This window comes from Tiliqua scincoides, chromosome 6 (assembly GCF_035046505.1).
Source record: "Tiliqua scincoides isolate rTilSci1 chromosome 6, rTilSci1.hap2, whole genome shotgun sequence".
Classification (NCBI taxonomy): domain Eukaryota; kingdom Metazoa; phylum Chordata; class Lepidosauria; order Squamata; family Scincidae; genus Tiliqua; species Tiliqua scincoides.
Window position 1 is genome coordinate 18,923,475 of NC_089826.1, and position 66,110 is coordinate 18,989,584.

The 66,110-nt window shown below is 44.4% G+C and overlaps 1 protein-coding gene across 1 annotated transcript; it reads right to left on the reverse strand.

Annotated features, from left to right (window-relative positions):
* Positions 1-34,090: 34,090 nt before the first annotated feature.
* EIF4E (eukaryotic translation initiation factor 4E) lies at positions 34,091-57,973 on the reverse strand. The gene is made up of 7 exons (XM_066632065.1): positions 57,896-57,973; positions 51,158-51,267; positions 43,567-43,662; positions 42,844-42,907; positions 42,045-42,158; positions 37,423-37,562; positions 34,091-35,127 (listed from the first exon to the last, which is right to left on the reverse strand). Exons 1-7 carry the CDS (start codon positions 57,911-57,913, stop codon positions 35,013-35,015), a joined length of 657 nt encoding a protein of 218 aa, XP_066488162.1. The 5' UTR covers positions 57,914-57,973; the 3' UTR covers positions 34,091-35,012.
* Between the last annotated feature and the right edge of the window lie 8,137 nt (positions 57,974-66,110).

Below are 66,110 nucleotides of genomic sequence, written 5' to 3' on the forward strand. Positions count from 1 at the left end.
CCTGTTGTGAGTGAAGAGTCCATGACTCGCTGCAGTACAGAAGTGTACTCAGGACGCAAGCCCTGTAGACCTGGATCTTGGTATGTTCCGTCAGCTTCTTGTTGGACCAGACTTTCTTTGTGAGTCTGGAAAACGTGGTAGCTGCTTTACCGATGCGTTTGTTTAGCTCGGTATCGAGAGAAAGAGTGTCGGAGATCGTTGAGCCAAGGTACACAAAGTCATGGACAACCTCCAGTTCATGCGCAGAGATTGTAATGCAGGGAGGTGAGTCCACATCCTGAACCATGACCTGTGTTTTCTTCAGGCTGATCGTCAGTCCAAAATCTTGGCAGGCCTTGCTAAAACTATCCATGAGCTGCTGGAGATCTTTGGCAGAGTGGGTAGTGATAGCTGCATCGTCGCCAAAGAGGAAGTCACGAAGACATTTCAGCTGGACTTTGGACTTTGCTCTCAGTCTGGAGAGGTTGAAGAGCTTTCCATCTGATCTGGTCCGGAGATAGATGCCTTCTGTTGTAGTTCCAAAGGCCTGCTTCAGCAGGACAGCAAGGAAAATCCCAAACAAGGTTGGTGCAAGAACACAGCCCTGCTTCACGCCGCTTTGGATGTCAAAGGGGTCTGATGTGGAGCCATCGAAGACAACAGTGCCCTTCATGTCCTTGTGGAAGGATCGGATGATGCTGAGGAGCCTGGGTGGACATCAAATCTTGGGGAGAATCTTGAAGAGGCCATCCCTGCTGACCAGGTCGAAAGCCTTCGTTGAGATCTATGAAGGCTATAAAGAGTGGCTGTCGTTGTTCCCTGCATTTCTCCTGCAGTTGTCTAAGGGAGAATACCATATCAGTGGTGGACCTGTTGGCTCGGAATCCACACTGTGATTCTGGATAAACGCTCTCTGCAAGTACCTGGAGCCTCTTTAGTGCAACTCGGGCAAACAACTTTCCTACAACGCTAAGGAGAGAAATGCCACGGTAGTTGTTGCAGTGACCCCTGTCGCCTTTGTTCTTGTACAGCGTGATGATGTTTGCATCCCTCATGTCTTGAGGTACTCCACCTTCTCTCCAGCAGAGACAAAGGATTTCATGCAGCTCAGTGATGATGATCTCTTTGCAGCACTTTAGGACTTCAGCAGGGATGCTGTCTTTTCCAGGTGCCTTGCCAAAGGCAAGGGAGTCCAGGGCCACGTGAAGTTCTTCTAGGGTTGGTTCACTGTCAAGCTCCTCCAGCACAGGCAGGCACTCAATGTTGTTCAGCGCTTCTTCGGTGACTACATTTTCTCTGGAATATAGCTCAGACTAGTGCTGCACCCAGCGTTCCATCTGCTGCGCCCGATCCTGGATGACCTCGCCTGTTGCAGACTTCAGAGGGGCAATTTTCTTCTGTGTTGGACCTAGGGCCTGCTTGATACCATCATACATCCCCTTGATGTTGCCCGTGTCAGCTGCTATCTGTATCTCGGAACAGAGCTGGAGCCAGTAGTCGTTAGCACATCTCCTGGCAGTCTGCTGGACTTTGCTGCGAGCAGCTCAGAGGACCTACAGGTTGCGCTCACTGGGACAGGCCTTGTATGCTGCTTGAGCTCTCCTCTTTTCCTCAATGACTGGTGTCAACTCCTCAGAGTGGGCTTCAAACCAGTCTGCCATCTTGTTGGTCTTCTTGCCAAATATGGACAAGGCGTTGTTGTAAACGGCATTCTTGAAATGTTCCCATCTGTTGGATGCGTTTGCATCGACCGGGCCTGGAAGAGCGCTCAAGCGCTCGTGCAAATTCCTCCACTTTTCTCTGATCCTGGGTCTTGCTCGTATCAATGCAAGGTCTTCCTTCCCTTTTCGTGTGATACAGTCGCTTTGTTTGCAGTTTCACTCTGCTGCACACTAGCGAGTGGTCGGTGTCACAGGCAGCACCCTGATAGCTGCATGTGATCTTGATGCTGGGAAGGCTGGAGCATCTGGTGAGAATCAGGTCGAGCTGGTGCCAGTGCTTTGATCTTGGGTGTCTCCAAGAGACTATATGTTGGGGCTTCGTGTTGAAGAACGTGTTGCTGACACAGAGACCGTGATGACAGCAAAACTCTAGCAGGCGTTGGCCATTTTCGTTCATCTTCCCAGTGCCAAACTGACCTAAGCAAGTGGGCCACGAACTGTTATCAGCACCAACTCTAGCATTGAAATCGCCGAGGATGAACAATGGCTCTTTTATGGGGATCTTCTTGATAGTGGTGGCCAGGTCATCATAAAATTTGTCTTTGGCTTCTGCTGGAGACGACAGAGTCGGTGCATAAGCACTGATGAGAGTGACAGGTCCTGCTGATGACTGGAGCTGCAGGGACAAAATTCTTTCACTTCCCACAGTAGGTGGGATGATGGATTTCAGCAGGGTATTTCTGATCGCAAAGCCAACACCATGTTCCCTGGTTTCGTTTGGTGGTTTTCCCTGCCAGAAAAATGAGAAATTTCGCTCCTTGACAGATCCGGAATCTGGCAGCCTTGTCTCTTGAAGGGCGACGATGTCCATCTGCAGTCTGCTCAGCTCCATGTCGATGACAGCTGTTTTGCGTGCATCGTCTATTGCTTGCAGGTCATCAGAGAAGCCAGGTGTCATTGTCCTTACGTTCCAGGTTCCCAGCTTTAGGGCAGGAGTTTTCAGTTTTTTATTGCATGGTGCAGAGTTGTCAATCCGCTTGTCGGTTTTCACCCTAAACCCCACGCACCCTGTGAGGTTAACGGACCGTGGCGAGGCAACACCTTACTGGCTGGGGACTGCCCAGCTTAAGGCGGGCGGTAGCTGCCCAATGAGATGCAATGATCTCTCCCACCGTCGGAAGCAGCCCCTGGCGTCACGCTCTACGCCAATCGAGCGAAGACTTATAACCGGTAACTGCTGCTTCCCATGTTGTGCCGACACCGTATGGCGAAGTTGGAGTGTCCTCTCCAGTGCGCGAAGCCTGGGTAAAGAAGGTATGGAGGATAGGCTGTTACCCTATCATGAACACTGTGGAAGCATGAACACTGTAGAAGCATGCAAAACTGTTGACACCTCTGGTGTGGTTCAGTGGCATCATTAGAGGGGGTGCAAAGCACTAAGTTTTGCAGGGAGCTTCACCGCAGTGTGCAAGCAAATTCCAGGCCCCTAGAGCAAAACAGAGGCATATGCCTCTGTTTTGCTCTAGCGCAGTGTTTCTCAAACTGTGGGTTGGGACCCACTAGGTGGGTCGTGAGCCCATTTCAGGTGGGTCCCCATTCATGTCAATATTTTATTTTTAATATATTAGACTTGGTGCTACCATGGTATATTGCTGCATTTGGGGAAATGTTACAGATCTGTACTTTTAACAACCTACTATGTAGATGCTTCTAACAATGATAGTCAATGGGACTTACTCCTGGGTAAGTGTGGGTAGGATTACAGCCTAGGATGGTTAAAAAGTTCCCTGCTTGATTATGTGACTTCCGGTCATGACATCACTTCCAGTGGGTCCTGACATATTCCCATTCTACAGAGTGGGTCCCGGTGCTAATAGTGTGAGAACCACTGCTCTAGGGGCTTAGAATGTCTCTGAGGGGGAGGGGCCACTTGCATGCTGCGGTGAGGCTCCCTGCAAAACTGGAGTGGTCTTGTACATTTCTGACATCCCTGAGCAGTGCAGGTGGCCCAAAGGCTGAGCCAAAGAACTGACATATTCCTCTCAGAACTGTTTCATCAGTACTGTGCAGACTCTGTGCAATTAAATATTATTTATTTATTATCATTGTTATTTATTATTACATTACTATTACATTTATGAGAAGGTCCATTGGGGTGACACCATGGGTTACCATACCAGGTGACACCAACCCTAGTGATGCCACTGGATCCATGAATGCGCTTTGAACCTGGGAAGGGGACTAGAATTCAGCAGATGCCACTAAGGGTGAAACCTCCCCCTTCCTGGGCCCAATTCATCCTTCTTCCCGCTCCCATTGCTTCCCCATTCCACTTACCCCCACCACATTCTACCCCCACTCTGCCTTCCTCCTGCCCCCTGCACAATCCTTTGTCAGTGAGCCTCCATGGAGCCGCTGCCATGTGCAGGACTGTTCCAGCCTCACTGCCGGCACACCACAAGTGTGTAGCTCTATGCGTTTTCAGAAGGCTATTTGCAACGGTCAAAAAGCACACTCCACCACTGGAATGCTAGTTCTAGCAGCAGGGAAGGGGGATAGGATTAGGACATGGGTCTCCATCTACACTAAGTGCCACCATAGGTATCCTTTTCCTCCTCTTTGAAGGAAGACCCATTAGAGCCAAGTACCAGTAGGTCCTGACAGGCACAGAAACAATTATTAGAATATTTGGCATACAGGTGTCCCTTGCTCATTTGACAGGTTAGGGACTGGAGCAGTGTTAAAAAGTGGAAACGGTTGAAAAGCACAACCCATTCTTTTTTTCGTTTACAAATACTGCTTCCAATGCTTTTTTAACTATCAAAATGTAAATGCCTTTTTTGTCTTGCAAATTTCTGTTGTCACACAAAGATTTCTGCAAATGAACATTGCATATGTGCAACAGGAACCAAATGTGTACACCTGTGGGCCTGGTAAAAATAGGTTAATGCCTTCAGGAATGAGAACAGACCTCTAGCTAAAGCTGGCTCTCTCTCTCTCTCTCTCTCTCTCTCTCTCTCACACACACACACACACACACACACACACACACCAAAACAGTTTGAAGCACCATGTCATATGCAAATCAACATGGGGAAGGGCAATTTTAACCTTGAGAACAGTGATTTTCAACCTTTTTCATCTCATGGCACAGGAGATGGTCCTGTGCCATGTTCTGACTAAAATGGTCAAGGTCAATCAGTTTTTTTACAACACATAAGGCACACCATGCTGCCAACTGGGGGCTCACATCCCCAGTGGTCCAACTAATAAATGACCCTCTCCCAAATTCCTGTGGCACACTTGGGGACCATTCACAACCAATGTGCCATGGCATAGTGGTTGAAAATGGCTGCTTTAGAAGATCAGAAAGAGGTTGAAAGAGCAGAACATGCATTGAATGAACGACTTCCTGGTATAATTGACATGTGTTGTACAAGCGGATCATCGAAAAACGAACCATCAGAAAGCAGGGGATACCTGTACACCAGCAATTTTCAACTTTTTTTGTCTCATGACATACTGACAAGGTACTAAAATAATCAAGGCACACCATCCTTTTTTTAGCATTGACAAGGCACACCATGCTGCTGGTAGGGGGCAAAAATATCCCAACTGTCTTACTAATAAATGACCACCCCCAAAGCCTCATGGCACACCTGTGGACCATGTCCATGGACACTGTGGCACAGTGGTTGAAAATCACTGCTGTACAATGAGCGCACTAGACCTGGAGCAATGATTGAACAAGCTGCTATGTCCAGGCAATGTGTGTGTGTGACAATTATGGTCTTTGTTGTGCCTGAAAAAATAGGCTGTCAGTTCCCTCCTTTTGACACATTAACTGTTGATCCTCACTATAGATTCTACCATCTATTGTGATGTTTCTGAAACTCATTGGCCACAGAGAAACACAGCCATTTCTGCTTCAGAGTGACCTCAATTAGCATACCTAGACAGAGTTTTAAGTACAGACTTCTGCTGATCTCTGAAGTTGTGGGTCCTTTTGACCTCAGTCAGTCATGAACTCATGATAAACTCTGCATGCATAGTTTTTGTATCTGGAATAGCTTTGTGAAGCAAATTGGCTACTGAGTGCCTGTCATATTATGTCTCTCCTTGTGGTTGTACCAGCTGGGTTGTCATCTGTTTGTTATAATGGATTAAGTGGGTTCCTGAAAAATGAATAATACCCAGTTTTTATAAAAGAGACTTCCTCCCAAGACTTAACCTGCCTGCAACATTCACTATTTTCTTAGCTAGCCACAGGGCTAAGGACAAGGCAATTGGGGTTGCATAAGAAGTAATCAGCAGGTAAGATTGGGACAATTTCAGCTGTGGGCAGTGGAGATGTTGATTGATTTCATCTTCCACTTTTGTAGGTCACACCATGACTTACTAGGAAACTAATAGAGTGTGTGTGTTTAGGGATGCATAAGTATTTGACTAAGGACATAATCCAATGTAGGCCTTAAGCCGGCACAAATACTTTGTGCTGACCTCTGAGTGTTGCGAATGTGCCGTAAAGTACGGTTGTGCCACTTCAGGAGTTGGGGAGGCTGGCACAGGGATACACGTCAGCCTCCCCAATCCAGATCCAGGTTCAGCAAAGGTAAGTTTGCGCCAGCAGTGGGCCACCAGCACGGGGAGCTGGGGAGGGCGGGGGAGAGCGATTCAGGGACTTTTCAGGGTGGAGGCGAGCTGGGCCCAGGAGTGGGGTGGAACCAGGATCCGGCACTTAGGCCATATCCTAACCCACTCCCAAGCAGCCAAGCCTTACACTAGGCAGCTCGGATCAGTGCCACCTATTTCAGTGTCCCACTGGGATGGCTGCTACGTGACACAGGGTAAGAGGAAGTAATTCCCTTTGCTCTGAGTTGCACTTCAGCCAGTATCAACCCTGTGCTGGAAACAGTGCAGGCCAACCAGCCTGCCTGTTCCAGCACAGGTTAGAATTGGGCTACCCAGAATAGGTCAGCTGTCTGAGTCAGAACTGTAACTCCTTGGCAGAGCACAAGCAGAACATTCCAGGTTCAAGCCCCAACGTCTTCAGGTAAGACCCCACCTGGAACCTCTGGAAAGTCAGTCAGTGCTGAAAATACTGACCTATAAGGAGCAATGGTCTGATTCAGGATAAGGCAGTTTCATGTATCATGGAACCAGAGTTGGAGGGGACCTTACAGCTGTCTAATTTTAGCTTCTGGGCATGTTGTAAGAATTATCTGTAGTTTATAAACCATATTTTCAGCAATGATATCCAATTCCATTAGTGAGACACCTGACTTTGCATTTACATGTTACACTGGAGTGGTTGCTGTCATGGGCCCAGTACCCAGCACATGGTTATAAACAGGTCTGTAGCCTTCCTCCTTTGCTGGATGGGGCATCCTCATTTCTCAGTAGGGCCCACAGTCAGTCTGCTAATGAGGTGCAGAGAGGCAGTTGCCACAGGCACAGGATTAGCAGGAGGTGGTGGGCTTATGGAGGGGGTGGGACTGACCCAGCTCTGCACTACACAAATCACAGCTGCATCTCCTGCTAATCTTCCCACTTCCACGATTTTAAAAACAAAAAGGGGAGCAGTGTGAGTAGAAGCTGAGAGTGTAGACTAGAACAGCGGATGCCAAACTTGAGACCACTGCGCACCAAAAAAGCAGTCCCTGTTTGGACTGCAGCTTACCATTCCACATCAGTGCCATGTTCAAACCCAGTAGAACTGGGCACTAGGATGCTCTGGGCGGTCACATCTCTTGCCCAGAGTCCCAGAAGGCTGTGCAACAAGACATTAAGGCAGATGCGACTGCCCAGAGTGTCCTGGTGCTCAGATCTACTGGGCATGGTGCAGAGGCCAGTGGTGTAGCTAAGGGTGTGCAGGGGGTAGCAGTTGCACTGGGCATCAAACTTTAGGGGGGCGATAAGCTGAGCTTGACACTAGTGACCAAAATTGTGAAAATCTTGATATGAATGACTAATACCATCATGTTATGTATCATTGGAAAGCTAATTTAATGCAGAGTGCAATGAAATAAACGGCACTGGAATATCTGTTTTCTATCAAATGTTATGGCCAATTAACCAGAAAATGAAAACACAACTGACTTGTGGAACAAAAAGTGGATTTGCTTAACTCCAAACTGACCTATGAGACTGTTTGTTCTGAGTGCCAATGAGATGTTGTTATGATTTCGCATGGAACCAATAACTTTTTATTTACTTAATTAAATTTGATTTTGTCATGCAGGGGGGCTACAAAATATTCTTGGCTGCAGATAGATGCCTTAGCTATGCCACTAACTGGGGGGAGGTAGCAGAGCAAGTTTGTGGTGAACTGCTGGGGGGGAGGTGGGTTCCTCCCAATTTTCACTTTTTAAAAAGCCTGAGTGTGATGACACTTCCGGTTGTGACATCACTTCTGGGGCAACATTTTGAGCTTGGCACCGGGCTACACGATCATTAGCTATGCCACTGGCAGAGGTGGAACAGTAAGCTCCGCTCAAGGAGCAGAGGGCTTTCCCCAAACCCCCAATCCAGCCCCTTGGCTGGGGTTTGGAATGCCCTGGATTAGAGCATCTTCTGGGATTTTGGTTTAAGGTTCATTGAAGAAGGAGGCTGACTGTGATCCTGAAGAGTCCACCCTGAGCCAGGCAAAATCTTGAGTGAACAGAGCTGCTATAGTCTGATAAATGGAGTCTAGACCATGCCCACTTTTACAAGGGAGTAGCAGATGCTATAATTTTTTTTAAAACCATAATTTTTCTGTTGCTAAAACAAATTCTTATTCTTTAAACAAAGGCTATAATGACATAAATTAAAAGGGCAATTTACCCCCAATCCTAAGTGAAGCAAAGCAGTGGTCTAGGTGTGGCAGTGTATCCATGGGCCCCATACTGACTGTACCCCTGATACAAATACGACTAGACAGATTATAGCAATGCTTAGGAGACCCTTGAAAGTAAAACATGTCAGGGTTATACTCACCTTGAATCATGTGAGTTCTTATTAATACAAGTGACTAATTGCACAGAAAGACACCCATGTGAGTTTAGGTTGCTGCTTGATGAACAAATTAGGCCTAAGCCTAGCAACTAGGCTCACCCAGAAGACAGGTTGGTTCAGAAAAACAGCACATTAACCATGAGGCATAAAGTGCAGTACACGTGTTTTCTTTACATTTCATGCATTGCAGTGAACTCGAATTTTCCTAGATGGATATTATCTTTGTACTGCAATAGAGGCCAATAAACAGAAGGGCCATTTATTCTGCTTTGATCAGGACTTGCCCAAAGTGAGGGCTGGTTTCCTTCCCTCTTGCTTCACAATATGATTTTCCCAACTGGCTTCCTAAACAACATTGGCAATTACCTTGTCCAAGGACTAATTTTACTTTCCTATAGGAAAGGAAATCCTTGAAACAGAGCTGCATTGCAAAGGTATCTTGTGTGCTCCCTGAGACATCTGGTGGCCCACTGTGAGATACAGGAAGCTGGACTAATGGGCCTTTGGCCTGATCCCCCAGAACTCTTCTCATGTGGGCTAATTCCTTATGCCTGTAATCAGAAATCTTTTTCAGAAGGGAGGACTGAAATCTTTCCATTTTCACCTCTGTGATCTAGATCAGGGGTGTCCAAAGTTTTTGGCAGGAGGGCCACATCATCTCTCTGACACTGTGTTGGGGGCCAGGGAAAAAAAGAATTAATTTCCATTTAAAATTTGAATAAATTTACGTAAATGAATATATTAAAGATGATCTTATATGAATGAATGAAGGACTTGCAATAGATCAAGACCTATAAAAGGCCTTGTACAAAGCAAGTCTGGCCTTTCCTTCACTGCCACTGCTGCGTCACAGATGTAAAACAGCAAGAAGTGGAGGGAGCCCTCATCCCACAGCTCATGCAAGACGTCAAACAGTTGCTCTCATGCTGAGAGCAGTTGCGTCGGGCAAGTGTGGGCTCCAACAAATCTCCGGAGGGCCAGAGGCTCATTGGAGACTGGGGGCTCCCTGAGGGCCGCATTAAGAGGCCTCAAGGGCCACAAGTGGCCCCAGGGCTGGGGTTTGGGCACCCCTGATCTAGATGGAGAAGTAGCCTAAAAAGTAAGCAAGTTCCAGCTATTTCCACAGCAACCTTCTCCTGTGCAGCAGAGGCATATGGGCCTTCTGTGCAGAGCAAACAATGACATGATGGCACAGCCGGCTTTCTCAATTGAAGAACAGTGTGAGTGCCAGGCTCGTGGCCTTTCACTGTGTTTATAAGAACCTCTTCAGCAAAGCAAACAGAAAATGAAGCCTTATGTTGCCACCTGTAATGATCAAGCTGTGGAGCAAACTACTCTGAAAAAAAGGATGCGTTCCTTCCATTCACACATGTTATTTCAACAACTATTCTTGCAGCTGCCTCATGCATGATGTTTGTCCTACAATAAAATCATCTCTGGGCAGGAAAAAGTGCTCAAACATCACATTTGAAATGCAGCAGGTGTGTTGCTTTCGCTAAGAATATTTATGTTTTATATTTCACATTTTTATCCCCCCTTCCTTCAAGGAGTTCAGGGTTGTGCACATAATTCCTTCCCTCCTTTTGTCCTCACAACAACCCCATGAGTTAGGTTAGGCTGAGAGACAGTGACTGGCCCAAGGTCAGCCAGAAAGCTTCATGGCTGAGCACCAGATCCACTTTTTAGAATGACAGTCAGGACCCACCTGAAGAGATGTCATGGCCAGAAGTGACATCATCAAGCAGGAAAATTTTTAACACCCCCATATGCCAAAAGCCAATTAAACTGAGGCTGCAATCCTAATCACACTTTCCTGAGATTACTTCTGAGCAGACCTGGTTAGGATTGTGCCCTAAGTAAATTAGAAGTTCATAATAAGTTATTTAAAATTATTTAAAATAACGAAGAAATCTCCTAACCCTCCAAAGCATTTGCTGATCTGCTTAAAATAAAAATTCTCCAAAACATCCTAAAGGTTGCAATCCTATCCACACTTACCCAGGAGTAAGCCCCACTGACTATCATTGTTAAAAGCATATACATAGAAGCTTGTTAAAAGTACAGATCTGTACCATTTCCCCAAATGCAGTCACATACCCTGGTAGCATCAAGTCTAATATATTCAAAATAAAATACACATTGAAATGAATTGGAGACCCACCTGAAATTGGCTTGTGACCCACTTAGTGGGTCCAGACCCACAATTTGAGAAACATTGGTTTAGGGAACCCTCATGACATTATTGTCAAATGGTGTTTTTTTCCCCACTTACCCACATTTATAGCAGGTGAAACTGCAACCTGGAAGTACTGTACTAACAGCACTTAGGTCCCTGCTTGGGTTGCTACCCTCTTTAAGGGGGTAGTGACCCAAAACAAACACACACTTCTGTCCTGGTGGATCAGGATCCTCGGATTGGGAAACACTGTCTAGGAAATGTAATGAAATTGACTAGTATCAGTGGCACTCAAACTTTTCTGGCCAGTGGCTCCCTTGACCCCTGTGGCTGTTGGTCATGACTCCCCATCATGTTCCTGAGGGCTGGAAGTGACATCATTAAACAGGAAGTGGCCAGAAATATTAACTATATTAAATATATTAAATGTAATATTATAATTTTATATTTATTATAATATAATATTAAATATTAAATATATATTAACTATTAATATTAATTATATTAATCATATCATTAATTAAATTCAGGTCTTAAAAATATATTATTAATACACAGCAATATACATGCTTTATAAATGATCAGCTGCTGATCACTGTTGGAGACAGGATGCTGGCGTGGGTAGATTTTGTCTGGTCCAAGAGGACTCATTTTTTAAAACTTTGTAAGCATACCAATAGAATTGTTTTATCAAATGAACTTTGTGAACAACCAGTCTGACCAACATTACACACACACACACACACACACACACACACACACACACACATACACACACCCCTGTGGACCCCAATCCAAATAGTCATTTCTCCCATTCTCCTTGGATAGAATTGAACCCTTTATTAATTTAATGAAATTAAATTTTTCCAGCAGCTTGTGGGGGAAACAAAAATAGACCAAGAGCTTTGGAAACAACATGCAGTGAACACAGAAGGCAGCAGCCTCAGAGTGGAGGGAGAAGAGGGCAGGGCGGCAGCAGCCACTCTCGCAGCTGAGCAACTCCAGTTTCTTCTGCTTTAAAAAAAACGCAGGCGATGGGCAGAAGACGGGCTCATATTCTGCCCAGGGGTGTGACTGTATCGCTGTGAGAGGACATCCCGCGCCTCCCCTTTCAGTTCCTGGTGCCTCCCTAAAGAGCCACACCGCACAGTTTGAATAACACTGCAGTAGGTTATTGCAAGGGAACTGCAATTGTAAATGCAGACTGTCCTTAAGTAGAATGTTGCTAAGTGACACACACCTGTACTTCCAACTAATTGTTGGCAGAAGCAATGCCTTAGCAAGACTAAAGGACTCTTGAGTGAAAGCAACCCTAGACAAGTTATCACAAGCAAAGACAATTGTTGCTAAAGGTTGAGAACAACTCTCACTTTATGCCTGGGTAAGGAAGTGGGATATGATGATATTATCTATTTATTATATTTACAAGGAATTGGAATGGGTTCTTGCTCTGATACAGCCTTGGTTTGAATAGGGACAATTAGTATATTTTGAAGGACATGTAATGATACAGGAAAGAAACTAATTTATGACAAATTTCTGAAGCTCTAATTTGCTCTGCGGCCCTCTGATGGGCATTGATATTTTAGAACTAGAGTATTTGGTTTGTATTATCCCTATGTATTTTTATGAACTATTTTGTCTTCATAGAGATTAGAATGCTATTTTAATGGACACAGTGTGGTATAAGAGGAATGAATCACCTTCCCTGAAACCAATTTGCATGCCTGCTAACAGCACCCATTTAGCTGATGAACATGTGAATTATATAGCATTGGGAGCAGCACAGCTAATCCTATAGTCAGGGATACCCAATTTGCAAACAGTGTACAGCCTCAAGCTCTCAACATACTACAGCAGAGCAGTTTATCACTGCTATTCCACAGGAACCAGAATAAAAGTGCTAAAGTGCACTGGAGATTTCTTGCAACTAGATTTCTCTTTTGTCCTTGCTTTATCCTCTATATATAAGCTGTCAGGCTCAGAGTCAAGGGGAGGTTAAGTTAATCGTATTTAAGCTGGTTTAGGTCATTCACTATCCCCAGGGAGTCCTGGATACTGTAATTCTGTAAGGAAAGGAAAATATCTCCAACAAAATAGCCTCAAGACCCTCATCAGACTACATTTCCCAAGATTCCTTGAGGGAGACCATGACAGATGAGCAAATATAGAAGCAACATAATTATTGTGTATATAGACCTAAAAGATGGAGACACTCTGTTGAAGCTGGTTAAATAGGAAGACAAGGCACTTCTCATCTTGTGTTGTATGTTCTTGTGTACTCCAAGCATGGAAACAAGTTGGAAACTGTAGCAGCTTGGTCAGGAAACCCTGTTGCAGCTTAGGAAGTTGTCATTTATCTAGTTTGTAGACATATGATCTTAAAAGGTTCAGACTTTTAAAAATCTCCTAGGAAGGTGATCCCACAACCTCCTGAGAAAGTCCTGCCCATGTTGATTTCATGTCACCCTACATTTATTTTTGGAGGTGCAATTGCAACCCTTGAATATCTGGTATAATCAAATCCAAACAAACAGTGAATATTCTTTTGCTTGCTGCAACTTATGTTCATGTGTTTATTAAAGAGCTTGAGAGGGAACGTGGCAGGGAAGGAAAGGCTATGAAAGATTAAAAGCCTACGTTGTGTGTGGTTTGATAGGTTATCTGCCTCATTAAGCCTCACTGTTTGTAGAAGGAGATTGCAAGATCGAGCTGTTAGAAGCTGCAGTTCAAAAAATGTCTGCTAGTGGAGAGGTGCACATGTGCTTGTCTGCATCTCTTTGAGAGAGTGATCTAGGCAAGAGAATGATGGTGCCAAGTGGCCTTTGATCCCTTTCATCAGTCCAGTCGTTCTTCGTTCCAGCCACTTCAACCTTATCAGTACAGCATGCAGGTCAATTTTCCACTTTGCAAAGAAACTTTGGGCCCAATCCTACCCACCTTTCCAGAGCTCATGCAGCCTCAATGCAGTCCCAAGAAAAGGGAACAAACATTCTCTTACCATAAGGAGGCCTCTGTGATTGTCTCCCCACCGCAGTATGCAGTGCATGCCATGTTGGCACAGTTGCACCAGTGCTGGAAAGTTAAACAGGATTGGGCCCTCAGTTGTTACTTACTAGAATATACCACTTCATATAATATCAGAATGCCCTTGAGATGAGCTGCCACATATGTTTGCGTCTGTGATTTTTATTTTTAACTTTAGTTGAATATATCCAATGTTTTCACTCTTCAAAGAGAAGGAGCTTCATGGAACTCCTACATACATAGAAGGACTCCTGATATCTGCAGAATAACTCCTTCCCCATGAACAGAAATCTTCTCGGTTTCACTGAGTGAAACATTTGAATGCTTGAATGCTTCCTGTTTTTCATTTTTGTTGTACAACTATTAGGCCAAGCAAGACTAATCTGTTTTATTTATTACATTTTTATCCCATCCTTCCATCTAAGATGGTGACATTCACAATAATAATAATAATAATAATAATAATAATAGCCAGTATTTATATACCACCTTTCTAGATCGTTGGATTACTCCTTTGACTTTAATTCAAGGCGGTTTAGGGTGCAATCCTATCCTGCGCTGGAACAGGCAAGCCAAGAGGCTTGCACTGTATACAGCGCGGGATAGGGGCCTAAAGCGACTCAGCCAGAGGTAAGGGAAAACTTTCCTTCTTACCTCTGGGTAAGGCACCCTGGCCCCTATGGGTCTCCTTGGACCTGCACCACCTCCTGAGGTGGCACAAGTCCAAGAAGAGTGGAGCGGCTTGAAGCTGCTCCAAAATCCCTGGGAACAGGGGCTGGGATCCGGCACAACTGCCAGTTCCCAGCTCCACCTCCCACTCCCTGCCTGCCCCCAGGGCCGCCCACCACCCGCCCTCCCCCATTCTGGAATGCCTCCCTCCCACCTCCTCCCAATATCCTCTCTGCCCACCCCAGAGCCTTAAGTTGGCACAGCTCGACCAATGTAAGACTCGGAGCCTCCATTGGCACAGATGCTTATTCTTGCCGAGGAGGTGCAAACATGCCTTACAGCAGCTCAGTGCACTCAGGATTGGATTGTTACATAGGTGGGCTTTCTCTAAACTCCCAAGGGGGTTTTTTAATAGCAAAGCAATTCTATCTTTCTAGAACCAAACAACATTCCAGATGAATCTTTTACAATCTGGTATCACTTCTGACCATGACTGTCTCCCATGCTGGCTGACAAAGAAGCTCCTTTTCTCACACTAAAAGGCAACCGAGGCAACTTCTTCACTCACACTGAAGAGCAGGTGGAATAACTCTGCTCAGCTTGTCAATCACTTCTCAAGGTCTTGCCACTCATGGAAGCTTCTGGTGATCTCAAACTGGCAACCTTCTGATATCTTCAGATTTTAACAGCAGCTCCACCCTCTAGACCAGACCTCAATCCCTCCCTTTTACCTCCACAGCAACCCTGTGAAGCAGGTTCTTTTTATCTTCCCTCAGCCTGTTCCTATGCAGTGAGATGCTCCCACACTAGACCTTTCCAGATCAGTTTTGACCAGAGACATAAATTGAGGAATATAGAAAGTGCTTCCACTCCCCACCAAGTTTTCACACTTTTTGTGTTTTTGCCAATTCCTGCTGTTGTGAGTAGGCACTGTGTTGTCTTGTACACATGTAAGCTTTGCATAGAAATATGCCACTCTGTATCTCTCACAAACAGTTGGCCACACTATCTGTTAAAGTGCTGCAAGACTTATTTTTAGTTTTGTTGTATATACCGAGTCATCCTACAGTACGATCTGGCTCAGAACCCTGTATGGCAGCAGCCCTGGAGGGTCTCAACCAGAGGTCATTCCTGACCCTCTCCCACCTGAAAACATTTACCTGGAGAGATCGCAGATTGAATCTAGGGTATTTATATATGCATGGCATCTACTCTGCTACATGGTACCCCAAAGCAAGTGATTAATACCATACCTGAGTGGGTGGAAAAAAACAACCTGCGTTCTCATATAGTGATTAACAGGCTACAGTTTGTAAATGACAAATATTTTCAGCAACCTTAACCAGTATACCGTGTCCAGGAAAGGGAGACACACAGACTGCTAATTATGGACTAGCTACTAATTATAGAGTCTGATAGCATCTTTTAGGCTGGCTGGCTGTCAAATAATCCAGAAATCCTGTGAGCATTGCCTGGAGGTAGAGGAGGTGTAAGATTATTCTGATGACATCAGTGATTACTCAGATTGCTGGAAGTCACCAGTTAAAAGGAAGGAAACATTAGTGGATCGTCCTTACATTACAGTTCACTAGTAATTTCCTGCAGCAAATCACATCTTCCTCGTTTCTGAATCCAGGCCCGGCATCTCCACATGCTTGACTGAGCTGCCTTTGCTATCACTTTCTTATTGACACTAATTTCCTGATAGGAAATTAATATTCGGGTGCTAGTAGCTACCCGGAATCTCTGCCACAGTGGATCTGCCAAGGCTGTGATCTTCAGCATTCATAACATTTCCTGACCTCCTTGAATTTAATTCACTTTCAAACCCATCTGAGCTAGTAGTCAGTAGCACATCATGGTATTGTAGTCACTGTCACATGAGGTGGGGAAGGCCACAAGCTTAGACAGCTGCAACAGGAGATTAGATACATTCGTGCAGAACAGGTCTATAGTGGTTATTAGTCATAATGGCTAAAAGGAAGCGGTAGTCCATCTGGGAGGAGAGGAAAGCCCAATTTCCAGCTGGAGGTGATGATGTTTCATCTCACTGGCCACTGCTACTGTCTCTCCTTCTCCTTTATATGCCATAGAATATTTTGGTTTGAACAACAGTTGTGTAGAAGCACTATTGCCTTCATGCCTCACTTGTGGGTTTTCCAAAAGCATTTGGTTGGCCACTGTAGGAAGCAAGTTGTTAGACTAGGTGGCCCTGTGCTCTGATCCACCAGAGCTTTTCTTGTGTTCTCCTGTAGTTGGAAGTGGAGTCCAGCTGATACAGCTGTCTGAAACAGCCAGTACATGTTCAAAGGTCCTGCAAGTGGATTGCTGGTGCCATCAGAATTGAAAGCTATGGACAGAGAGCTCCTTTCCACTTCCGTCAGCACTGTCACCTGCCACCATTACCATTACCTGCTGCCATCACCACTTGGCAGCACCCATCAGCATGATTTTCTGGTTCCTCTGTACTGTCATTTATTTATTTAATTACCCCCCCCCCCAATCTAACCTTCAAGGCAGCTTATGGACTCTACTATATAAACCAACCACAAATGATAACAAAAATGCTCCTTAAAAACAGATTAAGTCAGCAATTTTCAACCTTTTTCACCTCATGGCACACTGACAAGGCGCTAAAACTGTCCATGCCCACCATCAGTTTTTTTACAATTGACAAGGCATACTGCACTGCTGGTGGGGGCTCACACCCCCCAATTGCCCTATTAATAAATGACCCTCCCCAAACTCCCATGGCACACCTGTGGACCATTTGCAGTGCACCAGTGTGCCATGGCACAGTTATTGAAAATTGCTGAATTAAGTATTTCTCATAAAGGACCAGTGTATATGCCATCAGACAATTCTGGCCAGCGAATATCAGATGTTATTAAAAGATGTAAATCAGATGCAAATATCAGATGCTATCTACAGCTTGGGCAAACAAGCTCAGTAGTAAATATGATAGCTCTATCTACACATTTAATTCAGTATGCACATGACAACTGATCTTTTATGTTCAACTCACACACAGCAGTGCAAAATTTCAATACTCCACATCTGAAGCAGCTGCTTCCCATATTGTCTTCTAAAATGAATGCATATACAGGCATTCACAAGAAAATACTCTGTATGTACACATGTAAACACTTATATGAGTGTACAGTGTGACATGTGAGTACACCTGAAGTCAGGCAAACCTCTGAGGAAAACATTTCACAATGTGGGTGCCAGCACAGATAAGGCACTCAGCAGCCTCTCTATCCTCCAGAAATGATGGCACCTGGACAAGGGCCTTCAAAGATGACCTCAATTGATGGGCAGGTTCACATGGAAGAAGATGGTGCTTCAGATGTCCTGGGCCCAAATTACTTAGGACTTTATATCTCAAAGCCATCAGTTTGAGTAATGCCTGAAAACAAAATAGTAACTAGCGCAGATCTTTCAGAAGTGGAGTAACATCTTGCCTATAAATCAGCTGACATTTCAGAATACTTTGTAGAAGCAGTCACATTTATACAATTGTGCACTCTCAGGAGGAGTGAGCAAGCAGAGACATGGCTGTGGGTGGTGGCACTGAAATAACTAGGGAAAGGCTCTAATGGAAGTTTATAACTATGACAGATGCTGCTACAGTCACCTGGAGGCTTCTGAACACATGGTGTCTGGTTCATGGACTACTGTGTGAATCAGAAGTGAGTAACATTGAAATCAGTGGGATCTACTTCTGAATATGAAGTGGGCTCTAGCATTCCCGTGCCAAGCAATGGGTAGTGTCCTAACTAGTGCTTCTGCCATCGGGAGCTTCCTCTAGGCAGGGCCTAGGAGAGGGGGGTAAAGGGGGTAATTTGTACCTGGGCCCAGGGTCTAAAGGGGGACCCAGAAATTTTCTGGGATCTGACATTTTCCTATCTACTCAGACTTGTTGCCCGTAGGGGGTGCTGGGGACACTACTGATGCCACATGGGTGGGTAGACCTGGGCTCTTAAGACTTTTCCTCCCCTCACCCTGCTTCATCCCTCCCTGCCCCTATTCTGCTCACCTGTCACTACCCTCCCCTGCTCTTTCACCCCACCCCATTTGCAAAGGGGCCCAAAAGAAACTTTGTTCCCCTGATAAAATTCCTCTCAGAAGCCCTGCCTCTAGGACTAGAAGCTCCCATCGCAAATTCATCTCCTTCAAGGGATCCCCATGCAAGCGGAAGGACCCCCTGTGCAGGCAGAACACTCCATTCCCAGAGGAAGCTCCTTATGACGGAAGCAGCAGTTGAGATGCTACCAAGGTCAGGAACAAAACACAGTACAGAGGTATTAATGAGCCCTTTGGAAATGTGCAGCCCCAGTAAAGTGCTGCAGAAACACTAGGAAGCTGATCTGATACAACATTGCACATTTACTATATGACCTTGCTGGTGGTTAATTATGTGCATGCATTATGGCCAAAGCGCAGATTTAAAATGTTGCCTTCTAATGGCGCCTAAGGAGAGAACATGTCATAAATAAGCATACGTTTTAGCCACTCTTCTGTGCAACATATGCTCAGGATATGCTGTCAGCCAGCTGTTCCCTTGGTTTAGCAAAGCGGCAGCTAGTACAGCCTGTTCTGTCACAGAAACAACACCTTCGACACCGGAAAGCAGGAGCTCATCAGCAAGGACGTTTTGCAAGACATGACTCTGATAAGAGAAGAGAGTAGCAGAGGGCAGATGATTTTGAACAGCATTGAGGAGGAGGGGTGATACCGATTTCTGCATGAAGCTTTGGAGTATGAGACAGCCAGGAGGAGCTGAGCCTGATTTTAAAGAACTGCTGCTTCATAGTTTCATATTCCTTTGGCATGCTCTTGCAGGCCTGCGTTCTTGCAAGGACTGCTGCCTTTCTGTCAATTTTTCAGCTGCTTCTGGTAAGATTTTGTTGCAATTGTGTTCACTCCTCCTTCTCATTCTCAGAACATATATAGCATTTTCTAATTGCTATGCTACTCATGTGCTAAACTTCTCTGTTCTTTATACAATCAGCCTCTTCTAAAATTAGACACTTGGACAACACACTGGTGTGGATGTTTACTTAGGAGTAGATTCAGAGTTCAGTCACATTTTATTCCTCATATGGGTTTTAATTTTCCTAAAATTCCCTCTTGGATGATGTGTTGGTTCTGGAGCTGGGCTTAGACTTTGAAGGTCTGAGTTCAAATGTCCGCTCAGCAATGAAGTTCCCTGGGTGACCTTGGGCTGGTCACTATCTCTTAACCTCACCTACTTCACAGGGGTGTTGTGAGGACAAAAGAGGGGAGGAACCATTTTCACCACCCTGCATTCCATGGAGGAAGGATGGTATAAAAATGTGTGAAAAAAAAGTCATTGATGATAGAAATGACTAATGCAATCCCATGCATGTTTACTGTGTTCAGTGGAGTTTACTCCCTAGTAAGTATATTTAAGATTGCACCCCAAGGCTGCAATTCTGTGAAATTAGCCAATCAAATATAGTGGGACATACATCCAAGTGATAAGTTGGGATGCATGGGCATGTCCAAATTGTCCTATCCTAATTTTTGACTCCTGCTGACTACACCAATTTGTCTCGTCCAAATATCCCAACTCCCTTCTAATGCCCGCTTTTTGGCTAATTAACACCCTCCTTTTCCAAGAAACAACAGCTGTGGTGTGCAAAGGAATGAACACAGAACTCCTTATCTGTTTGAGCAATTAACAAGAGTTTATTGCTACAAACACAGACACTCCCTGCAAGTCCTCTTGTCCAGAGGCTTTCCCTCCCCAAAACTCAGTGGGTGAAGATTTGACACCTCCAGTCCAAGTCCACAGTTCAATCTCTAAAGCAGTCCAATCTTCCCAGTCCAGTATTCCCAGTCCAATCTTCCCAGTAGCAGTCCAATGCAGCAGAGTGTGTGTCCAGCAGAGTCTCAGCAGTCCCTTCCTCTATCTTCTCCAGAAGAGTGTCTCCTCCAGCAGGGTCCTGGCCCTCTGCGTGTCCTCCAGCAGAGTTCTGGCAGTCCCCTTCTTCCAGTGTGAGTCCATCCGGGTCTCCGTCAGGGTCCTCCCTCTGGTCAGCGTCCCGCTCTGGTGAGCCCTTTGTTCCTTCTGAAGCTGCCTTTTATCCTGCAGTCCCTTGTTAAGTCCAAATGCAGCTCACCTGTGAGCTACCTTGTTAGCTCAGGTCCCATCAAGGTCAAATGAAGCTCAGGTGTCCAACCAGGTCTCCATTGGCCTTGATTGATTACAGCTGTGGAGCCAGCCCTGCCCTTCCCAGAGCTGTCAACCAGCTGTCAAAACAGGGAATCACTGTCAACATCACATCATCCACCTGATGATCTTCTGATCTTCCATTACACAAATGTAAGTTTGTTTTCACCTGTGAAGCTTAAGTTGTTTTAAGTCTGCTTCTAATACAAACAAAAGAACATAGGAATAGATCTGCTGAATCAGAAAAAAGGTCCATCAAGCCCAGCATCCTTTTCCTATATTGGCCAATCCATAGCCTTTGGAAAACCCACCAGTAGGAGACCAATGCATGTGTCTCTTCCACTATTGCCCCCCAGCAACAGGTATTCAGTGATATACTGCACCAGCTCGACCTGATCCTCACCAGACGCTCCAGCCTTCCCAGCATCAAGATCACACGCAGTTATCATGGTGCTGCCTGCGACACTGACCACTCCCTGGTGTGCAGCAGAGTGAAACTGCAAACAAAGCGACTGTATCACACGAAAAAGGAAGGAAGACCTCGCATTGATACCAGCAAGACCCGGGATCAGAGAAAAGTGGAGGAATTTGCACAAGCGCTTGAGGAATCTCTTCCAGGCCCGGCCGACGCAAACGCATCCAACAGATGGGAACATTTCAAGAATACCGTTTACAACACCGCCTTGTCCATATTCGGCAAGAAGACCAACAAGGCGGCAGACTGGTTTGAAGCCCACTCTGAGGAGTTGACACCAGTCATTCAGGAAAAGAGGAGAGCTCAAGCAGCATACAAGGCCTGTCCCAGTGAGCGCAACCTGCAGGTCCTCCGAGGTGCTCGCAGCAAAGTCCAACAGACTGCCAGGAGATGTGCTAACGACTACTGGCTCCAGCTCTGTTCCGAGATACAGATAGCAGCTGACACGGGCAACATCAAGGGGATGTATGATGGTATCAAGCAGGCCCTAGGTCCAACACAGAAGAAAATTGCCCCTCTGAAGTCTGCCACAGGCGAGGTCATCCAGGATCGGGCGCAGCAGATGGAACGCTGGGTGCAGCACTACTCTGAGCTATATTCCAGAGAAAATGTAGTCACCGAAGAAGCACTGAACAACATTGAGTGCCTGCCTGTGCTGGAAGAGCTTGACAGTGAACCAACCCTAGAAGAACTTCACGTGGCCCTGGACTCCCTTGCCTTCGGCAAGGCACCTGGAAAAGACAGCATCCCTGCTGAAGTCCTAAAATGCTGCAAAGAGATCATCGTCACTGAGCTGCATGAAATCCTCTGTCTCTGCTGGAGAGAAGGTGGAGTACCTCAAGACATGAGGGATGCAAACATCATCACGCTGTACAAGAACAAAGGTGACAGGGGTGACTGCAACAACTACCGCGGCATCTCTCTCCTTAGCGTTGTAGGAAAGCTGTTTGCCCGAGTTGCACTAAAGAGGCTCCAGGTACTTGCAGAGAGCGTCTATCCAGAATCGCAGTGTGGATTCCGAGCCAACAGGTCCACCACTGATATGGTATTCTCCCTTAGACAACTGCAGGAGAAATGCAGGGAACGACAGCCACTCTTTATAGCCTTCATAGATCTCACAAAGGCTTTCGACCTGGTCAGCAGAGACGGCCTCTTCAAGATTCTCCCCAAGATTGGATGTCCACCCAGGCTCCTCAGCATCATCAGATCTTTCCACAAGGACATGAAGGGCACTGTTGTCTTCGATGGCTCCACATCAGACCCTTTTGACATCCGAAGCGGAGTGAAGCAGGGCTGTGTTCTTGCACCAACCTTGTTTGGGATTTTCTTCGCTGTCCTGCTGAAGCAGGCCTTTGGAACTGCAACAGAAGGCATCTATCTCCGGACCAGATCAGACGGAAAGCTCTTCAACCTCTCCAGACTGAGAGCAAAATCCAAAGTCCAGCTGAAATGTCTGCGTGACTTCCTCTTTGCCGACGATGCAGCTGTCACTACCCACTCTGCCAAAGATCTCCAGCAGCTCATGGATCGTTTTAGCAAGGCCTGCCAAGATTTTGGACTGACAATCAGCCTGAAGAAAACACAGGTCATGGTTCAGGATGTGGACTCACCTCCCTGCATTACAATCTCTGAGCATGAACTGGAGGTTGTCCATGACTTTGTGTACCTTGGCTCAACGATCTCCGACACACATTCTCTCGATACCGAGCTAAACAAGCGCATCAGTAAAGCAGCTACCACGTTTTCCAGACTCACAAAGAGAGTCTGGTCCAACAAGAAGCTGACGGAACATACCAAGATCCAGGTCTACAGAGCTTGCGTCCTGAGTACACTTCTGTACTGCAGCGAGTCATGGACTCTTCGCTCACAACAGGAGAGGAAACTGAACGCTTTCCACATGCGCTGCCTCCGACGCATCCTCGGCATCACCTGGCAGGACAAAGTTCCTAACAACACAGTCCTGGAACGTGCTGGAATCCCTAGCATGTATTCACTGCTGAAACAGAGACGCCTGCGTTGGCTCGGTCATGTCGTGAGAATGGATGATGGCCGGATCCCAAAGGATCTCCTCTATGGAGAACTCGTGCAAGGAAAGCGCCCTACAGGTAGACCACAGCTGCGATACAAGGACATCTGCAAGAGGGATCTGAAGGCCTTAGGGATGGACCTCAACAAGTGGGAAACCCTGGCCTCTGAGCGGCCCGCTTGGAGGCAGGCTGTGCAGCATGGCCTTTCCCAGTTTGAAGAGACACTTTGCCAACAGTCTGAGGCTAAGAGGCAAAGAAGGAAGGCCCATAGCCAGGGAGACAGACCAGGGACAGACTGCACTTGCTCCCGGTGTGGAAGGGATTGTCACTCCCGGATTGGCCTTTTCAGCCACACTAGACGCTGTGCCAGAACCACCTTTCAGAGCGCGATACCATAGTCTTTCGAGACTGAAGGTTGCCAATACAATACTGTCCAAAGAGAATAATCATAAAAATACATTGAATGCTTAAAGCCCAAATCCTCTATCCACCAAGGAGTCTGCTCACAACATCTTTCCGTGACGTTTGACTCTGGTCTGGCCTTCTGTCAATCATCCTCTGATTGGGGCAGGTAATTCAGGCACTGTTCTGCAATCAATGTGGCTGGATCACTCACTCACTGAAGAGCAGTGAAAGAATGACTCGCCTTCAAAGGAAACTGCTTCTTGCAACCTTGCCTGCCCTGGACCTGTTTTTCTAGGGAGTCACTGGAGAGAGCTCTAGCTTAGTAGGAAAGCACCTGTTTTTCATGCAGAAGGCCGCAGGTACAATTCCTACTGTCTCTAGGTAGGGTTGAGGAAGCTCCCTGGAGAGCTACTGCCAATGGACTGGGCTAGATGGACTTATGATCTGATACAATATAAGGCAGTTTTATCAGGAGATAAGTACTTTAAAGTTTGGCTAGCCAAAATTTTGTCAACGCTCCCCTATTGGTTCTAATGGGAAGACAGTGGCACATCTGGCAAAAGAGGCTCAGACATATTTTTATATGCAGGACATGCATATTTTTACTTTTTTGCTATTTGCAACAGAAGTGCCCTGGCAGGGTGAGCCATTTCTCTTTGGGAGCCCTGCCATCGTTTAAACAGCTGCTGCTGTGATATGCCGCTAGTGACAGCTGCAGGAGAAATGAGGAGGCTGTTCGTAGAGAAGACGCCAGCTGCAGGCAGCTGTGCAGCTGATGCCGTAGTTCTCCAGAGTTTTGTCCACATATTGAGGCTATTGCCAGATGTTCCCCCTCAACATCATGCCGTTCCACCACTTATTTTGTACTAGTGGAAACACTTGTGTAAAGATTTGGCCATCAGTTTTACTACCACGTAGTGCTGTCCTCATCCTAAACAGCACTGCATTTGTATTGGACACTGTACATCTTGTTCACAAGGATAGAGGCAGAAGTCTTTTAAATAAACAAACAGCAATCTTAAAACAGAGGCATCACAAAGGTTTTTGTCACCTGGGGCTCAATGTGTCACCTCTGTGATGGACCTCTTCCCGTACCAGACCATACAGAATACATTACAATATCAGATGCACAGCTTAAATGCAGTGGCATCGCTAGCATTGGTGTAACTGCCATTAACTTTATTTATTTATTTTAATGTTTAACAGTATCTGTCACCCAACAAATCAGTAACCAACAAAAAATCCAGTGGCCAACTTGATGACACTCACACAACTGAATAAGAGTTGTAGTATTAGCTCTGATACATGGAAATGAGAGCTGACTCATACTAACCCCTAATTGGTTCCTTGCTGTGTCATAATAATACCTCATTGGCTCTTGGAATAATCAGTCTCATTGGTCAGTTTTGATTCAAGGAAATCCACTTTTTGTTGCCTTAGGCCAGGGGTGCTCACACTTTTTTGGCTCGAGAGCTACTTTGAAACCCAGCAAGGCCCGGAGATCTACCAGAGTTTTTTTTACAATGTTTGCACCATCATAACATATAACATTTATGTGTACAATGTATGTTGGTGTACCTTGCATAACCGCATGAGCCAATATTGCACAACACAACATAATTAACTATAAACATTTTTTGTAATTACTTGAGTTTACTTTGATGACTTGCACTGAAGTGAATCAGCCAAGGATGCATAGTCGGACAGTAGCTGCTGACAGCCAGCCTCAAGCACACTTCCAAATGTTAATCAGACATGGTGGAACAGTACTTGGACTTAATGATCTTCATGTAGGAAAAGGCTGACTCACATAAATAAGTGGGAGCCCTTCCTGCCTCAGGTGCTCTTATATCCCTGAGGGCCCTATTGCCTTCAAGTGGCTGCAGCTGTGCAGCACACTCTGCTGGATGCCCAGGCCTTACCCTTAAAGGGGCCACTGCTGACACCACATCTACCTCCTCATCAGATCTTCCTCGATTCCAATACAAGTGGGGGGGGGGAGCAGATCTCTATACAGACCAGTGCAAAAACAGGGGAAAGGTGTGGGGGAGGGAAGATCTCTGTATAGACATCACAGCAAGACCAGTGCGTGGACGGGAGAGAAGCCTGCAATCGACTCATTTCGCCTCGAGATCGACTGGTAGCTCGCGATCGACATATTGGGCACCCTTGCCTTAGGCAGTTGGATTTTCTTTTTTTCTGGTTAATTGGCCATACCTTTTGATAGAAAACAGATAATCCAACATGGTGTGTTTCAGTACATTCTGCACAAAATTCTGCACAATACATTCTGCCTTTCCAGTGATATATAACATGATGGTATTCTTTTTAAATAAAAATTTTCCAAAAGGTTTCTAAAATTTTAGCCACTAGAGGTTTTACCCCACCAAGGGCATCACCCAGTGCAGTCCACACACCATAGTGACACCACTATCCTCAAGCCATTTGTAGTCTTGCTAACATCAGCTACTCCATGGATATATTGCTTTTTCTGTTCACATGTGCATGGTGCTGGATGCCTGCCAGTTTAGCATGACCCATGTCATAAATAAGACATTCTGTCCATCCCACAAGTCCTGTCAATCAATGGCACTGAATGACTCTAATAGTGCAATCCTATCTTGCGCTGGAACAGGCAGGCAAGGAGGCCTGCGTTGTATTCAGTACAAGATAGAAGCCCAAAGTGGCTCAGCCAGAGGTAAGGGGAAACTCTTCCCCTTACCCCTGGGTAAGCCACTGCAGCCCCAATGGGTCTCCTCGGACCCAAGGGTGCTTTAGTATTGAGCCCTAAGTGCAGTATTCTAAGCAAGGGAGAAACACTTCTTTGTTTACAAAGTGAGACATGTTTCTCATTCGTTGTGGGTGCCTCCACACCATCATTTGCATGTCTAGAATACACTAAATTATTTTGCCTTCAATGTTGATGGCTTTAAAAGTTGTCATGCTTATATTGACTTTTTTTCCCTCTGTCCATCTCACATTGCAAACACAACCAAGCTCCAGGGGACAGTGTTGTGTGGATACCAAACAGCCAGAAATTAGGTCCACCCTTGAATGTTAGAAACATCTTTATTTAGAAGGAGAATGTTTTTATTGGCCAGGCAGCTGGGTGTCCCCTATTGCTCTGGGGAAGATGCCAATAACTTTTTAACCCATTTTTGCCTGGCCCACAGGTGCACACATTTGATCCTTGTTACATATATGCAACATTAGTCAGAAATGGCTTAACCATACACAGTCTGTTATGGTGCATACTAGCCTACACTGCTAATGATGAAGAAGGCAGTTTAAACTACCAGTTTAAACAACCACCACCTACTTTACTTAATGCACACTCTAAGATCTAATCTCCACCTTTGTGGCTATAAATTCATCATTTGCCTTTATTTTTGCTCTGGGCCTTGCAAAGAACCCATGTGTTCCTATTAGCATTGGAGACAGATTGGAGTAGCAGCTAGATTTTATATTTTCGCACACAAAAGACAGAGGTGGGACTGGAGAACCCCCATTTTTTTCCTCTGTCCTGGCAGGTCCTTCTTTCCTACCTAGTAGAGGCTAATCAAATTAAAGCTTTCTGTACTCCCTCTTAAGACTGTAACAAACCACAGACATGGGGTGTTTCCATCATGCCATTTGTCTCCTGGCCAACTGCCCATTTTGTTAAGCATCCAATTTGAAGAAGTGCTCTGGAGAATTCAAACGTAGCTCAATACTTTGTGAAGTTTTAACTGGTCCTATCACCCTACTTTGACATACACATTTTAATTGCTTGGGGGGGGGGCTTATGCCAAAGAGCAGGCTGCAAATTTTAAAAATAAATAGCACCATATAAACAACAAAGGGGCTTTTAAACTCAGCGCAAAAACTAGAAGTGGCTTCTGATTGGAGATTAGAGCTGTTTACAGCAGCACAGAGGCCCAGAGAGGGGGCTGCAGGGTCCCCAGACCCTACAAATAGCCAGCGCTACCCTCCAGGTAAGTTTAATAGCCCCTGCTGTGATGCTGCCAGGGCACTCATTGGTGGCCCACTCCCCTTAAGGGGGAAAATGTTCCCTCTCCCAGTTCCCTTGGTGGGTCATGACCTATCAGTTTGGGAACCACCATTATGTACTGCACAAGTAGTCACACTTTCTTCTCCTTTACTGTAACACCATTTCTTTCCCCATCCACCCTTGCCCTTTTCCAAATTGTCTTGGAATAAGGACCTGGTCTCCAGTTCTTCATCATGTGCTATGTATATGAATGGAACTGAATAAATAAGTCCCATTGAGGCCTGCTCGCAGCCATATAATGGCAAAGATAGATAGAAAGAAAGAAAATCAAAGATAGAAAGCTGGAAAGCACCATTTTGGTTGGCAGGTGAGAGGGTCACATTTGTGAACATTTCCCCACAGTAAGAACTCTTGGGAAATAAAAACCAGCAAAGGAAGCAAGAGGCTGGAGTAGACCCTTTCCACCTCATATGCTAGTTTATGGTTTTCAGGATTTTATGTAGGGGAGCATGGACAGGTAGCAGATCCAAGCTGTCATTGAGAGCAGCACAATCCAGGCTACCACCTCAATCTGCTTGATACATAGATGATGCCTTAGATTCAATGGAGATTGTAATTAAATGGGCAAACAGGTTTGTGACGTTAGGGCTGAAAGACCCTCCCCAATACTGCTGGGGTGGATCTAACCCTTCCTTCATGTCATTTCTCTGTTCTAATTTCCCCCTCCCCAAGCACCTTGATTTATAGAAATATTTCAGTTGCTACCAGCAGAAGGAGGCTTTACATTGGAGAAAATGGCACCTACAGCTTTCCCCATCAGTGCTTGAATTAAAATTAAGTCACCCCAGCAACAAAACAAAGATGCTCATTCAGCTGAGTGGAGCTGATCTCCCTCCCATCTGTTATAGCATAGCTTCCAAGAGTAATCACATGGGTTGTGGGTACTGGGAAAAAAAGGCAGGCAGCTACAGTTCTCTCCTTTGGTACAGGCTTTTCCTGTCCTCTCACAGAAGATCAAATATCTCATTCTGAGAACATCTTCTCCAGAGCTCTAGCTCTGGAGTCATGGTTTTCTTTTGAGGGGGAGGGAAGAAGGGGTTCTTCCCCCACACATAATCCATATACGTTTCCCACACTACACTGATCTGAGACCAGCATTTTTTCTGAGTTAAATATTTGCCACACATGTTTTGAGAAACTCATTGGAAGCAATTGGACATGTGGAAGACGACACCCTTGGGACAAAATTACCCTGAACTGTGTAATTAAGAACCCTGGGATTTATAATGTTTGAGGCCAGCTTACATGAACTCTGCTGTGCTCTTGATGTCTTTCCTCTTGGGTGGTAAGTAATGGGACATTTTAGAAAGGTATTAAGTTGCCAGAAAGCTTCCTCCTTATAATATTAAATGCAAAAATGCATTTCTGCTTTTTTTAAAAAAAGTTTTGACTTACATAATGGCAGACAGAAAAATATAGACCATCTGACTAGGTTTCTATACAAACCTAATGTTTTATTTATTCACCCATTCAATTTTTACTCAGCTCCTCAGCAGCACCATTAAAGTGGCCATCATTATTGCAATTTAAGAAATTATATTGCACTCTGTTAAGGACTTTCAATTAAAGCACAGTAGGACATTTCAGAAACTGTATTTTAGTGCTTCCAGCTTTGCGAGTTAAATGTTAGCAAAATGCATACATACAGGCTGCATTTATCTTTGCTTCAACACCAATACAATTTGTGGACAATTTTTTTTTCAAACTGCCACCTTCTTTCACAGGGATCTGTTGGCTGCTATTTGTATACTATAGCTGTGAGCAAGTGCCTAAAGCAGTTGTTCCCAAAGTGTGATCTGTGGCAACCAGCCGGAATAGCCATGGAATACCGACAAAGAACCTGCTACCCTATACAATGTATAAGGTCATACTCCTGATGGGAAGCTGCTGCCAATGGCCAAGTAGGTCAAGGGAGGCACCAGTGGAAAGAGATTGATCTACTGTATAGCAGAAGCAAGATTTCAACAAGATCTTGATTCATAGTCTAAGGGCCCATTCCTATCCAATTTTTCTGCATCAATACAGTCACAATGCAAACTCAAGGTAAAGAAACAAAGATTTTTGTACCTTGAGGCGGCCTCTGTGACTCCCATTACCATCATAGGATGCAGCTCACACCCTATTCACACAGCTACATCAGTACTGGAAAATTGGATAGAAATGGACCCTCAGCCACTATTTTAGCTCTTTGACAAAGACGCTCAGGTATTCGATAACTTATTCTTCCTTATATCCCAGACCCATGTCCCCTAAACAGTCAGAGTCCAGAACATTTCAGGAAATGTGTATTGCTAGTATTAAGCCCTCACCACCTTAAATCAGCTGGCAAGACGTTGCTCAGTGTTCCTGCCTTCACACAAGAGAGGCTGATTTGCGAAGGTTTCACCACTGGAGACCTAACCTGTTTGGGCCCATAGCCAGAGTACAACAGGCTAGTTTGTATAGCTGTCAACGGTACATCTGCAAAATACCGATTCCATGTTGCTCTGCCTCTTGAAGTTTGCTAAGTTGCTTTGCATGTCAAGAGAACAGAATACTACAGTTATAAATATGCTCCCTAATTCAAAGTGTTACAGCAACCAGGGATATTTACAGATATGTATGCAATTCTAAACTATTTATCTGTGATTTGGAGATTAATGAAAATGGACTCTGTGCCCTCATGATGGCAAAAGGACTTCAAGCACTCAGTTGAAAGGAATGTAGTCCACTATTTGTGTTCAATGGACGGATGATCTTCTGCGCCTATCAGTTTTTGAGTGAATGGCTTATAGGTGTCAGTTGTGTGTGGACATAGTTCAATCTGGAGGCCATTCCTTGACAGAGCACTGTCAACTGGGTGAAACATGTAGATATACCAACCATCTAAATATTAAATAAATGTATCTTTTTTTAGGTGACAGGTTAATTTATAATGATCACATTTATGTATGTTTCTTTTTTCTGTTGCACAAAATTAAATAAATAAACACACTCTACAAACTTTCACTATTATTTCCAAGTTATTGCCTTTGTCATGTGTGTCTTTGGAACCTCACCCCTTGCTTAGGAAGGACTCACTCCTGGATGGCAGGAAAAAGGTTTACCGAGACTAGAGTGTTTGGAGATAGTAAACACACTCTGCTTAATTAGGGTGGGTGGAAAGCAAGCTGCTAGCTTGTCCACCAAATGACTCAATACTACTGCATATCTGCTAAGCTCAAGCCAAGGAGAACTGTCCTAGAAGATGAGAAACACAGGCATGTGCTAGCAGTGGGCCAGCACTGTCATTTGGGTTGGGGAAGCTGGAAGGACTGTGGTTTTCTTTAATAGAATTGGCCAAGAACTGGAAGGCTAAAACCAATCCAGTTTTGAAGAGTGGATAGAGGGACTGGGATACATTATAGTTAATTTCACTAACAGTGTTTATAGGAACATATGCATAAATACATTTTAAAAGGCCATTTGGAGCCATATAACAATGGTATCTAGAACCACAGCACCTCACAGGTATTCTCCACAAGATATCTCCACCAAGATATCTACAATCAGTTCTGAATAATTCAAACATTCCACTGTAGTAATAAGAAATATGCCAACTGCTGCCAAATGAAGACAGGCAATAAAGCCAATCACATTTATTGGAGCACTGAGCAATCTGGTCCGTGCTGCTATTACTTAAACCAGGACCATATCTTTAGAAGCCCAGTATGAAGTGGCAGGTACAACAGTGCACCACATACCACATTTAAAGAGGGTATTAACCTAACTATAACCAAACAAAATTTGGTGACATACAAGGGCAATTACAGCCACACTCTTCATTTGTCATTCAGCCAGAACTTGCCATCTACCCAAAAATCTGTTTTGAGAACAGAGAATTAAACCATTTTGATTCTTTACCACAATCAGACTGTGAATATATTGTCAAAAACAAAAAGTACTAGTAGATCATTCTAAAAAGGCAAGGGTCCGTATCATGATGCAAGAGTAGCAGTGATACTTGAGAGCCTGTCCACGGCTTCTTTTCTTTCCCTGCCTTCATGTTACATAAGTTGCTGGGCTTACATTTAGACAATGGTGAGGCTGTAGATCTACTTCAGTGGTTCTCAAACTGGTGGGTTATGACCCACCAGTTCGTGTAATGCTTCTGCCTCTCTTTAAGGGGCAGGGGGAGACAAGAAAGCAATCCCCAGAATTGCATCGCTAAGGGTGGCAAAGGGGGGGTGCTTTAACTTGTACTCAGTGAAGGCTGCTGGAAGCTTTAGGAGGTGCGGGGAGCCCAGCACAGCCCTCCGTAGGGCTCCCCAAAGGTTTAGAATCTTAAAACGGGGCAATTGCAATGCACCTCCTGCAAACAGGAGGATCAGAAAAGTTCCATCTGAAATGCTGTGCGGTGCTTGAAAGACAGAACCTTTCTTCAATTGTAAAAATCCCTACGAGGGTTTAGAACAGCCTGCCTATGTAAACCGCCTTGAATTAAAGTCTGAGAAAGTCGGTATAGAAATACCTGTATTATTATTAATCCTGGGGGTTGCTTCCCTGCCCCTGCTGCTCCCCCACAAAGACTTACTGAGTAAAGCTCCCTCAAAGTTTGAGATCACTGATCTACTTTTTAAACAAAGCATAAATTTGTCACAAGTTAACCAAACTTGAATCCAAGCTTGCCATTCTTGCCAATTACATTGCTTTTTGGGAGGGAGCTAAAAAATCTGGTCCTTTATTGCTCAAATACTAGCAGAGCAAGAATGAGGAGAAGAGGTCACATGCAACCCCTGCAGTACATCTAAGCTGTTCCCAGAAAAACCCGTTACATTTCACTTCACCTAAGCCACACTTACACATTTTGGTTGCACATATAAAAAAAAAATCACTGGAAGTAGTTTCACAGCTCCCAAAGGGCTGCCTTTGGGTCTGCCTTTAACAGCTGTCTTCACACTTGATCCCATGCCAGATGGCAAACAGTTCTTGAAACCAAGTAAACTTTCAGCTGTAGTTTATAATATAGCATTTTACTGTTCACACCACTGGCCATGTGCCTGCTTGAATACAGTATACCTAAACTAGCTCTTTGTCATAGCGTTTTCAAACTAGTGGGCTAGAAACAGCACAAATCCAAGCAAGCTAGCATTACTACAATAAATTTCCTGAGCATAGAAGAAAATGTCTAGGGCACACGGAGGACAGTCTTTAAGATTTCCCCTATTTTTGCACATCAAAAGCTGCAATTTGCTCCATCAGGGAAGATTTACTGATGAAAAAACAGTTGGGGAGGTGTTTTTTTTTTCTCCTTTATATCCCCTTTCTCCCCAAAGGGACCCAAGGTGGCTTAACGCCCCAGGTGTTCCATTTCAAATCAAGAAAACAGCACACATAGGAAGGGTTAATCTCCCTCCCCAACCACTTTTTCCCCCCAACAGAGTTTAAGGCAAGTCTTGATTTGCTTTGAAATCTGATACATTGTCAAATTGAGGGCTTATTTCAGTCTTCAGATTACCCTGGAAGGTATGACTACTAACACAGAATCTTTCCTGACACAGCCCTCTAAATTGGCTTTAGAAACTTTAGTTAGGATTTGTCAGTCATTTAACTGTCTCAAACAGAATTGTAGTATTACTACAGACCACAAGTATATTGCTTTAGTACAAGAGCTATTCCATTTATTATGAATAGGGAAGAGATTAACTGCAAGAATACAGCATCAATTTTTATACAAAAAGTCTGTCTGGGTTCATGCCAGGTATTCTGCAAGAACCAGAAAGCAAAATTACACAACTGGGTAGAGATTCCCCCATTGTTAAGACATTTGAGGTAAAGGGGCAAATACAAATCTAAATGCACCTAATGTCATCATGAGACAGGACAGCTGTCTTGGTGGCAACGTTTAGCCCCAACTACTAGACTCACTTTCAGATTAAGACCACCTTATGCCCTTCCAGGACTCCTCTAATCTCTCACTCAATGTAAGGAGAGCCATACCATCCAAGTACCATTTTTAAAAAGTACACAATAAAGTGTGATATCAATACACTTGATGTCAACTTGCAGGTTTCCCCAACACCCATTGTTAGAGTGTAGAACAGGAAAGTAGCAAAGAAATGTATATTGGCTCATTGTCTTACATCTGTAACAGCTTCAAATTAATTCTGTCTCTTCCCATTGTGGCTGCATCCAACTTTCAACTATTCCATTCAGTTTGAGCATACCAGCCTGGCAGTGATGCAATACAAACAGTTAAATGAGCATATTCATTTAAGATATAGCCATTGTAAAGTAATTCATTTGAGGATAAGTGCTTCTAAGATTAGAATTTAATGTAACTTAAACTGTAGCTTAAAACTTCACCTCTCCTGAAAGGTACACTACATCAGAAGTCACAATACAGAGTGCCTTGTGAAATAAAAGCACTTCAGAATAAATGAAATAAAAGGACAAATCTACGTGTCTAAAAGACAATTCACTGTACACATTTTATTTACAGTTTTGTACACTGTCTTAATATGAATGGGACTGCTTTTCTATTTGAGCCGTTCTTAAACCAAAGCAAAATATAACCTAAGGAATACAAAGTGTTAAAATACAGCATAAGATACAAAAAACAGGAATACTATTTCTAGTAAGGAATGTAATTATGATGTTACATTTTTAAAAATCCACAATTATGTTCAGGAAATCACACAAACATATCACTGATTTGACTTGAAATGCATGAAACTAGTAGCAAAGCTTTGATGTTACAAAAATAATTACCAAAGAATGCACAAAATTAAAGTTTATTAAATCTTTGTCATATTCCCAGATCCTTCACCAATGTTACATGAGCAAGAACTGAAATCAGAATATCACTAATGTTATCAAGAGAGGGAAACAATAAATTAAATCTAGCAGCCATCAGCATCAGTTACAGCAAAGACTATGCTGTATAAAGAAAGATTTGCTAGAAAAATGTGTGCATCATACTCTTCCTCCAAACCAGCAAAACATGTTGTTGCATACAATGCAAAGGTGAAAAAAGTAGTTTCTTCCCCTGTAGAAATGGCACTGTTTTCGGGATACTTTTTTTAAATAGTTAACGTTCCTAAGAGGCATTACAGAGTGGGCTAAGGAGACCTTTGTGGATTCAGGGGGCAATTGTTGTGTACTGAAATTCTTTGATTAGATAGAGGTAACCTTCAGCCAAAAATGGGGAGGGGGAAACAAACACAGAAGTACAAGACAAAGCAAATGAGACTTTTCACAAATTTAGCAACATTTAGATGGAAATCAGATTTAAATGCAGTCCACTCTGCTTTTATAGAGGCTTTGGTTCAGCTCCCAAATCTCGATTGCTTGACGCAGTCTCCTATGAAATACTCAGAAGGTGTCTTCTTAAACAACAAACCTATTTTTAGTGGTGGAGCCGCTCTTAGTAGCTGTGTCAGCATGGGACTGATAACCAATCACTATCTTTGGAGGAAGTCCTAACCTTTCCTTGTATACTCTCCTGAGAAAGAAAAACAGAAATGTGGGTTAAGTAGGAAACTTTGGAAGAGAACAGTATGGCTTTGTACATGGCCAAAACCTGATCCAAAGTTTGACTTAGAGGTTTCTATTTTATCAGATCCTTGTATCTTATCAGATCCTTATATATGAAATTAGGCTCACCTATTATCCAATCCTGATAGATCATCACTTCCTATAAAAACACTTCTGGGACCTTCTCTAGACGAGAAATTATTTTTTGAAAACCAGGATTTATTTGGCATGCAAAGCCCTAAAGGGCAGAAAGGCAAGCAGTTCTCACAAGAGATCAGCACCATTATTTCTATAGTGTCTCCTATGCGCAAGGTTCTCTGCAATTAAATAAGAGGATAGGTCCCTGTCCCAAAGGCTTCCAATTTGACCCAGGAAGAGAAACAGAGGTGGTTTCTGATAGGTAAACAGGGATTTGCAAATGTTTCAGATACACGTATCAGCTAAAGTAGGAAATGAGGACTAAGGCACTGTGCAATAGGCTTCATGGAAAGGGCAAGTTTTAACAAGCGTTCGGAAGGATGTAGGAGTTACTGTGTGGGTTCTGGAGGCAATTCCAAGCATAAAGTTATACCAAGGGAAAATGGATAAAGATTGTTTGAAGATGCAGGAGACCCATGGATGCTTAAGGAAAGGTCACAGACAGAAGTGAAACAAGATATGAGATCAGATAAGGATTGGCAAGAACATGCAGAGCTTTGAAAGGATGAACAGCTTGTGCTGGATTGGGGAGCGGATAGAATGCTTGCGAGAGTATTTCTAAGTTGCCAAAAGAGCAATTATTTTCACATGCTTACTATTTCAGTGCAAGGCTTGCAGTGATTGTTTGAAAAAGTTTACAGTGTTCCTGGTTATGGGACATGTCTATCACTGTGCTACTGCCGTATCTTTTGGCTCCTGCACATAGGAAATTCCACAAGGAGCTATAAAAACACATGAGTGGCACATCATCTCTACAAGTGTTCTCTGCCTATTTGTCTTTGTTTGGACCTGGGCCAGCAATTCACTGAATGTTTGCTTGTTCTATTCTGCTGCTACAGTCTATTCTACATTGCTTCCAATTGGCTCCAGTAAGTCTTATAGGAGCTGGACAAACTGCAGGTAAAGAAATAAGTTAGCACACCAGTTTAAGTTTCCTATGCCAGTAGTGACAATCGATAAGTGCATATCCAATGGATAATCTGCTACATGCTAAGGTTAATCCAATTTTGCCTGGCCCACAGGTGTACACATTTGGTTCCTGTTGCATATATGTAACATTGGGCAGAAACGGCTTAAGCTAATGTAAATGCTTGTTGCACATGGATTTCCCTTCAGTTGTAATGCTGCACATCTGATACAGAAATATAATCATCTACTTTTCACAGGGGTCAATTCCACATTCGTGTAGCTTCAACATAACTTTCACAGAATTAAAGATCATTTCCTAAAATGGAGCCTCCACACGCAAATATAGACTATCAAGGTGTACTGAGTTTTTTATTTTTTAGCAACTTCAGAAGTATAGCTTTTGGCAAATGAAAAAGAGTATTCACATTTAGTCCACAAAAAAACCCAAATCATCACCATTTGTGACAGATTAACAGGTCCAGCATAACTCTCCAAAAGGGGATGAAAGCAATTGACTAAATCCATTGACTCCCCTCCCCCAAAAGTGCATAAGAATCTGTACATGAAAGACATGACTATGAACTATTACACAAGCCTACACACATCGTCATAAAAGTTAGACCTATTCATAGCTGTTTGAGGTGCTGAATCAAAAAATGGCATCAGTTTCACCCAGCTGGCTCTAGTTTTGGCAGTAAGACATAGCCACCTTATATGTTCTATTCAAGCAGCATCCTGAGGAAGCTGGTACTATGGCTTCCCAATAAGGAAGCTGCTTGAATCGGAATAGAAGGTGGCTACGTCATACTCCCCAAACGAGCCAACAGGGCAAAACTGATGCCATTTTTGAATTCAGAAGCGCCAAAATATCCTGTTCATTTAAACGTCCTTGGAAACTAAAAAGTTTTTGTTTTTTTTGTAGGCCTGTGTTATTTCTCTCTGAGAAGGTATATGTCTCAGACTGGATTTGTTGACGGACACAGACATGCATCATTGTGATAACATAGGATACAATCTTATACACACTTACCTGAGAGTAAGTCCCACTGAACACAGTGGGCATATCCACAAATACAGAAGTAAACATGTATTTAAATGGACTGCAAGTACCTTATAGAGTAATCTAGTAGCTGTAGGTTATTCAAGACAAACTTACCCTATATGTGTAACAGCATCCCTGTTTTCACATTCAGTAGTCCATATTGCTATTTTATCACCCTTGGCTCTAACGTTAACAACAGCTCCACATACATCATCGCTATAGTCATCAAAGGACTCTCCAATAAGGCACAGCAGCTATAAAAATGAAAGTAAGTGAAGTAGTACAAAGAGCACTTAAATATTTGTAACACTGTAAATACTTTAAGCATCCCACCAGATACACACAGGTGGAAAGAACAAGTAAGCAATGCAATGTACCATTTCCCCGAAAATAAGACCTACCCCAAAAATAAGACCTAGTTGTGATCAGGGCTGGGACGGGGGGAAGGGGTCCTCGGGCGGGGTGGGTGGACAACGTGACCAGGAACACTGCACTCCTGCACACGCCACCTAGAAAGTGCCTGCTGTGATGCCTTGGGCAGAGGACGCTGAGGAGGAGCTGAGGCGGGAAGCAGCAAGCGAGGCAACCCTGCCTACCGGGCTCTGAGGCCCTCCACACCTTCTAGGGAGTAAGTCCCATTAACTATAAAGGGACTGACTTCTGGAAAAAAAAGACCTACCCTGAAAATAAGACCTAGTGTGTTTTCTTGAGCCAAAAAAATATAAGAGTGTCTTATTTTCGGGGAAACACTGTATGACCCAGTTCATATTGTTTGCTCAACTACAATTTTTATAGATAACATTGTTTACCCATCCAGAGCTGAAGGAAAACTTCTTCCCAATCCTCCCTATAAGGAGTATACCACACAACCTCCGATTCACCTCAACTGGCACTTGCCCTCTTATGTTGCCTCAGTCACCATACCCTATTCCTGCCCTGCATGGCAAGGAACTAGCTCCCTTGCATAGTCCAAGCACCAAAGGGAAATAAAGATGGATAGAATCTCAAAACCGCTGGGGTTTGTCAGTTGGTCAAGTTGCTTCCATCCACCAACAAATGCACAAACGCCTCTTCTCCTACTACAACAACCAGCCCTGAAACAAAGGGGGAGGTGCCACACATTTGCTGTGAAGAGAGCACAGCAACACAGAGTCTCTTTCCAGCGCAGGGAAACTTCAAAGAAAACATTCAGTTAATCCCCAGGGGCCAAAATAAAGCCTCCAGTCAACATGGCGACTTGGTGCTTGGTTTTGTAATGCTCTATGCCACCACGCATCATACACACCAACAGCAGCATTTTGTACCAGTTGTAATTTCTGGATCACCCATATGCATTACCTGGGCCATCTGCATAGTGCAGCGTGCTGTGAATGGGCCTCAGGTGGGCCAGGTGGCCAAAGGAGGCAGACAACAGTGGTAACAAAGCAGCTGCCTGGAGTCTTGTGCAGCAACACAAGTAAAAGAAACAGCCAGTGAAGGGGCTGGAAACAGCTGCTTTGCGTCCCATGCTGCAGCGTGCTTAGAAGAAGCAGCGGAAGGTACTGCTTTGAGCCTTGTACTGGGCTTGGCAAGTACCTGCTTCCCATTCCTACTCTCCTTACCAGAAACACTGCAATTCTGGTAGCAACATCCTGGAGACCTGACAGCAGTGTGTTCTGTCTGCACAGTGCATGTGGGTGAATCACATCCCTGACGGGAACCCCTGGGTTTACTAGACATGGATAGATTTGTAATAAAAAACAGAAGTTGGATAATGAATCATTTAATTTAATTAATTTAATTAAATGATTCCTCATCATGTAATATTTAATTGTATTAAATTAATTTACTTGTATTAATTTAATGTAATGACCTGATGCAATTTAAAAAAATTAGCGATGTGCCATGACAATTTTAGCAGTTTGTCAGTGTGCAGTAAATTTAAAAAGACTGAAAATCACTGGCATAGTGGGAGAAAAAGACACTACTATACAGTCAATTCCTGGCATATTTGAATTTACGTATCTGTGAGGAGTAAGATAGAGACCACCTTGTGCCATTCACGAGGTGGGTCTCATTTTCCTGCTCTCTCTGGAAAGTCTCTGCTGGCCTCCAAAGACTTTCCAGAGGCAACAGGAACATTGAAAATAGCGCCCATGATCAGAACAGAGTGCTCTGAAGTGGCTTCTGAGACTTTTCCCGGACATTTCAAAGCACTCTGTGCTGATCACAGATGCTGTTTGAATGTCTCAGTTGCATTCGGAAAGTTCCTATGTGTAGCAGGCACATTGTAATGGTGCCTGTGACCAGCATGGAACACTTTTAAATCCCCAGAGGCAGCAGGTAAGACACCTTTCCAACCCCCTAAGCTCCTAGCACAGAACCCCATTGATCCCATAAGATCAATGCTTCCGTACTTGTAAATTCATAACATTTGGGGGTTTGCAGGAACTTAACTCTCACAGGTAATGAGGATTGACTGTATAAATGCAGTACATCTCACAGTGTGAATCACGAACCACTGGATGGTTGTGAGCCCAATCACAGTACACAGAAGTCCCATTACTTACCAAAGCCTCCAAGGGCCTCTCCTTGCCTGGCAACCCACTCTACAGGCCTCAGAAGCCTCCATAAAATTTCTGGAGGAAAAGTTCATCATGGGTTACAAGTTATGGTAGGTGTGTGCAAGGTAGAGGTAGGCTGCCTCCGATTGCCATATGCAGGAGAGGGCACCAGGACGCAGGTTGTGTCTGTTGTCTAGTGTGCTCCCTGAAGCATTTGGTGGGCCGCTGCGAGATACAGGAAGCTGGACTAGATGGGCCTTTGGCCTGACCTAGCAGGGATGTTCTTAAGGCTCTTTTGGTTTTCAGAAGCCACTTCTGGTTGCATCTAAAAATCAGAAGTGGCTTACAGAAGCTGAGTGGGTTACTGGGAGAGGCTTTCAGCACCACCAGGGGTATTGCGACCCACCAAAGGTGGGTTGTGGTGCTGCAAAGTTTGGGAAGCACCATATAAACGTATTATGCAGAGTCAGGCTGTAAATCTTCTTCACTAAGGATTATTTATATTAACATATTAAATATATTAACATCAGCTCTCCAGGATTTCAGACATGGGTCTGCCCATGGGTCTGACATAATAATAATAATAACAACAGGTATTTATATACCGCCTTGCCTGGTCTTTATTCAAGGCGGTTTACATAGGCAGGCTTTTTATTTAAATCCCTTATTAAATAGGGATTTTTACAATTTTGAAAGAAGGTTCTTTCTTTCAAGAACCACTACATTCAAGGTGTTTCATTCCGATCTGGCTTCACATTCTGGCCTCCATCCTCCCATGCTCAGAGCAGATGGAATAGCACGGCTTCAGCTTGACAGCTGCTTCAAGGTCACACGGTGCCGGTGGCCTCGAACTGGCGACCTTGTGGATGTTATCTTCAGGCAGACGGAGGCTCTACCCTCTAGACCAGACCTCCTGCCCTACCTGGAGCCCTACCTGGAGATGCCTGGAATTTATCCTGGGACTATCTGCATGTACAGCATGTGCTCTGCCACTCAACAATGGTTCTCCCTTTTACATTATCATCTCCATGGATGACAGGACACATTTTCGTCCACCACTCAGATAACAAACAAACAGATAACAAACCAGGGTTATGAAATTCTAGAGTACCAACTCCACATCTAACTTCTGATTATCTTTTTACGACTTATTACCGGCAAGCAGAAGATCAGTAGAGCTACTGGTAGTTTCAACAATGATCTACGTTTCTGAACCTTCAGCTCACCTCTGCTGAAGCGGTTTGAATTTTTTGCTTGTGTCATCCCTAGCTTTAAATTCTAGTCCAGAGCATGGGTAAAACAGAGTGCACTACTGAGATGTGTGTGTCTCTGGTTGATCAAAGGTGTTCTGGTCACTAACAGTACCTTCCTATCTAGGACCAAAATGGGTTTCATGAACACCATAGGCTTCTAACTCAATCAGGTCAGAAGTTTGATACCCAAGAAAGATCACCAACATGCTGAGATTACTTTATTTGCATGGTTTCAGTTTCAATTTGCTTAACCTTCTGGATAACCAGTCAGTAACTACTGATTTAGCAATGACACTACAGCATGGACATCAGGATACTGATAACCAGAGTTCCAGAAGGCTATTCCTAGCATCTTCATACACTATTAAACAGACCAGTAATAAAAAAAAAAAACTTAGGCAAAACCACACTGTCAGCCTCCACTGTCACAATCACAACCCTTTGATTGTGCTCTTCTTTACTTTATCCAGAGTCACTCAAGACCTAACCTAGCAAGGTTAAAAAGTATAGAGAGAAGAGTTCTCTGTCTACTCCAAGCACAGATAATCCAAATCAAAGCAGATCTACCTGCGCCAGATGTTTTCACCAGCAAAAACCAAATTGGCAGAATGAGCTATAGATGCCTCAACTTGCCTGCAGTATTCTTGGGCAACCAAATCCTCTTATCACCTAGAAAAATCACCACTGGGATTTTGTGGATACAATGATAGCAGGAAAAAATGTCTTCACTGCCATTTCATAAACCTATAGTTAAGCCTATGGCATATTCAGTCAGATTTATAGCACCAGTGAAATGCCCATTGTGTTGTCTCTCTAATTGTAGCTTCCAGGAAGATGGGAAAATGATGCCGGGGGACAGGACCCTATCAGCTGCCCTCAATCTACTGTGCCCACTCAGCAGAGCTACATCAGTCAATAACATTAAAAACAAAAAACATACTGTTTCTAGCCAGAAGCGATCAAGGTCACTTCGTCTCTGCTGCTTGTTTAGTGTAATTAGCCATCGTCCTCCCCGTTTATTCTTCTCGTCTTCCCACATGGGTTCAATACCATCCTAAAAAAAGTATTAGTGAAATATCACACACAAAAGCTATATTAGGAAAAAACCAATAGTACACAATTAAAAAAAACCAAAGACCTATTTGGAGTCCAATTCTCTTTGTGATAATATTACTCAAAAGGCAAAACACAATACATATATGGAAAGATCTTTCCTACTCCTTAAGATGTCTGAGGTTAAGTCAGTCATTTAAAGATCCAAGATTCAGAACTGAATTGAAAGATAAGCAATGAGGAAACTGCAAGGGTTGCTAATCTGCCTCACTGGCCTCATTTCAGGCTACTGGAACGCCCTCCCCCTGCTGCTCTTAGTTGTCAATGTTTTCATTGGTTGATTCTCTATACTGCATTTTAGATGTTGTAAGTTTGAAGTTGTGTTGTATTAAAATTTAGTTTTTAGTATTCATTTCATTATTGTATGTTTTGTTTAGGCTGAAAACCACCTTGGGGACCTCTAGGGGAGCAAAAAGGTTTATAGCTATTCTAGAAATCAAGTGCCAGATTTTGGTCAGAGAAAGCTAGCTGCACAAGAGGGCAATGTTAATCTGTAAGAGTGGGGCTGTACAGTTTGCAACCCACCCAAAGGTATTCTCAGATGGGGAGATTCCGCCACATTACATTTATTCAGATGCATACACCTTATGCTAAATTCTGATTCAAGAAAAGTTTGCTCTGCATACCTTAAAGAGTGAGTAGTCACAACCAGGCATTAAGTTACTAGAGAGCTGGATATGGTTGTATAATCTGTTTAGAAAAACCACAAGAAAATGATTAAAAGCATTGCAAAAAAAGTCTGAAATACATAAGTAAACAATAAATCAAACCTACTATTCTTATCAAGACATGTATTTAAAAACACCACCACTCAAAATCACAATCCAGACACATGTGTAAGATACTGACTCCAGATTCACAACAAGCTGTTCAACATTCCCATTATTCCAAGCATCACTCGTATGACTTTCTAATGTTTGTCAGTTACAGCATGTATGTTGATTGCATGGACTACTCCTAGAATCCTTTAAGCATTTGTTTCTAAGTCAGCCACTTACTAAAGATCTCTGCAAACAGAACTGTCATTGCTTTAAGTTGCTTGTATACAGCCACTTTACAAGTTAAAGGCAAGATGCTCCCACTTGGAGTACCCCTCATTCAGCTTACTCTTTTTCTTAAATCATCTTGAGATGAGCTGAAAGCAATGCATTCAAATACCAACTCAATCAATGTTGAAAAATGTAGAACATGAGGAGGAGCAGATCTGTAGTATGAACCTTCCTACAACAGGTTTCAAGACTGGCATATGAGTCTTTTCTATAAAGGATTCAGAAATGCTACACAGTAAAATACTACAAGGTAAAATACAGACTTTAGTAATTATACTGCCATCAGTAAACTTCACTTACGCCCAAAAATCTTCAACGGTATCAAACTTTGAGATCAGACGAAGATTTGCTTGCCAGGTTTTACTTTTGTCATTTTTAAAGAACCAGAGTGCCCACCTGAAAAAAACATCGATTTCAAGTTAGTGCATTATCTGGTATTATCTAGTTATGGTAAAAACATTAAGGAATAATAAACCATAGAGCATGAACATCCATCATAGAGCATGAAATTTAAGGGGAAAAAATACAGAGCAATATAGTAATAAGTCAACAGGGTTAGCTTTCAATTCACACTAAACCAGCTACTAACAGCACATTCCAAACCCACCCTCACCCTAAGTTGACACAAATCGTTGTGCCAGCTCCCAGATCTTGCAGATGTGCTGTAAAGCATGCTTGCGGCTACTTGAGAGGAGGCCAGACATGTGCTGGCCTTGCTGTAGTGGAACCACGACAGGACAGGGTGAGTTTGTGCTGGCTAGGGGAAGGCCGGCACAGGGGGTGGGAGAGGAAGGAATGTTGCTGGGGAAGGAGCATATTTGGGTGGAAGGAGGGCGACCCAGGAGGGGATTGGGACTGGCAGCACAGGCCAGATCTTAGCCCCCAGCTTGACCAGCATTACATGGGCTGCTCAGATTTGCACCTGTGAAATTGCAGGCACAGATCTGAGTAGCCTCATAGGCTGTCTATGGTGTTTCTTGGCATAAGGGGAATTAAACCCCCTGACTCCGTATTGTGGTCCAGCCTGCACCTACCTCATGCGGGATACAGTGCAGGCCTATCGGCTGCCTTTTCCAGCACAAGTTAGGATAGCATCCTAAGGCTCTGGATTCCAACACTGACAATTGGAGGGGGTTGAGAATATTGGTGGAAACCCAGTATTCATATTTAGGTACAGTAACTGCTTGCTTAGGAAAGAAGAAAACATCCTATATTATAAATACTGTTGTCAGCTACACAATCTTTTAGAAAGTATCTAAGTATATAACTGGAAGCATACCTTTTAAAGAATTTATGTGACCCAGCCCAGGGAGGGGATTTCACTCACTGAAACAAAACCCTGTATACTTCCCCTTGAACAGAAAACTGCACACCTGCAACTAATCACGGTACACGCAGGTTTCCCTCTCTGTAATCTAGCAGGTAGCGTTGCATATGCAAAGCTCTTGTTTAAAGACTCTAAATCCATGGAGATCAAGTGCGGTAGGTGGGGGACTAGATTTATCTTTACACTGCGCTTCTCTGCTAAATAAGTTATCCCAGGATTTCAGCTGTACTCAACTGTATCAAGACACTATTGCAGTCAGAACTTAGCAAGAAGCACCTCAAGTATACATTTTGCTAGGTCAAGTAACCCAGAACGTAATATTATGTATAATATTACTACTATCGGTACCACTGCAACAGTTATACTACTGTGCTACTTTAAGATGAAAAACCACTACAGCTTTTTTATACTCAGACAACCTCAGAGATGCCCAAAAGATAGGACAACTGGGACTGAGGTTTATATAGAGTCACAGTGACCTGAGACTACAAAGGAAGGGAGGGTATGCTTCAGGCAACCTGTTTTGGTGATGAGAACCCAACAACATGACTTCAAACTGTAATTTCATTTAACAGCTGCAATCCATCTTCAAAATTTCAACAATACAGCTGTTTGGCAAGAAAAAGGAAGAAAATGGTACAAGCAGAATATACAAAACAGGTGAGACAGAAACTAAAAAAGAACGGCTCAAGTGCCACATAGTACCAGCAGCTTATTTCCTGAAAAATAAAAATGAAGATTTGGTTTGTTCTCCCCTTCTCTGCATTTTCCTATAAACCTGGAAATGGGTAAACTTAAGTGCTTATAAATGAGAGCATCGCACACATATATGCAAGTTTTAATTCATTAGTACATTTTTATCCTTTAGAAAGACTGAACGCAACTGTCAATGTCATGTTATATAGCTTACTTGCAAGTTTATATAACATTCACAGGCATTGTCCTGCTTAATACCACTTCCTGAGGGCAAACAATGGGGGAGAGGATTGCTGCCTTCATACCTCCTTTCTAAAAACTTAAGAGAACATCTCCTTGGCCACTGTGGGAAACAGAATGCTAGACAAACGGTATGTCAACTCTTATGTAAACTGTTTTGCCATTAAATTAGTGAAGCTCAGAAGAGGATCACAACCTAGCCCAAGTTTAGTAGCAGTGCTGCTGCTGCCATTTTATTCTGAAACTCAAGCCTGACAGTTTGAACAGCAGCTAGGGAGCTACATGAGGTATATCTTGGGTATTTTGGTGAAGGGATCGTTTTGACTAAACCATTCTGTCTCCCACCTATCCACTTTGCCTTCCCTGCCACAGCACTCCCTTTGACTTATCTCCTCTTTCTCAGATCCCCCTTTCCAAAACTGAGATATGCTGTTATGCCACTCTCTGCCCTGCCTGGGGCAGCTGACCTGGAAGCAAAAAAATACAACACAGTTGCAATGCACACTGAATGGCTCTGAGGGGTGGGGTGCTGGAGAGAGAAAAAAGAAGAATCATGACCACTCACTTGCACAAGGTCTTCTTACCTGCTAGGCTCTTGCAGATAGCCAGCTAATACTCAAAGTGGAAACTTGACAAACTGAAGAACACTAAAGAGTTTCCTTTATTACCAACATTTAGTAAATGCTGTCTGTTCTAGTGGCTGTCTGCTGGTATTCATTTGCATCTTTTTAGATTGTGAGCCCTTTTGGGACAGGGAGCCATTTAGTTATTTGATTTTTCTTTGTAAACCGCTTTGTGAACTTTTAGTTGAAAAGCGGTATATAAATACTGTTAATAATAATAATAATAATAATAATAATAATAATAATAATAATAATAATAATAATAATAAATGCTTCTTTAGTAACTTAGCTTCTTGTAGTGGGGGATTTGATTATTAGAAAAATAGAGAGGGGGGTTGATGGATGTGAGGACTGCACGGCGACTTGCCTACCTGGTGTGAAGGTTGCGGACATCACTTCTCGTTTAGACAGGCTGGTAGACAGTGCTGAGGAGGAGGTAGCAGTTGTAGTGCATGTTGGCACCAAAGACATGGGCAAGTGTAACTGGGAGGTCCTGGAGGCCAAATTTAGGCTATTAGGTAGGAAGCTGAATGCCAGGACCTCCAAGGTAGCGTTCTCTGAAGTGCTACCTGTTCCACGCGCAGGGCCAGCTAGGCAGGCGGAGATCAGGGGTCTCAACGCGTGGATGAGACGGTGGTGTAGGGAGGAGGGGTTTAGCTTCGTTATGCACTGGGGAACATTTTGGGACAAGCGGGGCTTGTACAAGAGGGATGGGCTTCACTTGAACCAGAATGGAACCAGACTGCTGGCGCATAACATTAAAAAGGTGGCAGAGCAGCTTTTAAACTGATCCGTGGGGGAAATCCGACAGGAGCCGAGGGGCAACTGGTTCGGAACTCCTCATCCCTATGGGATGAGGATGGGGAGGTAAGAGAACAACAAGGTAAAGGCAGAGTAGGAGAAGAAATTGGGAATGGTAGCACGGTGGGATGTGATAGACGGTTTGGCACAGTGAGAGGATGCGGGGACAAAGGAGCTAATAAGCCCATCCTGGGGCATTCCATGTACAAACGCTTTTATGCAAATACCTGAAGTCTCTGAGCAAAGATGGGAGAACTGGAATGTCTGGTGACTAGGGAAAACATTGACATAGTGGGCAAAATGGAAACCTGGTGGAATGTGGAGAATCAGTGGGATACCGCAATCTCGGGCTATAAACTCTACAGGAGGGACAGGGAGGGGCATGTTGGAGGTGGGGTGGCCGTTTACGTTAAGGAAGGGATAGAATCCAGCAAAGTAGAGATTGAAGTCGGGACTGTTGCATGGCAAGCAACATTAAGGGAAATAATAAAAGCTTCTTCAAATATGTTAGAAGCAGGAAACCCGCCAGAGAAGCGGTTGGCCCTCTGGATGGTGAGGGAGGGAAAGGGGTGATAAAAGGAGACTTAGAGATGGCAGAAAAATTAAATGAGTTCTTTGCATCTGTCTTCACAGCAGAAGACCTTGGGCAAATACCGCTGCCTGACCAAGGAATTAGATAGAGGATGTATGTTTCAGACCTCATTCATAAATTAAAGATCAATAAGTCACTGCGCCCAGATGGCATCCACCCAAGAGATATTAAGGAATTAAAGAATGAAGTTGCTGATTTCTTGACTAAAATATGCAACTTGTCCCTCAAAACGGTGACGATGCCAGAGGATTGGAGGATAGCAAATGTCACGCCAATCTTTAAAAAGGGAAAGAGGGGGAACCCGGGAAACTATAGGCCGGTCAGCCTAACAGCCTTACCTATGCCGGGTAAGATGGTGGAATGCTTCATCAAAGACAGGATCTCAAAACACATAGACAAACAGGCCTTGCTGAGGGAGAATCAGCACGGCTTCTGTAAGGGTAAGTCTTGCCTCACAAACCTTTTAGAATTCTTTGAAAAGGTCAACAGGTATGTGCATGCGGGAGATCCCGTGGACATTATATAACTGGACTTTCAGAAGGTGTTCGACACGGTCCCTAACCAAAGGTTACTGAAAAAACTCCACAGTCAGGGAATTAGAGGGTAGGTCCTCTCCTGGATTGAGAACTGGCTGAAGACCAGGAAACAGAGAGTGGGTGTCAATGGGCAATTTTCACAATGGAGAGAGGTGAAAAGCGGTGTGCCCCAAGGCTGGTGCTTGTCCTGGGACTGGTGCTCTTCAACCTGTTCATAAATGACCTGGACACAGGGCTGAGCAGTGAGGTGGTTAAGTTTGCAGACGACACCAAACTTTTCCAAGTGGTGGAAGACCAGACGTGATTGTGAGGAGCTCCAGAAGGATCTCTCCAAACTGGCAGAATGGGCAGCAAAATGGCAGATGCGCTTCAATGTCAGTAAGTCATGCACATTGGGGCAAAAAATCATATATAGGCTGATGGGTTCTGAGCTGTCTGTGACAGATCAGGAGAGAGATCTTGGGGTGGTGGTGGACAGGTCGATGAAAGTGTCGACCCAATGTGTGGTGGCAGTAAAGAAGCCCAATTCTATGCTTGGGATCATTAGAAAAGGTATTGAGAACAAAATGGCTAATATTATAATGCTGTTGTACAAATCGATGGTAAGGCCGCACCTGGAGTATTGTGTCCAGTTCTAGTCGTCACATCTCAAAAAGGATATAGTGGAAATGGAAAAGGTGCAAAAGAGAGTGACTAAGATGATTACTAGGCTGGGCCACCTTCCTTATGAAGGAAAGGCTACGGCGTTTGGGCCTCTTCAGCCTAGAAAAGAGCCGCCTGAGGGGGGACATGATTGAGACATACAAAATTATGCATGGGAAGGATAAAGTGGCTAGAGAGATGCTCTTTACACTCTCACATAATACCAGAACCAGGGGACATCCACTAAAATTGAGTGTTGGGCGGGTTAGGACAGACAAAAGAAAATATTTCTTTACTCAGCGTGTGGTTGGTCTGTGGAATTCCTTGCCTCTGGATGTGGTGACGGCATCTGGCCTAAATACCTTTAAAAGGGGATTGGACAAGATTCTGGAGGAAAAATCCATTATGGGTTACAAGCCATGATGTGTATGTGCAACCTCCTGATTTTAGAAATGGGTTATGTCAGAATGCCAGATGCAAGGGAAGGCACCAGGATGCAGTTCTCTTGTTATCTGGTGTGCTCCCTGGGGCATTTGGTGGGCTGCTGTGAGATACAGGAAACTGGACTAGATGGGTCTATGGCCTGATCCAGTGGGGTTGTTCTTATGTTCTTAAGTAAAGTGTTTTGCTGATGTTTAATAGAAAAGTTGGGTCTTGATCTCAACTGTAAATATAAGACTTGAATGGTTTGAAGTTTCATTCAAGGCAACACCTATACTTGTCACAACAGGCAGGGCATCAGTTGGACATTACACTAAACCATTTTATCTAAAACCAAATTATTAAGAGCCCAATCCTGTGGTCGGCGGCCCAGCTCCGCGCCGACAGCCACAGTCACAAGTGCCGTAAGGCACGTTTGTGGGGCTCACCACTGGGCTCCTGCCGACTGGTACTGGACTAGCGCCGGGTGGTGGCCCAAGTTCTCCTGGACCACTGGGTTGCGGAATGGGAGGTGGGGGCATGGACAGGGGCATAGGGGAGGCGTTCCGGGGAGGGGGAGGCCGGCGGGGGCGGGCGGAAGGCGTGTGGGGGGTGTGCAGGAGGATCCACAGAGCTGAGCTCCGGAGGATCCAGGGTACTCGTGCAGGGCTGTGTGCCCTACACAAGTGCCTTTACTCTACCCACTGCGGGGCTGCTTACCTTACTCGGGGAAGGGGACCAACGTTCCCTTCTCCCAAGGAGCTTCCCACGGTATCGCAGGAGGTGCAAGATTCAACAGCAGCCCTTTTCGGTGCCGTCAAGCTTGGGCGCTCCGGGCAACTCAGAATTGGGCTGTAAAAATCATTTTAAACTTTTAAGACTTAGAAGTTGTAGCATAAACGATCGGATTCCATTCATATTTTAAGATAACAAGATTGGAGCAAAGATTCCAAGTAGGTTTAAAAGCAACATGCCAGGAAGAAGCCCAGGTTCTTGAAACCTTCATACAGGAAGGGAGATCATACTGAGCACTACCTTTAAAGTAGAGGTCTTGCAATTCAGCAAATCTGAAAATGATACTACTGCAACTAATGGTTCCTGTTTAAAATGGGAACAGTATAACATAGCTATGCTCTTGTAGGTAGCCTGTTAATATTCAAGGTGGCAACTTATTGTATTGGCAACCTTCAGTCTCGAAAGACTATGGTATCGCGCTCTGAAAGGTGGTTCTGGCACAGCGTCTAGTGTGGCTGAAAAGGCCAATCCGGGAGTGACAATCCCTTCCACACCGGGAGCAAGTGCAGTCTGTCCCTGGTCTGTCTCCCTGGCTATGGGCCTTCCTTCTTTGCCTCTTAGCCTCAGACTGTTGGCAAAGTGTCTCTTCAAACTGGGAAAGGCCATGCTGCACAGCCTGCCTCCAAGCGGGCCGCTCAGAGGCCAGGGTTTCCCACTTGTTGAGGTCCATCCCTAACATAGCTATGCTCTTGTAGGTAGCCTGTTAATATTCAAGGTGGCAACTTAACAAGTTGCAATATGGGACAATATTGCTCTTTACAGCTCCATACTACTGACAGCATACCAAACTCACATAACAATGAGATAATGCCAGGTGAGTAGGAAATTCCATCAAGATATCATCTGGAATACAGTAAAAGTTTTAGAATTTCACTTGCGGTCTAGCAACAGTAATGGCAGAAGATTTTTATTTTTATTACTTGATAATTTATGATAAATTCATCTTGAATTATGTCAGATCTCATAAGGTAAGGGAAATTATTCATTTTAATCCCATTATCTAAGTTAGTCCATGATAAGGTATATAGTCTGATTGCAATATAAAATGACTGCTGGACAGATGTTTAGTTTCAAACTTCTGTCTGCAACACTGTAATTTTTAGCATCCGCTTTGTAGAGATTTTTTAAAAACATGTCATTCTGAAACAATCAGTAAGTCTTGACATAGCAGTCAGTCTTGTGACATGCTATTATATAGTCGAGAGGAAACATGCCTTACCTGTTTTGTAATGGATGCTTAATATATGGTTCAGGACTAACCACCTCCTGACTTGCTGGTGTCTCAGTTTTTTCTTCTTCTTCTGAAGGCTGAGGGTTAGAAGTGGTTTCCTGCATAAACAAAGCAAGCAATTAACTTGCATCTTTACAAGTATGATGATAGTTTGCTAAACAAATTTTCCTTTTGCAAGATAACGATATTCAGTCATACAGACATAAGTAGCATGTAGTCGGACCACACAGTTTTGCCAATGTTTGGAATCTAGCATTGAATGTTAAAATGGCATCACATGAAAAGCAAGCACATTGCCTTGACCAACTAAGGCGCAAGAAAAAAACAAAGCAATCATTTGATCAGGAGAAATATGCATTGCCAAGTGTGTACAAATTCAGCAAAATGTCACTCTCAATGAAACAGCTTCTCGCTATGAACACACAAAAAGAAAATGACTAGAATGAACTAAGGAAACAGACTGAACAATGGTACCCATTCAATTATAACTAACTTTACTAAATTACAATATAAATTAGGATTTAAAGAATTTACTTTGATCTAGGAGCCAGCTGAAAAATGTATCAGACAAATTTTTCAGCTTCCAGGGTTTTGTGTTTGAACATATATTTTGTCCAAGTAAGCACACTCTCCACCCTGCCACTTTAGGCTAACACATAGCCAACACTGGCAATTAACTGACTGCACCTCACATAATGTTGCAACCTGTAGCAAGACTTGTCCAGCCTCGTTTTGCCCCCCCCCCCTTCCAACCAACTTAAACTTAACAAGCACTGTTCTAGTCAACACGAACAAATGTCAGGTTTGCATAGTGAAGTATGCAAGGAATAGAGCACACTTTTCCAAGAGATGGGTTGTTCTCAACCAGTCTGCTAAGGCATGGGTTGAGAGATAGTTGTTCTTAGTCAGGCTCCCAGTCATGTAGTTTTGCAGAGCAGAAGAGCTGAGAAAATAGACTGCCCGAGGCTGGATGAGAAGGTAAGGAGACTGCCGATTGGCAAAAATACTAGGCACCGGAGTGACCAGATGCTCAGGATTTTCTGGGCTCTGTACTAAGTTAAGTTTGCCAAAGTTAAGTCACTTTCACCTTGCTAGATTTCAATATTATTTGTACTACTGAAATTCAAAGTCACAGAGAGCTACAAGACCATACAGGGACATGTAGTAGCCATGTAACTTTCAACCTTACTTAAAAGACTTTCTTTTACTAACATATAGTTCAGAAAACTGCTGCTGCTCCTTTGCATATATCAGAACTATCCACAGTCATTTATCAAGGGCTTCAGTAAGATGCAGAAACATCCCAAGAGAAGCAAAATTAGTATGTCAAGAAGGACCATAGGCTGTAGCTCAGCACTTGCACATATACTTTACCTTAAAAAGATCTTAGGTTGAATTCCTGACTTCTCCAGACAAGGCTGGAAAAGACTGCAGATAAACTCTGCTGAGAAATTAGAAATTGCAGTATACAAAGTCAGGTCATTGAGCAACCTAGCTCAGTATTAGCTTCATTGACTGGTAGTAGCACCCTAGGATATCAGAGGTCTTTCCCAGTCATTCCTGAAGACAATGGGGTTAATGGGGGGGGTCAATAGGAAGTACTAAAGAGGACTAGGATCAAACACATTGAGGAAGATCTAAGTAATCAGCAATTGACTACTGAGAAGGCTAGAAACACAGCCAATGGTGAAGAATGGAAGCATGTCACAAATGACACACAGATTCCAGTGGCACTTACAGGAGTGTATTTATAGAGAGGACAACCTGCTCCCCAAACACTATCGAATAAAGAAGAAAAAGGAACCCTGGGACCTTCAACAGCATGTGCTCTACCAGTGGCTACAGTCCTTCCCCACCTGACAATGTAGACAATACTGAGTTGGATGAAAAAATGATCTGACTCAGTATAATGCAGCTTTGTATGACCCAGAAGACGTGGAGTAACGATCTACTATTTCTACAACACCATTGCTACAACACTTTCCCGGTCATTGACAAATTTAGTTTAAAGGTTTTGAACCAGATATACAGCATTTTCTGAAAACTGCAGAGGATAATACAGAAAGAAAAGTGTGATCTTTTCAGTTTTACATTATCCATATAAGGTTACTGGGCAGTAACATGGTATTAGTTAAATATCAGCCTATTGACTAACAAATGACTCAGTATTATGTCAAATAGATAGTACATACAAAAAACTATGGCATATCCAATGACTGATGAAACGTGGAACTTCCAATTCTATCATCTTTATTCTGGGAAGTAAATTAAATGCTCTTATTATCCATTATACTATCCCTTGTGACATAAGAACAACCTTGTTATAAAATTACCACCCCTTTAGCAAAGCATTATAGTTACTCATATATAAGTGTAGCAACTAGCAATGAAATTTCTGATGACATATTAGTTGGGCAGCAAAAACCTGAAGTCAACACTTTATACTTACGCTTGTTATATGGTAAAAAAAACCATCTAAAGTAAAGCTATTAAGTATTTTACTTTTAGAATAAATAATAATTTTTTTCTACAAACTATACTTGTCAATCATTTTCACAAGATAAAACATTCTGAATAGTTAAAGCGTTTCTGCCAAACCCAGTGAACTTAAAAACACACAGTAGCTTAAATATTTCAGAAGCCAGATTTTAATTTTGCTATTGTTTTATTATTATAATTCTAATCTTATGCTATAAGAAATGGATGACCCTTCTATTCCCATCTATCCTCATCTTCCATGCACTGTTTGGTTTATGCACACATTTACGTAAGATTTAAAAGTCCAAATGAGTACTAAACCGTAACCAAGCTACATTATTATACATAAAAAGTATTAATGAGAATCAACCAGAAAGAAAACAGGTTTTATAATAGGATATTTCAGATTTAGATAGTATAGACTTAATATTTATACTTACTATGCTACATAACCCTGAAAGAGTTAGTAGCACAGTCTAATTCATGTCTCCTCCAGCTTGCTTTGGAAGCTGATGAAATTGACAAAGGCTAGATCACAAAAGGTGTTTCCAAAAGAGTAAGGGCACTTAAGATGACTAATAACTACAGATCATTCCGTACTCCACTTCTTATATACTTAAATAGCTTACACTATGCTGAAATAGCTGTGGACACAGAACACCATCGCATTTTAAAACTATGTTGGCTCTTGAAAACTGTGACAAAAATAAATGAGACATTTTCCTACAGCCACCTGCAGAGGGATGTACTGAACATGATACACATGCAGGCAATTCTCAGTCCTTCTGTACCTACAATGAAACACTGCCAATCCAAGTCAAGAATTAAACTAACCACTGTGCAACATCAGAGCCAATTTACAGGACCACCGGGCCTATGGCCAGGATGTGTTTATTCCCTGTTCGCACAAATTCCAACATGCTCCAAGTGAACAAGTTGTCATAACCCTCACCGCAGCAACAAACCCTGGTATTGCATATTAGGATACTACATATCAGGATACTTTGCAGTGATAGGAAAGTCATGGCTTGCTTTCTGACTAATGGTTCAGATGACCTCTTGGCAACAAAAATATTGCAACTTTTCAACTTACATTGAAAAGAAATGTAAATTAGCAACAAACTTACTTTTGAGAGAACACTCAAAGACTCAGGCTAAAGTGATTCCTAAACATTTTAGCACTGTGACCCACTTCTTAAATTGACACTCTATTGGGACCCACCTAGCTTCATGAAACTAAAAAGTTTGACCTCACCCACTACGCTATGCTGTTTTTATCCTTTTTACTATGGTTGGGGGGGCCACCTACTAGTGTGTTTGTTGAGTTCAGGACCATTCTGGTGGTCTTGCTTTCTCGTTTACTTGGCCTTTGGCAAGAGCCAAGGCATGTTTGCCTACTTGTGAGTAAACTCACAAATGCAGTTCAGTTTCACAATCTCAATACATTTTCCACTTTAGCTTACAGCTTCAGGACCCACTAACAGTCAGGTTGCAACCAACTGGTGGGTCCCAATCCACAGTTTGGGAAACAGTGGGCTAGAACAATTGGGAGGGTTTCTAAAGGCCTCAGCCATGGAGCATATGTAGGATGTTGGTTCATCCTAACCAGTGCTAGGGGGCTTTCTCAATGGCCAAATCTTTCTCTCCCTCTTACAAAATATGAAGAGGGGAGGCACAAAGCTTAGGACAGCTAAAAGCAAGGTGATTCCTGCTGGGGTGGGGGAGGGGGTGGCTTTGAAAAGAGTTAAAAAGGTGAAATCCACAAGAAAGGTTCATTACAGGTTACAAGCTGTGATGGGTATGTGCAACCTCCTAGTTTTAGAAGTAGGATGTCTCTGAATGCCAGGTACAAGGGAATGGCACCAGGATGCACTGTGGTGTGCTCCCCAAGGCATCCAGTGGGCCACTGGATGCAGGAAGTTAGGCTAGATAGGCCTTTGGCCTAATCAAGCAGGGCTTGTCTTTATGTTCTTAAGATGTCACCTACAGCCTAACTGGGAAATGAAAGGTCTGCTTGGAACTGACAGAGCTGTCACCAGGACTGCATTTAAGGGATCCAAGTGGGGGTGAGGAAGAGAAAGATCAGTGGTTCCCAAATTTTTTCAACTGGCAGCTCCCTTGACCTCCTGGGCCTGTGGCACGTCATTAGGTTTACGATCCTATACAGATGTGCGCCCCACCAGCCTATGCTGGGATTGCATATGCGATATGCATATGGGATTGCATATGTAGTCAGGTGGTTGTTTGGGGCGCACGCTCCCACCATTTGAATGCAAGGGGAGCTCTGCTCCCCTCGCCTTCGGAGAGTTGTCTGAGCCTCTCAGAGGCAGTGCTTGGACATGCGCTGCCTCTGGGAGGCTCAGCCAACCCGCCGAAGGCGAGGGAAGCATCCCCTTCCCTGCAGAGGGTTCAGATTGTGTTGACAATGCCACTTGGCAATAGGGATCGTGTTCCTGATCCCCGCCATTAACTGACGTACGACTGTGCATTGTATAGTGTGGCGGGTTTTCCAAGAGGTTTTCGCAGCTCCCCTGGTTGGTTTCCATGGGCTCCCTAGGGAGCCATGACTCAGTGGGGGGGGACCACCCTATACATCAGTGGTTCTCACACATTTAACACTGGGACCCACTTTTTAAAATGGGAATCTGTCAGGACCCACTGGAAGTGGTGCCATGACCGAAAGTGACATCATCAAGCAGGAAAATTTTTAACAATCCCAGGCTGCAATTCTACCCACACCTAGTCAGGAGTAAGTCCCTTGTTAAAAAACTATACATAGTAGCTTGGTAGAAGTACAGATATGTAAGATCTCCCCAAATGCAGCCACATACCATGGCAACATCACATCTAATATATTACTAATAAAATATTGAAATGAATGGGGACCCACCTGAATTTGGCTCGCGACCCACCTAGTGGGTGCCAACGCTAGTGGGTTTCCATGAGTGTTCCACAGCTCGCAGTTTGGGGAGAACCCCATTAGATCTACTACTCTATACCAGGGGTGCCCAAACCCCGGCCCGGGGGCCACTTGCGGCCCTCGAGGCCTCTCAATGCGGCCCTCAGGGAGCCCCCAGTCTCCAATGATCCTCTGGCCCTCCGGAGATTTGTTGAAGCCCGCACTGGCCCAACACAACTGCTGTCAGCGTGAGGGCGACTGTTTGACCTCTCGTGTGAGCTGTGGGATGTGAGCTCCCTCCACTGCTTGCTCTTTCACATCTGTGATGCAGCAGCGGCAGCAAAGGAAAGGCCAGCCTTGCTTGGTGCAAGGCCTTTTATAGGCCTTGAGCTATTGTAAGACCTTCATTCATTCATATAAGTTCATCTTTAATATATTCATTTATGCAAACTTATGTAAATTTATTCAAATTTGAAATGTAAATTAATTCTTTTTTTCCCCGGCCCCCGACACAGTGTCAGAGAGCTGATGTGGCCCTCCTGCCAAAATCTTTGGACACCCCTGCTCTATACAATGAATAGGGTGGGGGGTTTTCCATGAGGATTCTGTGGCTCCCCTGGCTGCTTTCCACAGTTCTATGGGGAGCCAAGGTTCACAATTTGGAGAGGGGAGCCCCACTAGGGCCACAATCCTATACATTGAGTAGTGGTGTTTCTACGAAGCTGCCCCCGCCGCTTTCCCGGTTCCATGGGGAGCCCCGGCTCACAGTCTGGGGACCCATCAGACCTCCTGCCCTATGCGCTGGGCAGGGAGGGTTTCCACGAGGCTTCCGCGTGGCTCCCTGGCAGGCCTGGCTCGGGAGCCCCACTGGGGCCACAGGCCCAGCCACTGAGCAGGATCGGGGTTTCCACGAGGCTCCCCGGCTGCTTTCCGGGGAGTCCCACCAGGGTCGGTGTGCGGGGCGGGGCCCTCCACGAGGCTCGCAGGGCCGGCGCCTTCCCTAGCTCCAGCCCGGGAAGGAGAAGCTTCCCCAGGCGCCCTGGCGCGGCAGCCGCGTGTGCGAGGGAAGCCCGGAGGCGCCGGCAGGGCCGGGCGAGGCCTCCTCGGCCTGCGGGAGCCACGCGCCCCGGCGCGGGAGTAGTGCCGCGTCCTCGCCTGGCCCTCCCAGGTCCGGCCCGCTCCCCGTCGCCCCCAGCGCCCCCGGTGACAGCACAATCCCGGCCCGGCCCTCCCGCCTACCTCCCCGGCCTCCTCCCGCCCGCTCCGCGCTCCCCCTCCCCCCGGCCGCCGCCCCCCGTCCCGCAGGGCCCGGCACGCCCCGGCCGGCGAAGGGAGCCGCCGACACTCACCGGCTCCACCGCCGCCATCTTAGCTCGCTCGGCTCGCACACCAGCGCGGCGGGGAGGGGGGCGGGGAGGCGGATAACAAAACAGGCTCGAGCGCGATTGGCCGACGGGGCGTCACGTGAGGGCGACGGCCGTTTCGGCGGCTGGGCGCGTGCGCAATGGCGGGAGGGTGGGCGGCGTGAGGCGGGGGAGGGGGGCGAGCGGCGCCTTCTGGGAATCGTAGTCTCCGAGGAAGCCCTTGCTCCGCTCCGCCCCCTCGCGGGAGAGACAGTCACGTGGGCAGGGCGGGCATGGGCATGTCAGGCCCGGAGCGGGAAGGCCGCCCTGCAGTCCGAGAGCGGCCGCTGCGGAGCCGCCTCTGCCGGTGGAACCGGCCCCGCCCCGCCCCGCCCCGGCTGACGGTGCGGCCCTGCTCTGTCGTGGGGTGTCAGCATGTGTGATGTCAGCAGCCCCCCCCCCGCTGCGCCACTCCTCAAAACCTCTGGGGGAGCCACCTCAGACCTCCCCTGAAGGGACGGACACACATGTGCATACGTACACACAACACACACACCTATATGCACACACACATACACACGCATGTACACACACAAGCACACACACATACACAAATGTGTATGTCTGGGTGCATACAAACATGCACACATACATACACACATACAAACATACATTCACACAGGCAGACACGCTATATACATACACACACATGCATACACAGATATATACATGCACACATAAGCACACACATGCATACACATAGACACACACATACATACACATACACGCGGCGTGTGTACTATCATGTAGACACACACATACATACACATACACGCGGCGTGTGTACTATCATGTACACACTCACCTATATGCACAAACATACACACACATGTACACACACCTATATGCACACACACACCCATGAACACGCACGCACACATCTATATGTGCGTGTGCACACATACACATGCATGCACACACACATCTATATGCACACGCACACATACACACACACATCTATATGCACACACATACACATGCATGTGTATGCGTGTGTGCATACATACAAACACACAAACACATTCACACAGGGAGACACTATACACACACATGCATACAGATATATACATGCACACATATGTGCACGCACATACATGCGCGTGCACACATATGCGCGCACACACATATGCATATATACATACACACATATACACATACATACAGATATATACGTGCACACACATAAGCACACATGCGTGTGCGCACATGTATGCACACATGCACATACATGCATATATACATGCACACACATAAGCATGCACACACACACATACATACACACATATAAATATATACAACCATATGCTCACATTGATGATGAGGAAATTTATAATGAGAGCTGTCTACAAAAGAGCCTCAATTTGAGAATATTTTAATGACATTCCTGTACCTGTGGGTAAGACAAGCATGTGTAAAAAATGCAAACAATGCAACAAAGAAATGCAAGGCCTGGTTGCCTGAATGAGACAACATCATGAGAAGTATTCCCTCTCAGATAGAAGTTGCTTTGAAGATGATGAAAGGATATAATCTGAACATACAGGATCTTCAAGCTATAAAGTTCCTTATTTTGTACTTTTTTCTTAAAGGCTGCATATCCCTGGACAGATTACAGTATTTGAATTCTCACGTTTGAGTGAAAAGTTAGTTGTTACTTTATGTCAGTATTTATTTAGAGCTTTAATATCCCACTTTTCTTAATCCTGACAAGTAACTCAAAACGGTTTACAGAATAAATTTTTTTTTAAGAACAGTTTTGATGTGGTTGTGATAAAAATGGTTGAAATAGGCAGATCTTCCTTTTCCAATATCACCTGTAGTACTGAGTGTCAGTGCATTCTGTAAGTAATATGGTAATAACTAATTGCATGGATGTATTTTTTAAAGGAGAATCCATTCTCAACACGTAGGATTCTGAGGACAACTCATCTTCTACATTACAATTCCTTTCTCAGTAACATCTTTTACATCACATAAGCTTAGTACAGGGGTGTCAAACATAAGGCCCAGGGGCCAGATGCAGCCCACGGAAACTTTTTATCTGGCTCTCAGGCTCTGAGCTGCTGAGCAGTACTAAGGAATTACTGCTGTAAGGGCAGCCCACATGAAAATCGGGCTCTTGAAATATCTTGAAATATGATCAAGATTTGCATATTTTCCTCTTCTGTCATTGCAGCTAATGAGTTCCTAAGTGAGAAAAAGTGCTTATTTTTTGTTATGACCTGTTTAATGACATCACTTCCATCCTAATGGCATCACTTATGGTCCTCAGCAGGCATCATGAATGCTATTCGGCCCTCTGTATGAAACTGGTTTGACACCGCTGGCGAACTACATTTCCTTTAGTTTAAAAAAAAAAAATTCCATCATTCAGGACTCACCATAGATAAGTCTGTGAAAAGAACCAGCAAACAGCAGCAAAAAGTAATTGATGAAAAATTGCTCCGTTTGTATACACAACAAGCTCTCCTTTTGGAATGGCTGAGAACATATACTTTGTTAACTTGGTTCCATCATTATGATCAGGATACAGTCCACCTAGCAGAACAGATGTTGCAGAAAAATTGCTGGATAATGATTATGAAAGAAACAGCAGCATCATAGCCATAGCTCTCAATATTGGTCTTAAGAGAAATGTGGAACACTTGCTGAGTACTCTGAGACATAATTTCTATAACCTTGAACAAAGTGTAGGGAAATACCACTTTAATTGCTGATGTTGTTGAAATTTGGTAGAAACTGAGCGAGATCTTAAAAGAGAAATGCATAATGCCAGAGTTAAATTGCAGGGATTAAAAAACAAAACAAATGGAACATGCCCAAAGAGCAGCTGGTTCTCTTTGTTGCAAATATTCTCAATACAGTACTCAGTGCTAAAGTCAGTCTTTAACTGCTCAGGAAGAAGAGTTGGCTATGACCATATGGATTTATAGTCATCCTTAAATCATCTCTCCATAATGTCTGTTATAACACATTTCAAAGCTAAGAGTGAACTATTCAAGACTGCCACCCCATGGTACAGAGGTGCCGAAACAGCCACCACTGTATCTCGTGGGGCCAAGGAGGCAGCTGAAGTTCTCCTCTGGGTAAGGAAACATCAGTTCCCTTACCTTGTGCCAGGCCCCAGCAGCCCCTATGAGTATACTTGAACCTGTGCCAGCTGGCACAGAACCAAAGAGACCCACATAGCTGATGACTCCTGGCAGTTGTCTGACCAGCACAGATGAACAGAGCCAACTAGAATTTGCCACCCCATTGGTACCTTTCCTCTCCTGGCTGCTGAAATGTGCCTTATGGCATGTTTGTTAAGTGACTATGTTTGTTAAGTGACTATGTGAAAGACCCTGAGAGTTGAGATCATAATCCAGTTTTTAGCAGCAGGAGCTTCTTCTGTTGGTATACAAAAAGTATTTTCTTCCTTTGGACAACTTCATTTTAACTTGAGAATCTGTTTGGGATCTGAGCAAGCAGGAAAGCTTATTTTTCTTTTCCACATTATGAACAAACAGGAAAAAGAAGATGAAGAGTATTGAGGGCCCAATCCTATCCAGTTTCCCAGTGCTGGTGCAGCTGTGACAATGGGGCCTGCACTGCATCCTGTGGTGGGAAGGTAGTCACAGAGGCCTCCTCAAGGTAAGGGAATGTTTGTTGCCCTACTTCAAGGCTGCATTGTGGCTGCACCAGTGCTGGAAAGTTGGATAGGATTGGGTCCGGGCAGCCCAATCCTGAGCTGCCCAGGGCGCCGAGAAGGGCTGCTGCTGGATCCTGCACCTCCCAGGCTACCGGGAGGCGCCTCAGGAGAAGGGGACTTTCATCCCCTTCCCCTGAGTAAGGTAAGCAGCCCCGCAATACTTTACCACTGACCAAAAGGTTGGCAGTAAGGTAAAGGCACTCATGTAGGGCGCAGAGCCCTACATGAGTGCCTTGGATCCTGCGGAGTGGAGCTCTGCGGACCTGCCTGCCTCCCTCCCCCCAGCATGCCTCCCCCCTCCCTGGAACGCCTCCTCCCCTCACCCGTCCCCACACCTGCTTGCCGTGCCACTGCTCGGCGATCTGGGAGACTGCCGAGCCACGGAAGCTGGGCGACCGCCCCCGCGCTAGCACAGCACCGGCCGGCGCTGGGCTAGCACCAGCTGGAGCCCGGTGGTGAGGCTGGCAAATGTGCCTTACGGCACGTTTGCGACAGTGCTCAGTGGCACGGAGCTGTACCGCCAAGCTAAAGTTTCTCATGATCTGGCTGACTTAGGACGCAATCCTAAACAGGGCCAGCACTGGCACTGAGTTCCATTGCCAGCACTGGCACTGAGTTCCATTGCCAGCACTGGGTGTTGCAAACATGCCATAAGGTCTCTGAGGATTTCAGAAAGCCCACTGGAGGGGACCAGAGTGCAGCTTAAGTCTCTTTTGGAGGGCTTAAGGGGTCAAAGATTGTGAATTTGATTATCTGCTATTTTCGGTAACCGCAGGGGGTCAGATCCTCTGCAGATACTTAGGCCCCATCTGTATTTGTCATTCCAATCAAATCAAGCAAGAATCATTGTGAAACTTTGTGTATTTGGGTTTTCTATACCAAACTTTGGCTTTTAAAAACACTATCCATTTGTTATTAATAAAGTTACATAAATCAGCACTACATTACCTATATCCACAGCAGCCAAGGTAGTCTTAGATTCCACTGATTTTTATTGGGAGAGTTACACATGCACTTCTCTCCCATTGAAAGAAATGGTATATAAAACTGCTTTCGTTTGGACGGATTGTGCTTAAAGTGTTGTTTAAGCTACACACACACACACACATACACACACACACATAAAATAGGCATTATATAAACACACACACCTCAAATGACTGTGCTTTATGGAATTTTTCTCCTCTTACATCAAAGACATCCTTTCATCATGGATGCAATTACACAGATATAGTCATCTTGTAAGAAGAGTTGCTCATGACTAATAATAGTGCAAGAAAATGGATTAGGATTTCCATGCTAATAACATGAAACATGCATCCACCTGGATGTACATTGCACTGCAACTGCATATATGTATTCACAGTCAATCTGTGAAAACCAGCTAGTTTCCAAGGGTCTTCCTTGCTGGATCATGCAGTGTGTCTTGAACACTCAGAGAAGGAGGGAATAATGATCGTCCTTTAAAGAAGGGTACTAATATTGACTCAACTCATGAAGACTGATGTGATGCTAGGCAATATAATGCAAAGTGTCTAAAATCCTAGCAAGTAATATTAGACTTATACACAATTTTATATTGTGTGTAAAATTGTTGTATGTTTAGGGATGCTGCAGTGGTAAACTACATATAGCTTCACGTAACAAGGGCTTTGGATTTAGAATGGGTAAACTACATAACCAATGGGTAAACTATATTACCATTGCCAGGGCATGTGTGGGAGACTGGCACTGCCTAGCAATAGGATTGAGCCCTTATTGAGCCCTGCTGACAGTTTTAAATAATGTTACACCAGTGACTAGGTGAAAGACCCTTATGTATTAATGTCTTTGGATTTAGAATTATCATGTTCAAAATGTTGTTTTTAATTCATAAATTACACACAATTCTTTCCTGAAACATCAAACTTATACACAGGTGACATCTCTTGTTTTTCCCTTTTCCAATCTAATTTCTTTGATCCTCTCTCCTTTTTGTCTCACTGACAGCACCTGAAGAACAACTGGAATGATACAAGAACATAAGAACAGCCCCACTGGATCAGGCCATAGGCCCATCTAGTCCAGCTTCCTGTATCTCACAGCGGCCCACTAAATGCCCCAGGGAGCGCACCAGATAACAAGAGACCTCATCCTGGTGCCCTCCCTTGCATCTGGCATTCTGACATAACCCATTTCTAAAATCAGGAGGTTGCACATACACATCATGGCTTGTACCCCGTAATGGATTTTTCCTCCAGAAACTTGTCCAATCCCCTTTTAAAGGCGTCTAGGCTAGACGCCAGTACCACATCCTGTGGCAAGGAGTTCCACAGACCGACCACACGCTGACTAAAGAAATATTTTCTTTTGTCTGTCCTAACCCGCCCAACACTCAATTTTAGTGGATGTCCCCTGGTTCTGGTATTATGTGAGAGTGTAAAGAGCATCTCCCTATCCACTCTGTCCATCCCCTGCATAATTTTGTATGTCTCAATCATGTCCCCCCTCAGGCGTCTCTTTTCTAGGCTGAAGAGGATATAAATCCACTCATTCATAAGCTATACATTTTCCACATCTCACACTAGCTACTAATGTCAGAAGATCAGGTCTGGGTACGCAATTCCCACATAGGCCCCATATACCTGCAATCTAGAAGTAGAAAACTACTACTTGAGTCTTGTGGCCCCTTTAAGACTAAGGTTGCCCTCCTAAACACACTTACCTGGGAGTAAGTGCTGCTGAATAAGATGGGACTTTTCTGAGTAAACACATATAAGATTGTGTTGCAAAACATTGTTTGTAGCCCAAGCTTTTGAGAACCACAGTCTATTTCAGGGGTGTCAAACAAAATCGATCCTCAGAAGCTCCTTATCTGATCCTCAGGCTCTCCCAGGACCACCATCAGCCGCACTCAGCTGCTGACCTGTGCTGAAGTGTCACTGCTGCATGATACATTGCATGATCAGGTATGATAATTTGCATAATAAGTTGCATGATAAGGCAACCTGCATAATTGGGCTCTCCCATATCTTGAAAATATGATCAAGATTTACAGGTATGTATTTTCTCTTCTGTCATTTGTCAGAGTCTTATCTGAGAAAAGGTTCATATTGGTCGAGACCTGCATCACTTCCTGCTTAAAGGCATCACTTCTGGCTATCAGGAAGCATAATGAATGCTATTCAGCTCACTGTATGAAATGAGTTTGACCCCCTTGGTCTATTTCATCAGACGCAATGAAGTGATCTTACAGTGTTCTGTAATGTTGGGCTCTGAGGGACCACAAGGTTCTGTGTTGCTTTTGTTGCTATGGGCTAATAAGACTAGAGCAGTGGCTCCCAACGGTTTTTACTTGTGTACCCCTTGACAGCCAATTTCCACAAATTGTACCCCTCATATTAGCAAAATTTGTAACTAATACAGTTGCTGTTATTTCAAATTTATGTTTCCAGTGACTGATTCACACCTGATAATGCACGTATTGATGATAAGAAATTAGTACTCAGTGGGGCTTTTGCAGCCCTGCAAGGCATTAAAATACATACCTGCCCTTTTCCACCGTTATTCAATTCTTTTTCATGTACCCCTAAAGGTCCTGGCAAGTACCCCAGGTTGGGAACCACTGGACTAGACTACCCCATTTACCCCTATACACACTTATATGGGAGTAAGTCCCATGTAACTCAATGAGGCTACTCTACAGAGAAGTAAGACATACATAGGATTGTGCTCTGATAGCCCAGTCCTATCCACACTTTCCTGGGAATAAGCCCAATTGACCCTAATGAGACTTACTTCTGAGTAGACATGCATAGGATTGGGCTGTGAGAGAGCTATGTTGAGAAAGGGGCATGCAGAGACATGTAGGCAATGTGCCCTGACTTGGAAGCTTTGCTAACTAGCTAGCTTTGCTTTTTAGGCTCTAACTGCAGAGCTGACTCCAGACTCCCCCTTAGGGCACAATCCTATGCATGTTTACTCAGAAGTTAGCCCCCTTGCATTCAGTGTGACTTGCTCCCAGGTAAGTGTGCATAGGATTGTGCAATCCTATACACACATTCCTGGGAGTAAGCCCCACTAAACACAATGGGACTTGCTTCTGACTAGACAGGCATAGGCTGGGGCTCTACTATCCTAGCCACACTTTCCTGGGAGTAAGTCCCACTGACTATAAAGGGACTTACTTCTGCTTCTGACTAGACAAGCATAGGCCGGGGCTCTAGGATGCCATCCTGTCCACACTTTCCTAGGAGTAAGCCCACTGACTATCATGGGGCTTACTTCTGAGTAGACAGGCATAGGCTGGGACTCTACATTCCTACCCACATTTTCATGGGAGTAAGCCCCATTGACTATCATGGGCTTACTTCTGAGTTGACAAGCCTAGGATGGGCTTTGAGGCTGCCATCCTGTCCACACTTTCCTGGGACTTACTTTCACGGGGCTTACTTCTGAGTAGACAGGCATGGGCTGGAACTCTACCATCCT

Coding starts and splice junctions, on each gene's coding strand:
- EIF4E (XM_066632065.1), bottom strand. Junction 42,159..42,843: donor GTGACTACTCACTCTTTAAG/GTATGCAGAGCA, acceptor TACTTTTTTTAG/GATGGTATTGAACCCATGTG. Junction 37,563..42,044: donor ATCGCTTCTGGCTAGAAACA/GTATGTTTTTTG, acceptor TCATTTTTATAG/CTGCTGTGCCTTATTGGAGA.